Source organism: Botryllus schlosseri, chromosome 9, assembly GCF_051294905.1.
Source record: "Botryllus schlosseri isolate E-star chromosome 9, Bs_hap1, whole genome shotgun sequence".
Classification (NCBI taxonomy): domain Eukaryota; kingdom Metazoa; phylum Chordata; class Ascidiacea; order Stolidobranchia; family Styelidae; genus Botryllus; species Botryllus schlosseri.
The window spans coordinates 17,746,095-17,807,042 of NC_137244.1; the positions used below are offsets into that span (position 1 = coordinate 17,746,095).

A 60,948-nucleotide genomic window follows, 5' to 3' on the forward strand; every position below is an offset into this window, starting at 1 on the left:
GTGTCACCAACTGCGCCACTCGCTTCCCCTGCCAAGTTGGGTGATTACTCCACAACGCATATCACGACGCAAATTATCAACAGAATCCTTCGCTGCTTCCATCAAGTGACTCACATTGATGCAGTATCACGTTTTCGTACATATTTGCATATTCGCCTGTCATAAAGCAGGAGAGCTTCTGACATATACTATATTATGAGGTGACAGGCGATTTGATGATGAGCGAACTTAGGCCGACAACAGTTCGATAGGAACATGCTTTTGACGAGGAAAATGTGACAATGATGTCGATAATTCAGTGAATGGAAATACTTTAATCCATTAATTAACAGTAGCCTTTTATTCTTTCAGTTGCAAATTTATAACGATTCTGTGTATAAAAGTTAGGTTATATGCGTCACATCATTTACGGGCACATTTCGATGCTTTATTGATTTTATTGAACAGATTGGTTAATTTTTAGCGATCAGAATTACTAAACCTGAGTCGGGGCCTACGATATCTGAGCTGATTCATTATGTTGTAGGAACTCGTTTCCTACTGAGTAGTTAACTAACTACGTAACTCTCATTTCGATACTGAGAACGCCAGACAAGTACAGTTACACTCAATCTGTAATCACAACAACAATAAATTGAACATGCTCTCTGACTGGCACCTTTTGAGCGTGCAAGTCAGAGCGGTACGAATGTATCAGAATGTTAATATTCGAACGGTAACGCGTCAGGAATAAGCGTAATACATTTGTGAGTCACGATCGCTTGGATATAGTTTGTAGGTGTATTATGTGCAGCTACACCACCCTCCACCAGATCGTGACTAGCCTTTTCATGCTCGGAATCGAGGGGGCACGTTAATCATTCTTCCGAAGCGAGTCTTCATCTGCTTGTTGCGCGTATACGTCGTGTCATCCTGTTCACGTTGGGAGCTTTCGGGTGATCGTTGCTCATGATCTGGAGATGGTATGGAACGATCACGCAAGGGCGGTCTACCTCTTGTAGGTGGTTGCGCCGCCACGAATGGATGCTCTTTGTCAATGTAGGCTGGCTTGAGTCTGTCCGCCGAAACAAGTTCTTCGCGCAAGCCAATCCTCAGTCTGAAGACCTTCTCTCCTGGGGAGATTACCTCGTATGGTCCGTCATACGGTCTTGTCAGCGGGTGCCCATGTGCGCCTCTTCGCACGAAAACGAATTTACTGTTTGATAAGTCCGAAGTCACATGAGCTGATGTGTTTCCATGAGACGAGGTAGGGGTTGGGCGCAAACTTCCGGCAGTTTCTCGGAGGCGGTTAAGCAGTGGATTGTAGTTTGTAACGGTCTCAGGCGTGGCCATGAAATCTGCTGGCACTGCTATTGTCTCACCGTACACAAGCTCCGCCGAAGTCGACCCTAGGTCCGCTTTTGGCGTGGTTCGAAGTCCAAGTAAAACCCACGGTAGCTCGTCTACCCAGCCTGGATGCGTGCATCGAGCACGCAAGGCAGCCTTCATAGAACGGTGGAAGCGTTCCACCAGTCCGTTGGCTTGGGGATGGTACGAAGTGGTCCTGTGAAGTTTGGTGCCAAGAAGTTCACAAACTGCGTCCCATAGTCTGGAAGTGAACTGAGGCCCTCGGTCAGATGACATATCTGCCGGAACGCCAAATCTGGCCACCCAATTATACAGCAGTGCGCGGGCACATCCGGCGGCGGAAATGTCGGAAATCGGTATGGCTTCGGGCCACCTGGTGAACCTATCGACAATTGTAAGGAGATACGTGTATCCCCGCGAGTGAGGCAAGGGGCCTACGAGGTCGATGTTCAGATGACTGAAACGCCTTTCCGGAACACGAAACGTTTCAAGAGCAGTTTTCGTGTGTTGGGTGACCTTCGACTGTTGGCAGGCGATGCAAGACCTGCTCCACTGGTTCACGTCTTTTGCAAGACCCTTCCACACATACTTGGCGCTTACCAAATTCTTGGTGGTCCTAATGCCCGGATGGGACAAGGTGTGTACAGCGTCGAAAACCCGTCGTCGCCACGATGGTGGAACCACCGGCCTCGGTGTCCCAGTGCTGACGTCACAAAGCAAGGTGGACCGCCCACCGTCAAATGGAATCCTCTGTAACTCAAGGCTGGTATCGCGTAGATCAAGGTCCGTTTGTTCTCGTGCCATCACTTGGAAATCAAGGCCGTCGTCGATAGCGTTGACGGTGGCACGCGACAGTGTGTCCGCTACCGAGTTGCTTTTCCCAGAAACGTGCCGTATATCAGTCGTGTACTCACTGATTGCGGCCAATTGTCTGGATTGCCTGGCCGACCACGGTACAGATTTCTTCACCATAGCAAAAGTCAACGGTTTATGGTCGGTGTAGACGGTGAAGTGACGTCCTTCCAGAAAGTAGCGGAATTTTCTGATGCTCAGATGAATCGCCAGCAGTTCCCTATCAAAAGCACTGTACTTTCTTTCAGCATTATTCAGTTGACGGCTGAAGAAGGCTAACGGCTTCCAAACACTCCCCAACTTCTGTTGGAGGACGCCTCCAACAGCCACATCCGACGCGTCTACTGTTAAGGCGGTTGGCGCGTCCGTTTTAGGATGCACCAAGAGCGTGGCCTTGGCTAAAGCAGCCTTAGTAGCGTTGAAAGCCGTGGTCATGTCTGTTGACCACTGGACAGTTTGAGTCTTGGATTTACGACCTGCGGTTGCTCTGTATAGAGGCTGCATAATTTCCGCAGCACTCGGTAGAAATCTGTGGTAAAAGTTCACCATTCCATTGAATTCCATAAGTTGCTTGACCGTCCGAGGCGCAGGAAAATTGCGGATTACCTCCACCTTCTCAGGAAGAGGCTTGATGCCGCTGGCTGAAACTCGATGGCCGAGGAAATCGAGCGTGGACCGGCCAAATTGACATTTGGTGGGGTTTATCACAAGCCCGTGTTCACGAAAACGGGAGAATAATGTCCGTAAGTCTGCTAAGTGCTGTTCTTGGTCTTGGCTCGCAATTAAGACGTCGTCAAGATAAACAAACACGTTTTGAAGCCCTTGACAGACAGAATCCATCAAGCGTTGGAATGTTTGTGCCGCGTTTTTCAAACCGAACGGCATTCGTAGAAATTCAAAGAGTCCGAAAGGCGTGGTGATTGCAGTCTTCGCCACGTCCTGTGGCCTGACGGGGATTTGAAAATATCCCTTCACAAGGTCGACTTTTGAAAACACCGATTTTCCATCCAAGTTGTGTGAGAAATCTTGAATGTTAGGGACCGGGTAACGATCCGGTGTCGTGGCATCGTTCAAGCGCCTGTAATCGCCGCAGGGGCGGCTTTCTCCATTGGCTTTTGGAACTACATGCAGAGGAGACGCCCACTGGCTGCTGGACCTGCGTATAATCCCCAGTCTTTCCATGTTGTCAAACTCATCTTTCGCGGCTTTGAGACGGTCAGGGCGCAATCTGCGTGGGCGCGAAAAGACGGGTTGGCCGGTCGTTACGATGTGGTGTTCCACACCGTGTTTCGGCTGTTGTAGTTCAAAAGACGGTTTGGTAATCTCGCTGAATTCATCGAGAAGCTTCGAGTATACCGTATGTGGATGCTTTTCGACTACATGGAGTTGCATGTGACGAGACCATGACAGGTGGCCTACGACAGCTGTACGGCATGTAGAAGCTTCAAGGAGCCGTCGCCCACCTATGTCAACTAGGAGGCTATGCCGCAAAAGGAAATCTGCTCCGAGAATGGGACGAGAAACGTCCGCGAGGACAAACCGGCACTCGTACGTTTTGGTACCGATGTGCAGTATTTCCGTTCTGTATCCATAAGTCTTGATCTCTGAGCCATTTGCTGCTACCAGAAGGGGACCGGTATTGCGAGAGAGGCGATCAGAGCGTAGAGCGGGAAGGATGCTAACCTGGGCTCCTGTGTCTACCAGGAACCCGCGGCCGGATTTGGCATCGTTAATGATCAAGAGGCAGCTACGAATTCCACCAACCGCGTCAGCCTCTAACCGCGATCGGCGTCGTCGTTTCCCTGTCGGGTCTTTCTGCGACGGGCGTAGCGCACCGTGTGCGGTGCCGAAGATTCACTTTTCTGCTTAGACACCAACTGGGCAAATGTGCACCCTTGTTTGCAGTTCGTAGCCTTCATACCGAAAGTTTTGTGGTAGTGACAAATGAAAACTCCGGTTGCGCTGTCTACTTCTGCCTGTGGGGCGATATCCTGCGCGTCATGGCGTAGGGCGCTCACGTTGACTGTCTGAGTTGCGAAAAACACTCTATCCGCAACTTCGGCCAGTTTTTCAACATCTGTTTCTGCGGATGTGGCCAGCGCTGTTCGCACTGCAGCAGGTAGCTGGGCCAACCAGAACGCTCGCAGTAATGTCTCTTGACTGCCACCTAGCGCACGCATGTGTCTCAACAAACCAGACGGCTTTCTGTCTCCTAAGCCGGCTATGTTAAGAAGTTCAGAGTCCTTAACTTCTTGTGGCTTGCCATATACTTTGATTAGCGCGCTTTTGATAGCAGGGTACTTTTCTGTTGCTGGCGGTTCAGTAAGCAGAGAGGAAATTTCGCTAGCAGTGGCGTTATCCAACACCGAAACCACATGGTTAAATTTCGTATCATCTCGAGTGATGCTTGCAGCCTCGAACTGAGCTTCAGCTCTAGCGAACCACAAAGTAGGGTTGTCAGTCCAGAGTGACGGAAGTTTAACGCTTACCGCATTAGATGACGAAGGGATGACGAGTTTCTTCAGTGCGTCGGTCAATCCTTGCATAGCGGCGGTATCCATGTTGGAAAGCGTCCGTATAATCCTGGCTGTGCACAATACTTGCGGTCTTCTGGAGTCTTCCAGGTAGTTCGGGGTCACCAATGTAGGAACTCGTTTCCTACTGAGTAGTTAACTAACTACGTAACTCTCATTTCGATACTGAGAACGCCAGACAAGTACAGTTACACTCAATCTGTAATCACAACAACAATAAATTGAACATGCTCTCTGACTGGCACCTTTTGAGCGTGCAAGTCAGAGCGGTACGAATGTATCAGAATGTTAATATTCGAACGGTAACGCGTCAGGAATAAGCGTAATACATTTGTGAGTCACGATCGCTTGGATATAGTTTGTAGGTGTATTATGTGCAGCTACAATGTCTTATATATGATATTATTCAATTGAAATTAATATACTATCCCATTGTATATTGAAGTTCTGCATACCTCCAAGAAACTCTTCAAATGTGATATTATGCAATATGTAATAGGTGAAATCTTCCTCCGGATAAGTTACGACGATTATTTTAATTAATGATTATAATTGACTTTTTCTTCTTATTACAGCACAAAATTCGAAACGTTTTACTTTTTAAATTCGAAATCCAAGTGAACGGATCTTTTGCTTACAATGAGTCGAATATATTTGATGTCATACTCCCACAATATCAAGGTATTAGTGTGGTTGTTGATGATGCTCGCGATGCAATGTGACGCGACGACGAATAACAGAACGTCAAATATTACCAACGTCGTACCACAGAAGTTCAACAACCCGAAACTGTTGGAGTGTGACAGCTCCTCGGCATACTTATCTGCTAACAGGAATATATGCTGCGATATGTACTACGAAGATTTTGCTCGTGCGTGGTACGGCGGTGGGTATTACCTCACGACTTATCTCACAACATTAAAGAATTGGAAATGCGATCAATATAATTCTGAGTGTGGAAATCCAGTCTATGATTTCACACCCTTCACCAAACTGGTGTACCAGAGCTTCTGTGACCGGAACCGGCTATTCGACAGTTGCGTTGAAACTCTGAACCATTATGTACCAAGACATATTCCGTATGTGAATAGCGCACAGCCGACACGGGATGAAGAGCTGTGGAGAAACTTAGCTGCATCATTGATGCCGCGCGACATGAGTATTGAAACCTTGAACGAACCATGTGTTCAAATCGCATTATTCGATCGACCGTCCGGAGGCGTTGGTAGATTTCACGAAATGTGTGAACCGTTCACTTTGTTCAGTGATATCACGTGGGTTGGTTACGACATGGACACAGCTATGGATAGGGACATATCACCGTGGACCACTTCTTCGATCAGGTAAGAGTCTACCGTATCATCATTATTACATGCCGGTGTATTCTGAGAGTGGAAGTCGCGACTTGCAGCTCCCATCATTATTTGTGCATACGCTATTGGGCGTCCTATTTCTGTTACTGTACAGTGTTTAATTAAGACGGACAAGCCATGAAAATAATGTGGCAAGTGATGGCAGGTGCGGAGTCGATGTCAGTTAGTGGTCCGGCATAGTTTCGCGCGCTGACTCGGGTATCACACATAATAAACGCACTTAAGAAGCGAGAAGTAGGTATTCGGTGGATCATATTCGGTTATACTCTTTGTGGCCAGCGCGATGGTTATGGTTCTGTGCTTACATTGTAGAAAATTGCAATGGCAATATTTTTTTTCATTTCAGGATCAAGTCAAGTCTGGTAATATGTTTCCTTGTTACGGCGGTCCTATCCATTGCTGTGATAGCGGCGAACATTATCGTGCTCGCAGTTTACACGACGACTGCAAAGCTGCGAAACAGTCAAGCAATATACAAAATCAACGTGGCTTCTAGCGACTTGATGAGTGGATTGATTGTCATACCGGGCACAATCATATTCGGCTATTTCAAATTTTGCGTGCCGCGCAAAATGGGAGAAATAATGTCGGTATCATCGGATATAACTTATAGACTACCTGGTGGGGGTACGAGATCGATCATTCCTACTGCTTATATCAATGCTTTGGGCTTTTTCACAACGCTCACTTTCACAACTTCGTTGTATACGCTATTGATAGCGACTTGCGACAGATTATGGGCTATTTTCAGACCGCTTAGTTATAACAAATCCAACGCCAAGACGCACTCAAAGATCGCTTGCTGTGTCATATGGATAGTGGCTCTTTTTATTTCTACGATACCATTCATGATAAAGACTTTAATGTATAAACTTACGGCCGGGCTCCTGGTAACATCTGTTGGTGATACCGCTAGCATTATGTTGTCGGTGGCGTTTGGCCTTCCTTTGATCCTAATATGCGTGACAAACATCATGATATTCCGCTCAGCAAAAAAACATGCCAAAGTTCGAAAGAAACTCAGAACTCCAACGAAAAAGGGTAGAAATGTCGATGATATGGAAAGACGGTTAAGTAAGGTCTTGGGATTAATGGTGGGTGTTTTCGTAGCCTGCGTGCTACCAACGTTTGCCATCGTATTTGCCGGGGCTGCATTCGACAACATTGTTTTCCCTTTGCCGGAGCAGTTAGATTTACTGTCCATTAAACTCTACCATTCCCTCGGATATTGCTTCGTCATCATTTTGCTAAGTAACAGCTTGTGGAATTGTCTGATATACAGCGTAAGGGGGACGGAGTTTCGAAAGGCCGTTAGCTCTCTGCGGGCTATAAGAATAGCCGGATCGACGGTAGATTCGGCCATTTCCACAATGAGACGGTTGAGTGCAGTGACCGTGGTATATTATCGACGGAAAAGTAGCGCAGGCACTACTGATACAAACTCATCGTCTGGCAACGCGACTCGTGTGACCATGCATTCCGAAAACTCCATTCCCAGTCAACATATTGGCACGGACGCAACGCCGAGTAAAGAGTATTACCCGATCAGTATTCACTTGGCAACTATATCCCAATCTGCCACTGACACTCACCAGGCTGCCGATAAAGAAATATCGCTATCTACCTTTGATTCATATGCTATCGATGCTGGAGCAGACAGGCTGTACTTGTCGGTGATGGAAAATATAGAAGAAACATAGCTAAGGTTATATTTGGTTTTTGTAATTTTACTTTGTGTTTCTTGCTGATTTTTAACTGACCAACGATACACACTGCCGATGTGTTTCATATCACCGTGTCACGTATTCTTATAATGCAACGATAAATATATATTTACAACATTTTCACCGTTTGTTCATAACTAACTTTTTAACGAATGTTTGATGCATGCACTGATAAAGTTTTGAATCTGTACCGGTCTCTCTACGGCAAGGATACTCCGCAACTTTTAGAAAATGTCCAAAGACGAAATTCCGATACAAATCTTCAAATATTTTAATGTCATAGAAATGTTTTACGGTACAACTATAAACAGAATCCGGTACAGCGGTATTAGCAAAAGTAACAAGCCGACAAGCGGAATGTATTTATTGTTCCGTTATATAAATCAGCGAAAATAGGCTTGGTTTTGTTGAAAAACCAAGTAAATACTGAGACATATAAGCCTCGAAGCCAACATTGAAAAAGCCTGAATTCGGGCCGAGAGTTGAGTAGCCCTGCTCTACGGCTTGATATCCGTTTCTAAACTTGATAACATCAGCTTAATTCACAAACAGCAGAGTAATACAGCGAGACCTGTTCAACAGCGAGACCTGTTCAAAACCGAGTCACGAATTCGTACTAACCAGCGGCAGTCACTCAAGGAATCCTCGAGTATCAAAACGAAGAACCGTATCAACTCGAGCCTAAACCGAAAAAAACCCATCCCATATCACAAATGATTCACCAGCTAACACTGGACCGTACATTACATACAACATCTTAACAATCTTCTCAAGTAATACGAAAATCATCAAATTCAACATGCATACTACAAATTATATATTCAAATCATGTGTGACGACACAATGTATGTAAAGTTGAATATTTTTGATAACACAAAATAATATGGTGATGAAAGATGAGTCATATTATACATCGTTCTGCCCGCACTAGCTACACCAATATAGCGACTCCCGACGTGCCGTTGATCACAGGTATATGTGTATACTGTATAGTCATAACCGGTCTCGTCAGAATATTTCGACAATTTCTAGAAAGCTACACGGCCTCAGCCAAAAATAGAAATACTGTAGTTTGTTGAGACCATGTATGGTCTAGATCAGGGGTGGGCAAACTTTTGAGCTCGCGGGCCGCATTCAACATATGAATCCATTCGCGGGCCGCATTATATAAAATTGGGATTGTAAACCAAAACGCAATATTGGTATTTGATTATATAGTGAGGACATGGAGATAATATATATGCTCACTTAAAACAAACCGAACATTGCTTTGATGACATCGTACACGTGTCAGAAACAGTGGCGAGATTTTATAGGCTGGTCAACCTCATTAACCAATGTGTCAAAAGTATAGAGAGGAAAGTCGGCTGTCCCGATTCTTAGAACAGGATTGAAATTTGAATCTGTGAGAAGCGATCTGTTCATAGATTTACCAATTCCACTTTTAGTTCAGTTCCAGGACACACAATAATGGCAGCATCATAACCATGTTAGCTTCAAAAATTTCGCGCCTCATATTTTCGTCATATCACAAAATGCAACCAGAATGCTAGCAATCCCAACGGACAGATTGATGACATAGAGGGTTATGACTGTTATTCAGAGAATTCAGCAATATGAAGTTTGGAGTATACACTGAGCAATAACCATGAATTTGAGGTTAATCGCGCGGGGTGCGAAAAAATTTTCCATTTACCGCAGCTTCGCGCCCCCTTCATATGCTATCACGCCCTCAAGGGGGGCGCGCCGCCAGTTTGAGAACCACTGCCCTACGCATACAGAGAACGCTTCTATCTAAGACACGCGCGAATCGTTTTTATAAGCACATCACCAAATTAATTAATACTGGAGTGGCAAATCTGAAATCACATTCTCGTTTAGGATATCTGTGATGTTTAGCAGTTGAAACCTTTCAATCTGCGTGGGCCTTGAAATCGGGATGTCGCGTCAGAAATTAAACATGAAAAATAATATTGGAAGTATTTACCATAGAACAGTGGTTCTCAAAATTTTTAGGACACGTCCCCCTATGATGGTGAAATATTTCGCGCCCCCCTTATCGTCATATCACAAAACGCGACCAGGATGCTAGCAAACCTAACGGATAGTTTGATGGCATGGAAGGTTACGGCTGCGGATGGGAGATTTTTAAATATGAAATTCAGACTAAATACAGAGCAATAGTTATGAATTTGAGGTAAATTGCGCGAAGCGCAAAAAAAATTCCAGTTTATCTCAGCTTCGCCCCCCTCTTCAGATGCTTTCACGCCCCCAAGACCACCCCCCACCCCCGTTTGAGGACCACTGCCTTGGAATTATCCTGGTTAAATGTACAAAGAAAAAGTTCAATCAAGTTCCTGGGTTAATTCGATTTTTAGTACGCATTTCATCAATATTTTTAATAAGTTTCTTTAGACTCTCGCGGGCCGCACATAACGGTGTTGCGGGCCGCATGCGGCCCGCGGGCCGTAGTTTGCCCACCCCTGGTCTAGATCAAAGAATGTAGTAGGACAAGAAGTGCGAGGTCATTGTGTCGTCATTTGATTGTTACGTAGGGCGTCCGCCATTTTGGTCCTGAAGCTGCAGCGATCTATCGTTGATTTGCCTATAGAGTATAGACGCTCTCGTCGGTTCTCCTAAAATTGACTTTTTGAATGATTTCCACCAGTTTATTCGTAAAGTCCCAGTATAAATGTTCAATTTATAACCTTACTAAGTATTTGAAACGAACACTAAGCCGAGAATATACATAATTCAAAAAGTATGGATGTTTATAGGCCTACGCCCTACATGAAGAGGTGGTCGGTAGCCGCGACTATAATGATAGTTATCGCATCAACAGCAACACAGTACGGATGAAGGAACAATAAGTACGAGAAACAACCATCAGCCTACACGTGATATTTAAAAATCCATGTATACAAGTAGCATATATTGCTATACTATATCGCGTCTACTTTGTGAAGCTTGAAGTTCAGTCGGCTGTCTTAGTTGACGTAGGCTACCAAACGAGCGAATTTAATCCGAAGTCGAATTCATCACCTCTGGGACAGCTACATACAGGAACACAATGTAGTTCCTGTCATGAAAGCTAACTTGTCAGATGTCAACATCTTTGCAATCAAATCCAGGACCACATGTACCGGATTCCAGCGGCTAATTAACGTAGCCTAATACCACCAGTTCGCACAGCGCTCGATAAAACGGTATTCATATCTAAAGATCGGTTATAACTATTAAAGATCGAAGACTAAAAATCTCTATACTGTGGTTTTACAAGCTTTCCAGGTGAAAACCTGGTTTTCGTTGATGGCATAATTGTGTCGATCGTCGCTCTATTTGTACCCACAGGCCAACTGTCTGTCCTTCCCGTTTCACACCGTCGATCTGATCCTATCGTTAAAAAACTTTCTATCACCTTCTGCATTCTTTTCGTCGTATCAGAGTTTACTTTCAACTACCCTGATTGAAAACGATCATAAATTGTATGCATTCGCCTATAATCACAACATTCGGATATATCATCATCACACTTTATTAAACTTTTTATCGAATCAGGACACCACAAGATTGCGATAGAATATAATGAAAAGACGGGAGGGTGCCGAAACGACTTGGAGTAATCTTTTAATCAGACACCTACCTTGGCCTACCCTACAGCATGTAAATAAGAGTCATGCACATTGGATCTAAGAAAGGATAACATAAGAGGAATAAGCGACAAAAATGAATGCAGCATATGTCGGTAGGCGAGGTCGATGTGACAGGTTATAGGTTAGGTCAGGTAATCAAAGTCGAACACCCTGTCTTGGCGTGTATTTATCCCGCTGGCAATTTATCTTCCATATCCGCCTTCTCTTCATCCGCTGGAAATCGTTACAAAGCATTGCGAGATGCGCAATTTGGTGCAGCACAGAAGTACTTGCTGTACGGTAGTCCCGGAATATTTGAAATAAGAACGTTTAGACAACGAAAGAATATTAACTGACCTTGGTTTCGTCGTGTAATATACAAGCAATCCAGCATAATTCCATAAATATCACTGTTAACGGCGCCGAAAACTACAGCCGCACGCATATAGCTACAGGTTGTTTGTTATCGTTTTTGAGGACCAAAATGGATGCCGCTGCGCAACAATCGCATGACGCAACAATGACCTCGCACTTCTTGTCCTTCTATATTCTTTAGTCTAGATCACGGGCGGACGACGTTTCCATTCCACCGTATTTTCGCAAAATAAAATATGTTCGATAATAATGAATTCAGTTCACCGTCTTCCGGAACTTGCTTTCACGTCAAGAGACAACATGCTCTCCACATAGTTTTGAAAATCGTACGAAGGAGTGGAGCACATGGTGATGCGATGTCTTTAGGTCGGGAGGCCCAACCTCTTTGCTATTGCAACAGATGGACAGACTTGTTGGACCGGAAGTACATTGGTAGCTATTAACCAGTGGTCCGTTACACTATTCACGGTCACATACCAATGGACGGCTGTAAATAGGCCATTTCAACGAATTCGCAGGATACCCATATTCGAGCCAAAACACACATGTTATAGCTGTCTATAGGGGATTTGCATTTCGGTCTGCCTGGTTGTAAAATGTCTTATAGGCAAGACAATTGCATTAGGGTTGTCCATAATTTGGAAAATCTCAAAAATTATGCGTATCCATGTCTCATTCTATAGATTATTGATAAAAAAAAACTTCAATGAGCCTGTAATAAGCTCACGAGAATGTTGTTGAGATTTGTCTAACTGCGTTTGAAAGTAGCTATTGTAGAGGGGCGTGCCAGCGACCATAGAACTGCGAGAAGACTAGTAATCACGAAATCAGGGCCCTTGATTGGATAATCGGCTATGCATGAAGGATTACGACGGTGGCGGCTTGCTGGTCAGCTGTTCAAGGAGTCTGCTAACGGCAGTGAATCTGTATTCTGCATATTACAGGGCCACCTTTTCAGTTTTCACAGGAACGGAGTGACGCAGCTTCTTCGGGCACAAAAGACTACTGCGACAACTCTTAGCGTCGCCATTAGTGAGCATTGAGCAATCCTGAGCATCACAACCTGTCTTATGTTTGTAGAGGTTTTCTCGTGGTTTTCCAGTAGTGCTGGCGGTGCATCGTGCGATAATTTACAGTCATTGTCCTCTATTGAACATTGTGCGCATCATATTAAGTACAGAGTGAATGCTTATGTTAATTAGGGTTACCATATTTTGGAATCGGGAAAGGAGGACATTTTTTCAAAACTTTCAAACTTAGAATACTGGAGTGAAATCCGGAAAGACTGGTAAATTTTTTCCGACTTTGCGGTTGGTTGACTAAAAAAAGGTCGTCACTTTCGTCCGAACCACGAATTTCCTATTTAGCGTCGTTTATGCCCATTTTCACTCGAATCTATCCACTATCTTAACTCTAAAAGCTGTAAAGGAGGACGAATTCCCAAAAAAGGAGGACATTTTCAAAAACCTGAAAACGGAGGACAAATCCTCCTAAAGGAGGACGTATGGTAACCCTAATGTTATTGAATGCTTGAGTCTTCAGTTCAGAACAGAAAAGCGTGTCTGACATTCGGGACCTTTGTACACGAGTTAGGCGAAAGGGCCACTAGTCAAAGTTTGCGGACGAGGCCATTAAAAAGTGACCATGTATACATTAATATAATTCAAAAACGATTGCCCATATAGGAGACCAGTTCACGACAAAACATAAAAGTAAATTAAAGTTTCCACTGCCGGAAAAACGCCTTAAATCCATTGTGAACAAGGCTCACCACCATACATGCAATTTCTACTAAATGAAGACTAATCCGCCCTCATGATTACCGGACCACGACCTGACCTATCGATCCCGTCTTCCGTAACATGCCACCCCATTTTTGTCGCTTGCTTTTTCTCTACTATTTTCTTTTACTTTTCATTCAGTGTGCATGCCTCCTCTTCCCATCGCCCAGGCCAAGGTGGGTATTTGGTTCCAAAGACTACTCCAAGTCGTTTCGACATCTTCATCTCGTTTTATTGTGTTGCAATTCTTGTGATGTAAACTGATAAGAATTGCTAATAAACTGAACCGAACCATACATTTTCTTTCCGTACTACTGAAGTCGAGGGCAGCATGACCGCAAGTAATAACAGTGCATGTATAACTTTGATGATATATGCAGAACTTTGCAAATTAAGGAAAACCGAACAGAATGGAGAGCTTCTCCATCTGTGATTGTGTTGTTCTATTCTGTCTGAGAGCTAGCCGGTCAAATTGTATATCAGAATAGCATGCTCACGAACGCAGAATGTTCTTAAACTGTCGCAGGTTGTTCAGCACTACTGTAGCAACTAAAACTCGAAAACTTTGCTGGACATTCTGGAATTGGGTAAGTCATTCCACGAAAAGTAACATATATATTTGAATGTACAATGGAATTGAAAATAAGGAATCGAAAGTTGACTATACGACTGACGTGTCATTTCGTATCGCTCATACGTCCGCTCCAAGTCATTTTCGGTTCCGAATCGAGTTAATTCAAGTCATTCGAAATATCTGAATTGGTTTTGACACGTGGTCTGAGTCATGGCTCTAGTCATTCTATCACTGATCATACGAGAGACTGACATAAGCAGGCTTTAACTGGATGGGTTTGTAGTAAAACAATGAGCTCTAGAGGTTCTATCGCGAATCACAAGCATTTAATGGAACGGGTTCGTTGAATCCCTCTGATTTTACTTTATTAATCTCAAAGCGCTTCAGTCAACGTCAGAGCGATTAATAACATTATGTAATATTATGTTATAACATATTTGGGTCAACCTAAATAAATTCTATCCATTGGTCTCTGCCGACCAGAGATATCCATAAGTGATGAGCGGATATTGCTTTCTAATCCGAATCCAACCGACAGATCGAGTCCTGAGAAGCTATCCGTCCGAATCCGAGCAATCTCAACCATATATCCATGCCAATCCGAAAAATATCGTCCAGAATCCGGAAAATCCGGATGGAATACCTCTTGCGAAGAATCCAAATTGTACAGCTGAGCTAATATACATTTATGGTGTAGCCTTTACAGAGGCTACGCGTAGAGTTGTTTGGATCTTTGACAGAGCAACTTTAGAGAGCTGCCAATCTTATCACGAGGGGTACACTGCTCGTTTAAATTGTCTAGCTGACGATTTATTTCTTTTGACTTGACATCAAAAGTCACGTCTGACCTAAGCTAACCAAAAATATCCGAAACAAAGTTACAACCATCCGAAAATATCCGAAACAAAATTTGCATAATATAATCCGAATCCAATCCGACTGTCTCAAAATAAATTGTTCAAAATCCGGTCCGAATCACATTCGAATCCGTCCGATGCTCATCAGTGATATCCATCCTGATCATACAATGAACGTACACAAAACGATTAAAACCTATACTTTTCAACTGTTTGGTATCAAAAAGATTATTTCTTATATGGTTTGACCCAGCGACGCGCACTGAGGTTTTCGGGTGGTGAGGGACTGACCCCTTTAGAGCGAGATTTACAAATATATAAACCCAAAATGTAGCTGATTCAGTTGGGCACTTGTTTCTTACGAGATTAGCACTCTTCACACGCACGCTACGTAAGAAGCTATACTACATATATCCACAATTGTAGGTATAGGTGTGAATGGCAAACACAACAGATATATGTCAGTAAGTGATTGATTTGCTCTGCAATGGGCTACATGTTGGCCGTCGAAACTACACGATTCTTAGAATCTTATTCCAACGACGGTTTGCAAAGTGGATAACGCATTGTATCACTTGCGATTGTCGGATTGTTAGCTAACAGGGAGTTAGGCGAATCCATCTGTGCGCTCTCTTTGTGCGTAACAAATCTGAATCTCACATTCCTTGGCGATTTTGCGGTAGCTCCGGTGCTCCGACATAATGATTAGATGTTCGGAATAGGTACGAAAATAACATTCGATTAATACCAGTTATTATAAATTTTGAGCAGTTTTTCATGAATCGATATCTGCTTTGGTATCGAACTTCTACTGTTACTGCGAGCGTGTTGCTGGCGTGGGTTTCGTATACCGTTCTAAGCTTTTCGGTAAAGTACTAATCCTGACTCTAAATCGGTGGTTTTAACCGGTGTTCCACGAAACACTAGGTGCTCCATGAGCCGGTCTCCCGGGTTCCGTGTAGACAAAACATAAACTCAACTCTTACATATGATTTGTGATGATACGCTCGTCTTGACCAGAACCGGTGGTATGCAATTAAGCGTGATCAGTAGATGGATTGTAACTGTTGTATATTGCACGCTGTATGCCAGAGGTCTCAAACTCAAATGTGCTCGCGGGCCAGTTTTCCAGTTTTGACGACGCCGCGGGCCGCAGCATTTATAGGGGTATTCTATGTCTTTCCAAGTAGGCCTTATTTTGCGGGAATGAATTGTCCTATTGAAAGTGAGTCGATCCAGCAGACTGACAGTGAACACACATCGTCAAAATGTGATTCACCCTTGTATCAATTTAGGCCTGGCACGAATAGAATCATCACATTTATACCTATTTGAATAGAATTGTTGTTGTACTTGATATATATTAATTATAAGATATATACACCATATGGCGGACAAATGTATGATACCATCATAAAAGCTATCGGGTTATTATTTTTCAGCTACTATGAATATTTTGAATTCAATAGATTGATAATAGAGACTGATCTGATATCAAAACATTTTTAAGTCGAGCATTGTAATTCCAATCCATGATTCGGGTATACTTCTGATAAGTAGGCTATTAATCTCATGGCCATATATCTTCAACTATAGGAGCAGAAAAAATATAAATATAATAGAAATATATTAATGAATGTGTCCTAGTGATTGAAATGTCGGAACGCCGAACGGCCCATTGCTGTTACATCGTTGGAGCGTCCCACTACGGTACTCGATACCTTTAAGTGGCCTTAATAACATGGTTTAGCGACCAAAGATGTAACTAACGGATTGCCTATGGTTGCCATAACAACTTGCTTAGTTAGCGAAATACCAAGCTACGACCTTCTGATCTTACTCCCCTGATACGCGATTAGTTTGTTGCGTCCATGGTTCTAACAAATTCACGGCATTCCGAGTCACTCCAAGTCCACTCGAGCCATTTTCATATTGCCATCGAGTTAGCCCGAGTCTGAGTAATTTAGGAAAGGTCGCGTCTAAGTCCAACTCACAAATTTCAGTCACGAATCGTCTTAGGGTCACGATTTGTCATCATGAATTGGAAATGTGGCGAAATAGTGAATTTTCCACTGCATGGTAGCGTTTGCAATTGATGTGATAGTGAAGTTTGATGAATAGTTTGAGGCTTTTGGGGCAATTTAAGAGGGCATTTTCACTTTATAACTTGAAAAGATATATGTGACACTTATATATTGTCAAATTAATAAAAATCTAAAATGTCGTCGCGGGCCGCACAAAATGCTCTGGCGGGCCGCGTGTTTGAGACCTCTGCTGTATGCAGTGGCGTATACGCAGGAGAGGTAGGGGTTTGAAGTCGAATCCCCGTCCTTTTGAAATGCCAATTCTATCTTCAATATTTATAGGCTCATTGGTAATTAAGCAATTGGTATCACGCTGTTGCGTTTTGAAAGTACAATACGATGACACTGCTGTCCAAGGTGAAGCCTCGCTGATTTTCAAAAATATTCATTATGATGTTTTCGTTTTGTGTGAAAATTATATTTCAATGGTTTCGTTCTTTTGACAGTCCGTTGATGTACAGTTCATCTTATGCACAATGCACCAGTAATCTATAGTAATGCGTTAGGTGTCTAATTATGATGTGTATTGTGTTCGATTTTTGTTTTTATGACTCAGCGAAGGCTTGTAGATTAGCTTAAGTCCTTTAAGTGTCCCGCGGGTTGGCAAAGGTTATGAACCACTGCTCTAAATATACCCAGCTTCTCGCTCAAGTAACATATGGCTCACGATTTAGACCAATCAATTTATGGTTTTGTGGATTACACGCGACAACTGCGTTTTATGAGTCAGTTATCGCGCACAATTGCACAGCACACGTACGTACACATTGCACAGTCTTATGTATCGATTATAGCGCGACGGCAAATTGCACACGGCGCATGCACGCAATAATTACAAAAAGAGCCACGGAATACAGTTTACATGCCGATAAAGCACTGGCGACTCGGCAATGTCAGTACGGAAATAGAAAAGACACGCACAAATGCATTTTTCGTTAATGTAATTCCCAATGAGGCATAAACCAATGTGGATCAACTGTGTCGTCACAGCTGAAGATTCTTGAGGTCATTGTGGCACACAATTGAAGTTAACAACATGGGATTATTCGTTTCTGCTATGTTTTATGTGTTTGCTGGTCTTGACAATGGTCACTGTGCGCTGGGAAACACTAGCGCTCACAAATCGTTCGACTCGCTAATGAGTGATTGAATTGAATTACTGCTGTATCCTAAGAATCTGGTGAAAGTATCGGTGAAATCGGTGAACCCGAAGAAGTACCAAAGGAAATAGACAATGGTGAATATCTTTGTGACACTGTAGAGTCGTATAGTAAAATATTCATTATTAGATCACCGAAAATCACTCTCCATTCAACAAAGGTGATTTTGCTCGTTAACCTTACCGCAACAGGATTATGTTCACTCACGGCATGGGCGTATGCGTATAAATTTGAATGATTCAGGGCAAACACACACAATCTTTTCGTAGCGAACAAGTCCGCTATTACGCGATTCACGAACGAGCTGCAACAGGTAACGGTAACGCTATTTCTATCCACTTACATACGGACCCCAAGGGGTCGGCGGACCCAGGTTTAATACCTCCTGATCTGGGCCTACCTCATAATTAATACTTGACTATCACGACGTGAACTCTGAAGACAAGATTCAGAGACCTGCATTATGTGACTAACATTGATATAATTACACGACTTTTGAGTTATTGAGATTCTCGCACTTATAAGAGTGCATCGAACTCGACTTTTTGTCGTATAAGTCGGTGTCTTGCTTCAAATTAAGACCGAATATGTTCGGAAAGGTAACGGACGTCTCTTGAATCGGACAACAACGGTATGAAATTGAAATTGCAAGTCAAAACTGCCCATGGATATATGGAAATGTAGTTCACGCAGTTGGCTGGCATGTTTATAATTATTGCATTTACTGGGTAAACAATAATATGAATATATTATTCAATTGCATTTTGAAGTTCTGTACCTCCAAGAAGCTCTTCTAACCCTATGTTATCTATATCGTCAATGTTCTACAATAGTTTGTGTCTGAATGTAAATTTTCCGCGGAGAAATTTCGAATACAATAGTAACAAAAAGATTCTATTTACAGAGCATTTGTCTGAATTGCTTTATCCTGGATAGTTGACAATAATTATTTCATCAAATTGCGATATGACGTCAAACCAATGAGGAGCGGTTCCTTCAAGTGCTGCTGAGTATTTTAAGAAAGATTTCATCTTGGTAATATTATTACTCAATATCGATGATTTATCATTGATTGATGACCATTGACCATGTACCATTGTTGCGGGTGGAACGTTTATGTAAGATTTGTAGGGTGACCATATTTTCAGATCCGAAAAAAGTTTATCACTTTGTCTCGACTCCCGCATTACCCTCTTTTTTACGATACTTCTGTGGTGTTGATTATAACAAACAAACAAAAAGGTCATCTTTCCGACTCGACTCCCGAATTACCCGATTTTTCACGTTACTTTTGTGGTGTTGACTAAAACAAGGTCATCTTTCCCAACTTTGCTCCCGAAATACCCGTCGCGCCATATTTTTCGTTGATTGTCTTGCGTTTGCTGCGTCGGAGTCGATTTTTTTTATCGTATTTCAGAAACTTTTATTAGAAAAAGAGGATAAATTCCCCCCCCCCCAAAAAAAAGACAGGACGTTTAGGCGTCCTCCGAGGACACTTCCAATTTATTGAAAAAAGAGGACAAATCCTCTTAAAAGAGGACACATGATAACCCTAGTTTATGTGAACTTGATTCAAAGAGTTTAATTGCAAAGCTCTAGCCCTGTGGTGCCACCTGTGTGCAACACGACAACAATATGCATATTGTTAATACGTGATAGAATGCATCAATTTATTATCAGGTTAAACCTCGCTAGCAAGATGGCAATCATTAAAGAGCCTCATGCGGCTCGCGAGCCGCAGTTTGCCCACTTGTGATATGTAAATATTGCTGTATGTACTTTCATTATGGATTGATGATCATGGTAAAAAAAGATATCCTTTTATTTCAGTTGAATATATCGAATAATTTATATTATACCATAATTGAAAAGTCAAAGAAGTCGGACTTCTCGATTGTACAATGAGTCGGGTATACTTCATTCTTAACCACAATCACATCACATCGTTGCCAATATTAGCAACGATGCTTATGACATTATGCAGCGTGTCATCCAGTAGCAGATCTTCGAACGACAACACTTTGACCCTGCAGACATTCAAGGATGCATTGTTATCCCAGTGTGCAAGTTCCAACACATAGGCTATCTGTCTGTTAAGAGAGAAGAATGCTGCGCAATTTACTATAAGAGGTTTCCTCATCTGTGGTACAGAGGTGGATACTACATCACTACTTATCTCACAACTTTGAGGAATTGGAAATGCAAAGAATATATGTCGGAGTGTAAAAATCCAGTATATGATTTCACCCCTTTCACCAAACTGGTGTATCAAAGCTTTTGTAACCGCAGCCAGCTATTCATCAATTGTATGGACATTCTACGTGATTATTTGCCCGCGAACAATTCCGATGAGAATATCGCCTTCACAGAACAAGATGAAGTATTGTGGAGAAACTTGGCGGCATCATTGAATTCCCGAGTAATGAGTATGGATACGTTGAACAAACCATGTGTTCAGGTGGCATTTTTCGATCGACCGTTTGGGGGCGTTGGCAGATTTCACGAAGTGTGTGAGCCGTACACATTATTTGGCGATATCATTTGGGTGGGTTACGATATAGACACAGCTATGGAAAGGGATGTATCACCGTGGAGTACTTATTCCATAAGGTAACATCATAGTGTCCTGTACGGTGTGGACACAAGCAAATCTCACGGATCAGTGAAATTGGTCTACGTCACACTTTCCATTTGGTGAAACGCAATTTGAAGGTAATTTTAGACCGGCTTGACGCGCATTAAATTTGATAAAACGGGTATAAATCGGAAACTACCGCGATACTGATTGCAAAAATATAAATTTTATTCTGCTCGTGGTCCTGAAACCCCCAAAACCAACCTCGAATGGTGCAATGTAACGGAGTTTGGTATTGTGACGCAGCCATGCCGTCTGAGCAGCTCAGAAGCAAGTGCTCACGAGAGCGAGAGTGTGAATGCTCAATCGGTTGCGCAACAATGGCCAGGGATATCTATAAGTTCTAGCTATCCCTGAACAATGGTCAAAACACGCTTGAGGTTTGCACTGCTGCTCACCTGCCCCCAGCCGGCATGGTTGCGTCACAATACCAAACTCTTTTACAATGCAACATTCGAGGCTGATTTCATGGGATTCAGGACCACGAGCAGAATAAAATTATATTTTCGCAATCAGTACCGCGGTAGCTTTCGATTGATACCCGTTTTATCAAATTTAATGCTTGGCAAGCCGGTCAAAAATCACCGCCAAATTGCCTTTGACCAAATGGAAGGTGTGACGTAGACCAGTTTCACTGAACCGTGAGATTGGCTTGTGTCCACACCATATGGTAGCATTCTGTCGTGTTATTAAGGTTACCAGCTAATTTGGCCGAGTATGCTGAATTCACAAAGTGCCGAATTCACTGGTAACGGTAACAGGTAATAATACCCGCATCGGTGTCATATCCCGTCTTATGTCGCAGTCGTTAGCTTATTAGATTTAATCTTCACTGAAACGGTTTGTTTTTAACTCAGTTGACATTCATATCACTAATTTCAGAAACCATACGTTGAAAATAACAATCAATACCAGATTATTGTAACCGCTGGTATAGCTAGGGTTGCATTTAAAACTAATGGTTGTTTCAAACAGTTTGTTCAAAACATGCTTTAAACAGTTTTTTAAACAAACGCCTTTAAAATTTTTTTTTAAGTTGTATAATTATGCCATAATTGTTTCAATACATTCCAAAACACGTGTAGTATGAGACTACGGACGATTTACACCCAATATATAGCCGACGTATACGATGTGGAATGGTTGGAACCCGCGAAATAGTCGCTGAAACAGCCATAGTACGTAGATATAGAGTGTTGGTACGGAATGAATGTTCCGATGATGATGATGGCTTACCGTAAAAGTGCTGCATGACGATGTATAGTCATGGTTAAAGATATTTTTTGTCCGTATATGACAGGGTCGGAAGTCTATTTCGTCAGAGGAGCTATATTTACACTATATTTTCAATTGTCAATGTCAATCTACTATGACGTCATAATCGAATAATCGTGACGCCATGACTTAAAAAAACGAAAAACAGCAATAAAAACATGTCTTAAACAAGGGTCTTGTCTTAAGCATGTTTCTTTTAAATTGATTTTTGTTTTAAATGCAACCCTAGCTATAGCCAACAATACGCATTCCAATACATCAGGAAGGTAACAAATATGTAATTGAGTAATGGAGTAGCCAATACACCCCATATCCATTTCGGTTGGCGTATCTTTGTTAAAGATTAGACGGACGTGACCAATTTAAAGAGTGCTATTTAACTATAGAAATTCCTTTCTTACACTTCAAATATTAGTAATATTATAGATAGTAGTAGTAAAATCGCGATAGTGGCGCTTATCACATTACTAGGGCTGGGCAAAATCGAGTACCTGAGTGATTCGATTCTGAATCACGTATCACGCTTCGAGTCGAATCGAGTATTCGAGTATCGCTCACTATGACGTCACAGCAGAATGTACTGTGTAAAAGTTCAAATATACGTGCCTGTTATCCGCCACATTAAAGATACTTTGGTATTTCTTCGACCATAGTAATTGCATTGCACTTATTGACAATGTTGTGGGATGATTATGACATCGGAAATGTGTTATTCCGTGTGACGTTCGTAGCTTGGTACTATGACTCGTATGCTGCGACACGGCCAATCAAGGTTTCAAGGCTTCCTCAGTGGAAAATAGTATCAAAACTCTAATTCTCGTTAGTAAAGTGACTTTCCGTTGCGATGAGCGTATAATTTCAGTACTCGAAAAAATCGTCTTTTACTACTCGACTCGAATCATTAATATTAATACTCGATTCAGATTCGAGTACTCGAATCATTTTGCCCAGCCCTACACATTACAGGTTTTGTGTGTCACAATCGCACAATGCACATTCAATATATGCAACTAGCCTACATTATATACAGGACACAAAGATTTCATTAACACAGGCGTACACATTTAATTATACAAGCGCATAAATGTATGTATATGTTCGTTCTGCAGATATTACGATATCTACAACATTATCCAAGATATTTTGTTCTGTGAGAGCATCTCTCAAATCCAAATTAATCCAGTTCACTCGTGCAGCACAAAGAAGCCTATACTTGTGTTCTCCGACTAATCTCAACCGGAATCGTCTTTTAATTTCAGTGCCAAAGCAAGCCACATCATCTGCTTAATTGTCACTATATTTTCCTGTGCATTGCTGTAATTGTGGCGAACGTCATCGTGATCGCAGTTTACACCACCACTCCAAAGCTGCGAAACAGTCAAGCGATATACAAGTTGAGCGTGGCCGCGAGTGACCTGATGAGTGGACTCACTGTCATACCGAGCACAGTTGTATTTGGGTATTTAAAATTTTGCGTGCCGCGCAGAATGGGAGAAATTGCCCACACCTCCTCGAATTTGACTTATCGCTTGCAAGGTGGGAGTGTCCGATTAATGTACCCAACTGGCTATGTCGACGCAATAGGGTTTTTCACATCGCTCACTGCAACAGTTTAATTGTACACACTTTTGATTGCGAGTTGTGACCGACTATGGGCGATATTATATCCGCTGCGATATAACAAATTTAAGTCCAAGAAGTATGCACAGATCGCTTGTTGCATTGTATGGACAGCCAGTGTACTAGTAGCCGCGATACCATTTATGATATCAAAGGTTACGTATAGCCTCAGTCCCGGACTTTTAGTAACTAACGTCGGTCTTACTGGTAAGGTTTTGTTAGCGGTGGGGTTGGGCATTCCTTTGATATTAGTATGCGTCACAAACGTTTTGATATTTCGATCAGCGAGGAGGCATGCGAAAGCTCGGAAGAAACTTTTAGGAGGTTCAGCAGACAAGGACAGTAATGCCACTGATGTACAAATGCGACTAAGTAAGGTTTTGTTATTGATGGTGGGCGTCTTCATAGCTTGCGTGCTACCGGTATTTGTGGCTCCTTATGCCGCTATTGCAATCAAAGGCGTTAATTTTCCTTCGCCGGAACTGTCGGATCTCCACTATTTTAGCACTTACAATTCCGTTGCTTACTGTCTCTGCGTACTATTACTTAGTAACAGCTTGTGGAATTGCCTGATATATAGCGTAAGAGTGCAAGACTTCCGAACTGCCGTCAGATCATTGCGGGCTATAAAAATAGCCGTTTCAATTGCGAATTCTGCTATTTCCTCAATCAGACGTCTGAGTGAAGTAACCGTGTTGTATTATTATCGACGCAAAGGTAGCGCAAGCGTTCCTGATATGAACTCATCGTACAACGCAACTCGTGTGATATTGCATTCCGAAAACTCCATCCCGAGTAACAATATCAGCACAGACGCAACGCCGAATAAAGAGTATCACCCGATCAGTAATCGCTTGACAACTCAGGCGTCTGTATCACAGTCTGCCAATGACATTCACCAAGCTACTGATAACGAAACATAGCTATCTATTTCTGATTCACATGTTATCGATGCTGAAGCAAACAGGCTGTAGGCCTACTTGTCGGTGATCGAAAATATAGAAGAAACGTAGCTGTCACGCCCGTTATTCTTTTGTTTATGTGGTCTTGCTTTGTGATTGGTTGCTGATTTTAATTGACCAAGGATATACTCTGCATGTATGCCTTTATATCACCGTGCCATTGATTTTATAAAATAACGAGAAATGTACATTTTGAAAAAATTTACTGTCTGTTCGTATATAACTAGTTTTTAACAAATTTTTTATGTATGCACCGCACCATGCAAATTATAACCGTATCCGTTGCTACGACAAATATACGTCAAGTTGAAATATGTTTGCAAACGCGAAATGAAATGGCGATGAAAGATGAGTCCGATTATACTTCGCTGTTTCGACAATGATATAGCCTGCTAGTAGGGATAGTGTGAACTTGAGGTTCGCGTTCTGTTTATGAACCCCGGTAATTAAGAGGTTCACGTTCAAAAACTAACCTTGGTAGGTTCTGCACTGCACTACACCTTTTGCATATATTTCAATTTTTCTCGTCATTATAACATCTTTGCTTGAAATTATTTGCATTTCAACTCGTACCGCTCTGTATGCATGGCGATGGCAGCATAAAAAAAAATCAACACTGAACGAGCTTGCACCTTGCCAATCTCAAAAATTTTACTTGTTATGATACAAAAGTTTGATCGAAATAGTCCTACAGGGCTGGTTCGATTGTGTTCGCAATAAGGACAGTTTTGCTCAAAATAAGGAGAGTCGTTAGACTCACAATAACGTCAGTCGCAGCACCAACATATCCCAGACACGATATCCGAGTGGCAACACAGTCCGAACACACCCCAGACATGATGTCCGAACACCCCCCAGATAGCTTTCCAAGTGCCAAAGCAGTCCGAACACACCTCAGACATGATGTCCGAACACACCCCAAACACGATTTTTGATCGACAACGCAGTGCGGAGACACTCCAGACATCATGTCTGGGGTGTGTTCGGACTGTATTGCCACTCGGACAACGTGTCTGGGATATGTTGGAGCTGCGACTGACGTTATTGTGAATATAACGACTGTCTTTAGTGTGAACACGAGACTGTACTTATTGTGAACATGACTACCCGTGTGAACTGTGAACACGAGACTGTCCTTATTTTAAACAAAACTGTCCTTATTGTGAACACAATCGAACCAATCCGATCCTCAAATAGTCAGCTTCGTTTGTAAATATTTATTGACTCTCTCCTGTGAGCTTTACCCACAATCGCACAACATCAAGAACGGAATGTACTACAAGTGGGTAGTCATCGAGTGACGTTTATTCAACCAATCAATGTAGTTGATATAATGTAAAAATGTAAAAATGTAGCAGGCGTACGGGATCCATCTTGATTTGATGTGTTCATTGTATCAAAAAACCAAATCTGTGCGATTTAGGTGTTGGTGGCTTTACAACTTGTTTAAGGGGTAATATCGATAGCAAGTATAGAAACCCTTTTTACACTCCGCGTCCGCTCAATATCAATGTAGCATTAGCCAGACGCCGAATACATTGTCCGGTAGACCGTTGCAAATATAGAAATAATAGACCGTTAGGGCTAGGGTTGCCATACGTCCGGATTTTTCCAGAAATGTCCAGGATTTCACTGTTTCAACTGCGCTCGGGAGGAAATGCTGAAATATGCCTAAATGACCGGAATTTCGAAGGCTTAAATGGAGTGAAAATTTTTTCGTAAATCAACATAAACAATATCTTATTTTGGGGAATATTTATGCCACTTAGAATTTTTTATTCGCGTTGCGCGCGATTTAGTTTCGCAGATATAGATATTAATATGGGTACCCCTGTCCTCGCAAGAACTACAATAAAAAATGAAATACAATGACTATCATTTACTGTAATAAGGCTAATAGTAATCGTAATTTCAAGAGAAACGTATATTTCTAATGTGGGTGAGGCCGTTTGGATGCTTTAGTCAACGGTAGTGGTTCTCAAGCTCATGGTCGTTTGCCCTTTTCAGGGGATCGCGAAGACTTTGAACTTAATCAGCTTCGAACATACGCCGGGAGTAAGTCAGGGCAAATGTGCTGATCATTTGTTTAGTAATAAGCTTACCAAATTTTGAGGTGGGCCACTGAACATTTTCAAATTTGAAATGGAGTCGCGACCATAAAGTTTGGATGCCACCGGATGTCGAACGTCATGTTGATTTAGGATTATTTCATTTCACATTGGCCGCCCCCGGTCTGTTCTAGGTGTTTTGGTTAGGTAATCATGCTGACTCTAAAATACAATAAACTGCTGCGTCACCGTCCAGTAACATATGTCTCACATTTCCGACCAATCAATTTCTGATTCTGCAGATTACACCCCGACAAGTGACTTTTTTGAGTCGGCTACCGTGTCGTGACTAATGCATCAATTTTAGTACGACGATAAATTTCACATATTCAATAATAGCAAGAACACTCACGGCGTAGAGTTCATATACGCCAATAAAGCACCAGTGATCATTTGTAAGTGGACTCATCGCAAATATATGCAATATCCATGCATGTAATTCGTTAACTGTTTATGCGAAACATGAACACGATGACATTATCAAGACACTCGCATGTTCTGACTCAGAGGCAGTCTACATGGGTGGTCATTGGTAGTCAAAGTTGCTGCTTCTGATGTGTAAGCTCGTGTGAACCCTCTTGACGTATAAAAATAGCGACTTCCAAGACAAAACCGCTTTAACAAAAAATGAAGTCTAATAAACTTATTAGTACTCAAGCAATTCATGAATCTAGATTGGGCGTTTCCAAGACCATCATTATAGTCGGTAGTCGGTGGCAACTTACGAAATTGTCAGATTTATCTCCTTCGACTGACTAACGGTGGCGCAGGGGCCAGACCCAACTATATTCTAGGACCATATGATGGCGGCGAGTAGCGTTATAGACTGGTGGTGGTTTGCAGGTTTGAGTCCGACCATAATCGACTCCAGAATGCCTTGCAAAGTTTTGGGGCTTCCTCTAGGCTCCTTATCACCGCCCGATCCCGAAAAGTGTTATCTTACAAAAGTCTAAAACGAGAGCGGACAGTGCTATGACCCAGCATCTCAGTAGTCAAAATCAAGAATATCGCCCTGGTGCATAGAAAGATCACTGATTTCGAAACGCCATGAATAGAACTGGTCTTCACGGTTTTGCGCCAGGATTTCTTTTGGTAACACCATGTCTAATTTGGGGGCGCTGAATCCGAACTAGATGTTATTTATATTATATCACAACACGTTTTTGAGAGGATATATTATGCATTGTATTGTATTAATGAAATGCGACAGTGGTGCTTATAGCCTGAAGAGGGTTTGTGCTCATCATCATCATCATTATCATTGGTTTATCAGCAATTTTATCGGTTCAATACACCACAAAAATGCGATACAATGAAATGACAGGAAGATGTCGAAGCGACTAGGAGTAGTCTATGGAATCAGACACCCACCTTGGCCTAGCCTAGGCGATGTAAAGAGGAGGCATGCACACTGAATGAAAGTAAAGAAGATAGTATAGAAAAAGAAAGCGACAAGAAAGTGGGCGGCATGTCATGGGAAGCGAGATCGATGGGTCAGTCAAGGTCCGGTAATCTTGACCACTCCACGACAATCGCACAATTAAACCTCCGACACATAGAAACATGGTAGAGCCGAGCCCGAGACTAGAACCAACAACCATTGGTGTCGTGACGGTGTCGCTTAAGCACACTGCGCAACTCGCTTCCCCATATGATATATATATTATTACTTCTATTTTGTGGGGTACTCAAGTCCATTTTGCAGTACCTATTGAAGTGGTACTTCATTTGTATTTCTGCATTTAAAATAAATTTATGACGAAAAATGTGTTTTTGAACCATCGTGCCTCACCTTTCCCTATACGCAGTGCTATGTGGGCGGTCACAGAACAGCTCACTCTATGTTCGGTGCCTCCCCCGCTCTGATTTTTTTTTCTACGGCAGTGATTTTCAACCTTTTTGAGCTCCATTCTCACTTATTTTGTAAAATATATCTCAGTATACAACTGAATAGTATATTCATATTGAAATGAACCCGAATATTTTCGGCTGACACTCGTCAGGGGTAATCGTCAGCCGCACTAGTAGAGAATTGTAAGGAACATTGTATATCAAAAATCGTATCTTTCATTCGCACAAACTAACCTAAAATTGTTATACGCCAAGAAGATGAAGAAGATACTTAGCAACATTTTGTTCAGATGTGCAACAAATTGGCTACTATAGCTTATCATGTGTCTCATAAAAAGGAAACTTTTCCCTCGTTTTGATCTCAACTATTTCACTAAAACCCTTCTCGGCCAAACAAGTTGTTGGGTTTTGTACAAGAACGCATAATAGTGCTTGGAAGGCCAGGTCTTAAAAGCTGTTCCGCACTCCTATCCAAAATACGGCTTATTTTTCGCGAGTGGAGAATGCTTGCTGGCAGAGACCGTTTTCAAGAGCTGACACCAAGGGCCAGGAGGCTCCAGTTTGTCGAAAGGGTGAAAAAGCCACATGTTTGTGTTGAGACTTTTGCCTCATGTCTTGGCAAATAAGGTCCAAAACGATCAAGGAGAGTAGGCACAATAAAGCTCGCTACCTTATGATACGTTGCTCCAACTTGTGTTCTGTTTTTATCTTCGATTTCCCATTTTCTGTCTCGCGAGTATATAAGAAAGGCAAATAAAGTCACGATACTGTGTATTCGGCTCTTTAGCTCAATCTGACTCGAAAATTCATAACAGTTTAATAACCTTGAAGCAGCTTTTTAGACTACCACCAATATCTGAGTTATTGTGGCATCTTGCGACCCCAGTTTAACCCATGAAAAGGAATTCGTTTTTAATAATAATTATTGTTTAATATTACTACGACTTTACGGACATGCTATGACATACAGAACGCGCACACCACAATTCTACCCAACACAGCTCTGCAAAACATGTCCGACGCACGCGACTTCAAATTAGGGTGAATTAAATTCCTCTGCGTGTCGCATTTGTACTGTCTACTCAGGTTGCAAGAACGAGACTATTTCGTGACGACGGAAGCATATCCATATCGAAAGCATATCCAGCGACTGTCATTTTTGGCCAAGGTTTTGTCGCCCCTCATATTTACGGCACCGCATTTTATCAGCGGTGTTGGCCAAAACTTCACGTCTTCATGTGCCCCGACGCAGAAGGGGTTGGTCTCGAAATAAATGAGTCTCATAGGCCTGAACTCGCTCGTTGCACACCCCTACACTAGTTCATCCCAACCACCTTTGGTCACGATTTTCAGAAAAACCATTCGGACAAATCTTATCCTGAATTCAAACCAAGGTCGGCAGATTCTCATGATAAAGCCATATTTTTTGCGTGCCTCGCTTATTGGTGACGTCATATCTTGTGATACGATTGTTGATATACGATGTTCTTTTGAATTCTCCACTAGCTGCTGACGGTTACCCCTGACGAGTGTCCGCCGAAAATATTCAGGTTCAATTGAATATGAATATACTATCCAATTATTGGTTTCAGTACGCAACTCAGTGACCTTGGATATGAAAAAACTATCGCAGGATTTGCAATAAATTCAACAAATATAACATACATATTAACAGATAGCTCTCGCACCGTGTCGACTCAAAATTATACCATTTGTGGTCCAAATACCTTAATAACCCTTGAAGGGGTAAAATTTGCGTTACAGTAACTTGCAAATGTGAGTCTGTTATAATGATATTTACTACTATCCCCGTGCAGTTATTATGAAAATGTGATGATTGTTTAGAGCAGTGGTTCCCAACGTAGGCTATATCGCCCCCAGGGGGCGATTTGGCGGTCTAGGGGGGCGAAAAGGACGAAGGGGGTGATAGAGGTGAAAATGGACAAAGGGGCGAAAATAGCAAAGGGGGCGATAGGGGGGCGATGACGTGTCAAGCGGCTGACCTTTTTTTAGTCAACCTGCGAAAATTTAGTTGTAAAAGTGTCAAATTCGACATCGAGCCGAAAAGTTGACCTTTTTTTAGTCAACCCGCTGGTGATTGCAGTTTGTATGCCCATTTTTCGGTACACAAAATTTGCGGGGCGATGATCGGTGTTGAACTTGAAAAGGGAGCGATGGGTCGAAAAAGGATAGGAACAACTGGTTTAGAGAAAGAAAGCAGAAAGTCAATTTGACGTCATTTTCTCAGCCTGACGCAGACGCAGGCGGACTGATATACTGTATGTATGCCACTACGCCAGCTTTAAAATTAGGCTTTTGGTTAAGTAATAATTATAGTGCGAAAATATTAATTTACTACGACTTTTGAGAGCTACGATTAGTGGTGCGTCGTAAGTCGAACTAGTTTTTACAATTACGTCGCAACTACAAAAGGTACACTGACCTTAAATTTCCTATTAGGTATATTTGAATTATTCCACATCAGAGAAATTAATAATTATTCACGATTTTCATTTGCACTCATCCAGATTTTTTTCGCACCATTCGCACAACCTTCGTCGTTCGCATTGCAATTTTTTTCACTCGCACAAGTGCGTGCCGTCACACAAGTTGAAAAGCACTGTTCTACGGTATAGCATGTGCACTGTGAGGTTGCAAACGATTGCATAATTATTTATCTTATGTAGATCTGAATAGCTGGGATTTCAATAATGACCTTTTAATAAAATCCTTCATTTCTTTACCAGGCCTATATGATAAGTCCGCGATAAGCGGTAGCATACACTATACATATATTTGATTATCTTGCTATACATACGGTGTTCGTCACCATCGAAATCAACGGAGTTTGCACTCTTATTGCTGGACGATCCAGGAGGCAATTTAAAAAGTCCTGTGAATTGTCCCGATCAATGAATATTCCCATATTTCCTACTTGATGCACTTCAGATTTGCTGCATATGCGACAAAAGACAGCGATAGTAATGCAATTGGGTATAGTAGCCGACATATGCTGTTTTTAATGTGGAGCTGGTACCTAGAAATTCCGTTTTGATTTTTTTGTCACAGCCGGCCATTGAATTGCATTTTATTTTCAACTTGTAAGGGATATATGCAAATGAGAATTACTGGCGAACGTGATGTTGATTGAAAAGCAGGATAGTTTGTATATTACATCGTCCACCCGATGGCGTTGCTGCAGGCTGGAACAAATCGTATATATACAGCACCGTAACTGCCGCACCCCAAACCCCCCAATTGGGGGGGTCCCGAGCTCGAAGGGGGCCCAAAATTATTTCGTGAATTAGCATAAATCATAGAGTATTTTTTTGAAAATTTAGGCAATTTTTTCCAAATTTTTTCGCGCTGCGCGCGAATTCAAGTAGTCATTTGTCTTTATTATTGGGTATTGGGCCATTACCGCGCCACGACCTACCAAGACATACAATCAAGTTTTGGCCATATAACACGCTACTCCAAGAAGTGTGCCAGAACGATCGGCAGCGAGAAAAGCTTGGCCGAAAAGGTCTATGCCTTTACGCTGACCGAAGACTTCGTTATATATACAAAATACATATAGGCTTAATTGTCCATAGGCGCCTAAATGACTAGCGCCGAATGTTGCTGTCTTTGCAATCTGAACCTCACAAGACAAATACCATCCCGCTGGTAAACATTTTATGCCAGTGAAGAAATACCAATTTGAAATCGTGTGCGTCTCTTAGTTCTATATTTTTTGTTATAGCAGACTGGAAGTCACGAAATAGCATGTAACGAAGTCATATCAACGGGTCCGCCCGCCGAAGATGTTTAATTATTATTTACGGGCCCTCCCGTTTTCAAGACACTTCACTCGGCTCCAGTGGTGGCTTTTGGGGTGGGCGAGGTGGGCGGTCGCCCAGGCCCCCCCCCCTGTTTGAGGAGGCCCCCCCTCCTCGGTTTACGCGCTTTTTTCCAACTATTTCTCCGGTTTACGCGCTTTTACCAACTATTTCTCCGGTTTACGCGCTTTTTACCAACTATTTCTCCGGTTTATGCGCTTTTTTCCAACTATTACCATTTTCTAAATAACCGTGGAAATCCTTGTATCCGTGAAGATTACGGTACAGTACCGTAAAAAGGCGTGAATCATAATTCTCATTTTTTAAGTTATCATTTTTCGAATAACCATGAAAATCCATGCACCCATGTAGAATATGGTCTCGTAAACAGTTGTCGATAATCAAATTTCTGCGCGCGTTAAAAGAGCTTACTTTGATTTTATGAGGGAAGGCCCTCCTACATTTATGCAATTTTTGGTTATCATTTTGCGAATAACCGTGAAAATACATGCAGGCCTACCCCTGTAGAATATGGTAGGTCAACCGTAAACAGTGGTCAATCATTAAATTTCTGCACCGGTTAAAAGAGCTTACTTTTATTTGATGGGAGACCCCTCATTTACTCAATTTGTAGTTATCATTTTACGAATAACCGTGGCAACACATGTAGGCCTACCCATGTAGTACCGTAAACAGTTTTCGATCATCAAATTTCTGTGCGCGGTAAAAGAGCTTACTTTGATTTTATAAGGGGGGGGGGGGGGGGCTTCTACATTTACGCGATTTCTGGTTATCATTTTGAAAATAACTGAAAATACGCGCATGCCAACTCATGTGGAATACGGTACTGTAAACAGCTGTCGATCATTAAAATTCGGCACGCGTTCAGCGTGCGAGCTCACTTCAATTTATGAGGGGCCCCTACATTAACGCAATTTTTGGTTATCATTTTGTGAATAACTGAAAATACATGCAGGCCTACCCATGTAGAATATGGTACTGTAAACAGTTGTCAATAATTAAATTACTGCACGCGTTATAAGAGCTTACATATATTTTATGAGGGGGGCCCCTGCTACATTTATGAAATTTATAGTTATCGTTTTGCGAATAACCGTGAAAATATATGTACCCATGTAAAATATGGTACCGTAAACAGTTTTCGATCATCAAATTGGTGATTTGTGTGAGAGACGCGATCGCATCCGCTAACATAAAATTTTGTCGTGAATGATTATCACTTCCAGTATATTTTTGAATAATATTCAACACCTTTTTCTCAGTGCTATAAAATTACAATAACATTCACAAGAAACTACTACAGTGCATACAGGAAGTATACATTTTCAGTGACTGGTGCATCTCGTTCATTTTCAGTAATAGGCTAACTCCATGTCAGTAGCCCTAAAACAATTAAATGGTTTATTTCAATTTTTAGATTTGACAGAAATTTGGATTAGGTGATTTTGAAATATATCCGAGTAGCCTGCATCACAATTTCAAGTTTTTAAATTCAATATCCAGCTTTTCAAGCCAGCGCATGATAAAAAACAAGCTTTTCCGGCTCATTCAATGGTAAAATTGATAGAATTTTTGGTAGGTCTGTACATGAGCTATCTTGTATAAAAGTTGATCTAATATATCATTCAAGTTACAATTTAGCTTTTTTGTGTACTGCACTCAAGTTTAAAGTCATTTCTAATGAAAATCGTTGCAGTATCCCTCTCATTTCTGTCAACTTGAAAATTTTCATGACTAGTCATCATATGGAAGCTATTATAAGAATGCTTAAAAATCAGTTTTTATTGACTATATAATTTTTAAGTTGTGACAGCAATGTATGGTGTAGGCAGAAGTAGGCGATTCGGCTGCGTTTATGGATATATGGGCCCCCCCTGGAACTTTCGCCCAGGGCCTCCCAATCCTAGGGCCACCACTGCTCGGCTCTACCGGTGAATCTAATTACGTGAGTAGCGAGGACAATAAATTGATAGCATAATATATATGCAATCGCCGATCTGATTGACCGATTTTATCATAAATTATCGAAAATTTTCGCGCTTCGCGCTGCCTCACAATAAAGTACAGATGATTTCGTGACAAAAGCGAACAACGTTATGGAGGGGGGGGGGGGTCGTTTTACACCCTATGGGAGCCCAAGACCCACGTTTTTGGGGGCCTGACGAGGTACTGTTTCGTTCCTGCCAATGGGTATACGCCCGAAGATGTTTAATTGTTATTGAGTCGCCCGACCTTTCAAACACACCTCACTCAGCTCTACCGGCAAATCTGATTACGTGAGCAGAGAGAAGATAAAAATTGATTACAATATATATGCAATTCGCGATCATACTGACCGATTCAATCATGAATTCTAGAAATTTTCCGCGCTTCGCGCGCTTAGGCGACAAAAGGCCATTGACGAAACAAACTCCCAACAATATGATAAATAGCGGTAAACAGGGTATCGCGGGAGGGGGGTTTGGGGGGCGAAGCCCCCCAGAAGTTCGGCCTATAACCCTATGGGGGGCCCAAGACCAAAGTTTTGGGGGGGGGGGCCTGACGAAGTGCTGTTACGGCCCTGTATATATACCTATAAAAATGAGGAAACGTAAATATCGATACCCTGCATGTGCCAGAGGATACTTGGCTGCAAGGGTCGTTTTGCATCGTATGTAAAAATGGGGTATTGCGTCATGACGTTGCTGGATTTAAATAATACGGAGAGAATAGGACTCTCTCGTCACCGTGCAGTGACATATATGGCTCACATTTTCGTCCAATCAAATTATCGTTTTGTGAATTACGCTCAGTGAGTTTTATGACTCCGTTATCGTGCACGGACTTATATATCAATGATATTGTTATGATAAATTGCAAATATGCGCAATAATAGCAGAAACACGCACGGCGTAGAGTTCGTATGTCCATAAAGCTGCATACGTCAATGCAATACTTGCATGCATGCAAAGTTCATGTGAGATAAGCGCCAGCATGTTCTGACGAAAATGTAGGGGTGGTTAGTGTAATTAAAGTTGCTGACGCTCATTCTGAAGATGACGCGAACCATTTCAACGAGTTAAAATAGCGATTTCCAAGACAAAACATCTTTAAGTAGAAAATGAGGGCTCAATTAAGCAATTTGTGAAACTAGAAACTAGCTCACAATTTGTTGGATATACATATTACCGTATATCTAGTCATATACCACATCCGACGAGGACATGATGAATATCACGGTGAACATGTGAAGACAGCATTCAGGGTCCGGAACGTGACTCACATTGATGTAGTTACGTTCGGAGTTATTGACCTAGTCGACGCTTATAAAACCGATAGCAGCAATTATTATAAACGAGGTCGATTATTTATCGGACATGTTAGGGTGTCTAATTTAAACTTGCTACTAAATAGGTTCGTCGGCCACAAACGCTCCCTGAGTCGGGCGACAGCAGATTGAAATTGACAGCGCAAGTCATGCAAATCAACGTGGTCACTAATTACGATCATATAATTGTGTGGGTGGCAAGTTTATATTGACTTCGTTTAGTTAGACAATAGGCCCATATTTGTTATATCGTCAAATTGCGACAAACGTAATTTTTTTGTGGAGTTATTCCGAATATGCAATGTTTAACAGGAACATTCTATAGTCACTGAGTGTTTGTCTGAATCGCTTTATCGCATATAGTAGATTTGGTATGAAATACGATCGTCGTTACTACCATTTCATGATCATGACCGAAGAAAATTTCCTTTCATTTCAGTTGGGCATTTCGTATGATTATATATCCTGATTGAAACTTCTCGATCGTACAAGGAGTCGGGTATATTTAGTCGTTAACAGCAACACTATCACGATGTTGCTGGTAATGTTAGCAACGATGTTTATTGTGCTGTGCAGAGCGTCAACTAGTATCATATCTTCGAACGATACCACTTTGGCCCTACACACATTCAAGAATCCAATGTTATCCCAATGTGCAAGTTCCATCACGCACCTGTCAGTTAACAGAGACGAATGCTGTTCAATTTACTACAAGAGGTTTGCTCGTGTATGGTACGGTGGCGGATATTACCTCACTACTTATCTCACAACTTTGAGGAAGTGGAAATGCAAAGAATACAATTCGGAGTGTGGAAATCCAGTCTATGATTTCACTCCCTTCACCAAACTGATTTACCAGAGCTTTTGTAACCGGAGACGACTATTCAACAATTGCATGGGCACTGTACGTGATTCGTTACCCGCTAACCATTCCCATGAGAATATCGTCCCTGCAGAGCAAGATGACGACTTGTGGAGAAAGTTGACTGCATCACTGAATCCCCGAGAAATGACTCTGGATACGTTAAGTAACCCGTGCGTCCAGGTAGCACTTTTCGATCGACCGTCTGGAGGCGTTGGTAGATTTCACGAAATGTGTGAACCGTACACCTTGTTCGGCGACATCACTTGGTTGGGCTACGATATAGACACAGCCACGGAGAGGGATATATCACCATGGACTACTTATTCCATAAGGTAACATATTTTCCGTGTTCTTAGTAACATCGGCCCTGTCTATGATTCAAAGCAACGACGTGGCGATAGCTATTTAGATTTATTTGTCACAAAAACGGCTTGTTATTCACTCAAGTCGCATTCATACAATCAATTTTAGAAACGATGAAACAAAGAATATTAATAATAATAATCATTACCTGATTGTACTAACTGGTGGTACGGCGAGCAATACGCATTACAATATTTCACAGGGGTAATAAATAAGTAATCAAAATCATATATTTTCTGTATAAATGACCGAGGGGGAAGGTTGCACAATGCACATCCAAATACCCACATTTGTCACGACGTTAAAACAATAGAGATTTTCGAAAAGTTGTATTGAGTGACCAATGACCAGAGATGGTCAAAGTAGCCAAGAAAGCTACTCAAGTAGAAGTAGAAGTACCGACGAAAAAATCTACTCAAGTACGAGTAGAAGTACTTCTTCCATAAGCAACCTTAAGCTACTTGAAGTAGAAGTAGAATTGACTGACTTTAAAAGTACTCAAGTAAGTAAGTAGTTGTGAAAACGATCCTAATTTGTTCACATGGATTGTATAAAGGTGCAAATTGAGCTATGCGAAAGGTGACGAGCTATATTCACATTGATGCATACCAGACGGTATCCAATTTTTGATAGCATAAGCATTCGTCCACATCATGGGATGAAAATGATAGGATTGATATGGAAATGCGATACTTATCCTGTTTTCTCGAACAGCACGTTTTAAAAAATAGCATGGTATGGCGCCATTCCCCATATTATAAGGTCCATAGTTTAGTCGAAGAGCAATACGGAAAAGTTGTATAGGATACGGTGTAAACACTTTGCGCGATTAGTAAACGTTAATAAAAAATATGGTGGGCCGTAGAAATCCCATATTGTGTAGCTTTATTTCCGGAAATTACAAGCATTACTACACTTGCTTTCATACTTCAACATGCATGGTATCCATACCAAAGAACTGATGTTAATTATAACTCCAAGTATATGATACTGGGAATTGAAAATAAAACATAAATACTAGTTCTAAAAGCGGTACACGTTTTCCATGCCTTTAGTCCAGAAAGTATCAACGGTGGTATGCTGAAACAGCTCTAAAACTAACAAAAAATGTCAGAGTCCACTATTCCAGGTTAGGAAGCGCCGTGGACATGCTAGATTACGATATGACAAGTAATTAAATGCTGGATTGCGAAACATCAGTTTCAAACGTTATGATTAGCCATATATACTGCGATGAATTATTTCATATGCGCGAAGGGCGACAATGTGGTGTGGACTCAGGGATATCTAGATATATAATTCTAGATATCCCTGTGTGAACGGAATCACGCCAACCCGCCACATGAATTATATTCATCGATACTTTCGTGAAATCATACTGGTAACGCCGTATCCACTGCGCGACTGAAATTCTGGCTTTACTGGCTTTTTTATGGAAATCAAATGGTGGTACTCCGTGAAAACAGCCCCGAAACTCCTCAGACTATCTACCTGATTGGAAGATTGAACTACTTCTACTTGACAAACTAAAAATAGCGAAAAGTAAGTAAGTAGAGCACAAAATATTATGAAGTAGAAGTAGAAGTAGCGAAAATCAGATCTACTTGAGTAAGTACCAGAATTAGAGGAAAACTACTTGAGTACTTCGAAAAAGTAGAAGTACTTCGTTACTGACCACCTCTGCCAATGACTGACTGCATTGAGTAGTCAATGCATCCCGTATCCCTTTCGGTAAGCGTACTTTTCATAAAGATCAGACGAATGTGGCAAATCTTAATACACGATTTCAAATTTAAAAAGTTCTTTCTCACACTAAAAGCATAACATTAACCAAAATCGTCTTTTAATTTCAGGGTAAAGTCAAGTCTGATCATTTGTTTCATTGTCGCTGTCATCCTGTGCATTGCTGTAATTGTGGCGAACGCCATCGTGATCGCAGTTTACACTACCACTCCAAAGCTGCGAAACAGTCAAGCGATATACAAGTTGAGCGTGGCCGCGAGTGACTTGATGAGTGGACTCATTGTCATACCGAGCACAGTTGTATTCGGGTATTTGAAATTTTGCGTACCACGCGAAATGGGAGAAATAATCCACACCTCATCAAATTTGACTTATCTACTGCAAGGTGTGAGCGTCAGCTCAACATATCCAACTGGGTATGTCGATGTTATAGCTTTTTTCACATCACTCAGTCTCGTGGTTTCGTTGTACACACTTTTGATAGCGAGTTGCGACAGATTATGGGCTATATTCAGACCGCTTGGATATAACAAATTCAACTCCAAGAAGTATGCACAGATCGCTTGTTGCGTTGTATGGATTATCGGTGCATTTGTTGCTGCAATACCATTCATGATATCGCAGCTGATGTACAGACTCACTCCCGGACTTCTAGTGACTAACGTCGGCCTAGCTGGTAATGTTTTGTTAGCGGTGGGGTTCGGTCTTCCTTTAATATTAGTATGCGTCACAAACGTTTTGATATTCCGATCAGCACATAGGCATACGAAAGCTCGAAAGATACTTGCTGGAGTTTCAGCAAACAAGGACAGGAATACCGACAATATGGAGAGGCGACTAAGCAAAATATTGCAATTAATGGTGTCCGTCTTTGTAGCCTGCGTGCTACCCGTGGCTGTGACATCCTTAGTCGCGATTTCCCTCAAAGGCATTAATTTTGCTTTGCCAGAACAGTTAGACATCACCGCTGTGAAAATATACCATTCCGTTGCTTACTGTCTCTGCGTACTATTACTTAGTAACAGCTTGTGGAATTGCCTGATATATAGCGTAAGAGGGCAGGAGTTCCGAACTGCCTTTAGATCATTGCGGGTCATAAGGATCGCCGGTTCGATGACGAATTCTGCTATTTCCTCAATCAGACGTTTGAGTGAAGTTACCTTGGTGTATTATCGACGGAGAGGTAGCACAAACATTTCTGATAGAAAGTCATCGTCGGTATCCACAGCTTCGATGACATTGAATTCCAAAAACTCCGCAACTGTAGCGCTGAGTAAAGAGTTCCCGAAAAGCAAGGACTTGATGAATCGAACGTCTGTATCTAAATCTGCAACAGACACTCACCAATATGCCGGTGAAGAGATGTCTGTGCGTGAGTTTGATTCATATGCTATCGATGCTGGAGCAGACAGGTTTTATTTGTCTGTAATGGAAAATATTGAAGAAACATAAATTACCGTATTTGTCTTTTCACCTTTTCCTGTATATGTATGCAATCGGGTGTAGTGAGCGACTTGATGACTTTCGAATGCCTATATGCATGTATTGAATTGTTTTTAATTGATTGAACATGATGTGAACATGATGTATAGCAGGTTTTTTAATATGCAATTATGCAATCCATTATAATGATAGCATGTGAAGAATCAAACGTGTGCTAGTAATGGCCATTCAATATTAAGTTATTTTTGGAAACTTGTCATTCAAATTATTAGGCAAACCGAATGACATGACAAAATTGGAATGGCAAAATGAATCATCGCAATATGGTTTGCATAATTGCCGGCAGCACCGTAACTGCCGCACCCCAAAACCCCCAATTGGGGGGGGCCCGAGCTCGAAGGGGGCCCAAAATTATTTCGTGAATTAGCATAAATCAGAGAGTATTTTTTGAAAATTTATGCAACTTTTTCAAAAATTTTTCGCGCTGGGCGCGAATTCAAGTAGTCATGTATCTTCATTATTGGGCATTGGGCCATTACCGCGCCACGACCCACCAAGACATACAATCAAGTTTTAGGCCATATAACATGCGACTCCAAGAAGTGTGCCAGAACGATCGACAGCGAGAAAACCTTGGCCGAAAGGGTCTATGCCCTTATGCTGACCAATGACTTCGTTATATATACAAAATACATATAGGTTTAATAGTCCATAGGCGCCTAAATGACTGGCGCCGAATGTTCCTGTCTTTGCAATCTGAACCTCACAAGACAAAAACCATCCCGCTGGGAAAAATTTTATGCCAATGAAGAAATACCAATTTGAAATCGTGTCCGACTCTTAGTTTAGAAGCCTACGTTTGGGCGATTCTATATTTTTTGATATAGCAGACTGGAAGTCACGAAATAACATCATGTAACGAAGTCATATCAACGGGTCCGCCCGCCCGAAGATGTTTAATTATTATTTACGGGCCCTCCCGTTTTCAAGACACTTCACTCAGCTCTACCGGTAAATCTAATTACGTGAGTAGAGAGGACAATAAATTGATAGCATAATATATATGCAATCGCCGATCTGATTGACCGATTTTATCATAAATCATGGAAAATTTTCGCGCTTCGCGCTGTCTCACAATGCAGTACAGATGATTTCGTGACAAACGCGAACAACGTGATGGAGGGGTCGTTTCATCACCCTATGGAAGCCCAAGACCCACGTTTTGGGGGGCCTGACGAGGTGCTGTTTCGTTCCTACCAACGGGTATACGCCCGAATATGTTTAATTATTATTGAGTGGTCCTACCTTTTCAAACACACTTCACTCAGCTCTACCGGCAAATCTGATTACGTGAGCAGAGAGAAGATAAAAATTGATAACAATATATATGCAATTCGCGATCATACTGACCGATTAAGTCATGAATTTTAGAAATTTTCCGCCCTTCGCGCGCTTAGGCGACAAAAGCTGATTCACTAAAGAAACTCCCCCAACGCATATCATAAATAGCGGTAAACAGGGTATCGCCGAAGGGGGGTCTGGGCGGCGAAGCCCCCCAGAAGTTCGGTCTATACCCATATGGGGGGCCCACGACCAAAGTTTTGGGGGGTCTGGCGAAGTGCTGTTACGGCCCTGATTGCCGGTTACATCCTCTTGTGCATACGCGTGTACTGTATAATGTATTTGTACAGTCGACTCCGCTTAATTAGGATATTTTGATTCCGCTCACTTTTGGTCGAATTAAGCGGAGAAACGACTTTGTCATTATTATGGTTGCATTTAAAAGAAATGTTTTAAACAGTGTTCTAAACAAAGACCTTTTAAAAATAACAATTTTTTTTCAAGTTGTATAATTATGCCATAATTGCGTAAATATACTTTCCAAAAACATGTTGTATGAGCCTACGGACGATTACCACCCGACATAGCCGACTTATACGATATGGGATGGCTGGAACCCTTGAAATAGTCGGTTCAACAGATCATTAGTATGGAATGAATATTCTGATGATATTGACCGCCGACCGTAAAAATGCTGCATGAAGATGTAGTCCTGGTTAAAGATATTTTTGGTCCTTATATGACAGGGGTTGGAAACCTATTTCGTCAAAGAATCTATATTTACCCAATATATTCAGTTGTCAATGGCAATCCACTATAACATCACAATCGAATATTCGTGACGTCAGATGGCTTATAAAAGACCAAAAATCAAACAATAAAATACATGTTTTAAACAAGGGGCTTGTTTTAAACATGCATGTCTTAAATTTGATTTTTGTTTTAAATGGAACCCTAGTTATTATTAAGCCAAAAATAGCGCGTTCCATGGTCATGAATAAAGGCAGGCAATGCGGTAAAAATACTGTAGCCTCCTGTTACGTAATTATTGAATTGCAGCTGCGCTATGCTGCAGTAATTAGCACTGATCGCATAAAACGCGCAGGAGTTATACTTTCAGCTTAGTTATATTGTACCATATTTCGATAACGAGCGATTCAACAGATACTGTATATAGTGCAGTGACTTTTTAGACCGCTACCCAAATCTGAGTTTTATTTATCTCGACCCAAGCCTCAGACTCACATATCGAAATGAATGCATTTTAGTGTCAGTATGCTACGTATTTACGGTTATGTATGGAACAGAGAAGGTGTAGACGACCTGTTGTACGCAATACAGTTCTCTGAAACATATGTAAAGCACCATAAGACCAGACATGTCAGTGTAGAAGGTTTTGGCCAACCAATGACGGTCATTTTGGATCAAGGTTTTATCGTCGCCTATCTTTTTGGCACCGCACTATGCCCAGCTGCATGTTGGTCAAAACTGTCTTCATGCTCCTGCCGCGAAATACCTGTGTCTGTGTCTACTAGCAGCGCATCCGTCCGTTACGCACCCATAGACTAAAATATCCCAACGGTCTCCATATGGGCGTTAAATGATACTAGGAATAAACCGTTCTTCCACAATTGCCCATAAACTTGTGTATTACAAAGGTCGGCACATTGATAAGATCAAGTCATATTAGTAACGACTGTTTTGATGTCTCGCTTATCGACTATAGTACCGAACACCGTCTCCAAGGAAAGAATAATCGCTTCACAGGAGATCGCGAAGCGTGAAAAATACTTGTTTCGCGCAAGAAATTCAGTCTATATTACATGCATATTTAAATATCGCCATGGTGTGGTCGCGACCCAAATTTATACCCTTTGGTACCTATACTATAAGAACCCCTGCTGTAGGGGACACCGGGGAAAAATGTAACTAGGGGCAAATGTAACAATTGACCTCACCGCTAGTAGGGTGGCCTTGATATTTTGAGTGCGCATGCGGTAGTTATGTCTCCCAACATACCTGAAGTTATGTTGAGCTACGACGTGAAACCCCGGAGTAATTTGAAAAAAAAAACGACATTTTGGACACTTGAGTGAATATCTTCTAGTCTGGAATAATTTGTTTAGAAGTATAATACCTCAACTGATTACAACGTAATATATGTAGCCGGTACACTGCTATCATAGTCTACCGTGATGATTGGAAAAGTAGGACTTGCATCGTCGGGCAGGTACCATACTTAGACACTAATCATGGTCGAGCGTGTCAGGGACAATTGTAACACTCTGTTACTTTTGTCACGTTACAATATCTTTTCAACAGCTTCTTGGATGTACAGAACTTCAATATACGATTGAATAGTATATTCATTATCCATATTGAAATGAAACCGAATATTTTCGGCTGACACTCGTCAGGAGTGATCGTCAGTAACTAGTAGAGAATTCAAAAGAACATTGTACATCAACAATCGTATCACAAAATATGACGTCGAACGAGATCCCAAAAAGCGCAGCAAGATCTCATCGCAGTTTACAGAGGCGAGGCTCTGGTCCAATACATGGGCGGCTAGTACGAGGCGGCGAGAAAGTGTATAAAGAAAGTCTCCCGGCTTCAAGGAGAGGACGACCTCCGTGACTTGCTACTCATGGCGGAATGCTTCGTGCTGCTAAGCGACTAAACGCGGAACGACATGATGGACGACATGGTGGAGCTTTACATGTAGGCTATATGATCGTGATATTTTGTGATAAGATTGTTGATATACGATGGTCTTTTGAATTCTCTATACTAGTTCCTGGCAATTACCCCTGACGTGTGTCAGCCGAAAATATTCGGGTTCATTTCAATTTAATATCTTTTCAATGCTGAATATATTTTTCATATGTTGGTATAACTCTATTTATCTAATGCAGATCAATCTTACAACAGCCAGAAGTTCAATACCAGAACAGATACTACCTTGACATACCAATTCTAACATGACCAATGATCATCTGTCGTAACGGCCATACAGAAGTGGTGATGTGAATCTTAGGGTTCGGGTTTTTCTGTGATTCTACCACCCTTTCTCATGTTGATCGACTTTTGATGTGTCAACCTTCAATGGTCACTTCAGAACTTGCCCACGACTAAATCCTCATCCCCTGACTTTGAGCATGCCCCACTTACATTTTGTCATATGTCGTGAAGAAATTATTTTAATTTTCGACGGAACAGACGAATGCCATTAGCTTTGACGCAAGACAATGTTGTGTCCTCGTTTTGCTACACTATCATCGGCACATTCAACCAAGATATTTTAGCCAGGTCTGTTTCGCACCTTCGTATGTGACCGAATGTTCAACCCATTATGCACGCTGAACAGTGAACAACAGTCCCTTGGTAGAAGAGGCCGGATATATATAGGAAGATGATGGAATTAATGTGTTTTTGTACACATTTAGCTCATGACGAAGGCACGAAGGATGATACTGTATTCAGATGCCAAAAATGCGATGGGGCATAGCCTGGACACGTTCGAACTTATTTTTCTTTAGTTTAATGCAATAATACAATTTGTGCTCCCGTTTTCGTTGTTCATTTCGTTCGTTGTTAGTTAATAATGACACTGTTATAATTGCCCCGCATGGGCGGTACAATGGTCCCTGGGTACGGGGCGATTATAACATTTGAGCGGCAATTTTCGCGATCCAAAATGTCCATGGTTGATTGTTTATCAATTATCGCGTTGTTGGCTTCTTTATATAAAACTTTGGAAATGAAATTTCCATGAGAAAAACAAGTAATGTTTGAAAATACAAAAAGAGTTACAATTGTCCCCGGTCTCTCCTAGCGTAGGTCTTATATGACTGTATTGTCGATTGTTGTAGTATGGATCGCCTTTGTTTCACCATAATCACTCATATTATATTGAGAAGAACGAAGTACTGCTTATTTCGTCATAGCCTAGCCAAAGAAATTGCGATCCTGTGTCCGAATTGAGCGGAGAATTGTCCGAATTAACGGGAGTTTTTTTACGTGCAGCGTTCACTTTTGTTCAGTTCCCGACCATTTTGATCGAATAAAGCGATTGTCCAGGTCAACCGGTGTCCGAATTAAGCAGAGTCGACCACATGTAATAACGATTTGACTTGATGGTGTCACAAAGTGCTCTTGAACATCATCATTATCCTTCTTATAATCCCGTATACATATTTGGAAACTTCATGGAAGATGCGATCTTCACACCTGGCACAAAATTGTTCAATTTACGTTGGAGCGAACAAGTTTAAAGCGTCTCAACATGTTGTCGTCAGATTCAACAATCGACATAGATCGACCTACTCTGGCTCGCACCTTCATATACCTATGTTATAGCCTACTGTGTCTTCCTCGCATATTAGATAGCCTCAGTCAAAAATGGAAATTGTTTATTGACACCAAGTATGCATAGAGACCAGTACGACACTAGCGATAGCAATAAATAACGAATATATACCGACAGACAGAAAAACACACATTTTATTAATCTAGAAGTGGTAATTTCAACGTCCTTGGGGCGCGCCGCACGTTCCACTCGAATTCTCGCAAATGTAGTTCGTGTGCGAATTGCAGTCCGCGTCATTCCAGTCAAACTGTTGAGGAGTTCCCTCCACAATGGTCGGCCAACCGGACGCAATCTGTCCGCAATCTTCAAGGTTACTGAAAGAAATCAGTTGTTTAGAATTAGTCATGTCGCCCTTTGTTCAAGTGTACCGTCTTATCTCTGCTGCGGTTTTACCTATCAATTCCCATAGCCCTCGGTCACTAACGAAGTACACTTCTACTTTTTCGTAGTCCTCAAGTGGTCTTGCCTAACTACTACTCACTCAAGTGCTGATGTTTAAAACTATTCAATATTTCAATTTGGATTTTGAAAAGTAGAAAGCAGTTTTGGTGTAAATTAGTGAAAATGAGTTAAAATGTCATAAGAATCGCCTGGAATAGCTCTGCATGGCATCACGGTAGCTGGTGGGAATATTTTCTAAAATTATATCTTTTTGTAGCGTCATTAGTCATTTGGCACAAGTCGTGAACGTGCATCTTGCAATCTCAAAAGTAGCCTCCTGTAATTAACCCTAAAAGTATATGACTCCTCGACCAAATCTACTTTTGGAAACTGGCTATTACTTTTCATAAATTTTATTATCAACTTCTACTTGTAATTGATTAGGAATTTACGGCGTTACTTCTATTTATACCTGGGTAGCAACGCCAACTATATACCTTGACCGTCTCTTTGTATTCCATAGGTACTTACCGATATTGGTCGGGCTGTCTCTGCACGCCTCGGAGCTCGTACCACTGATCGTAGTCGCCAAGCGCGGTGCCGTCAGTCCATCTGAATCGCCCGTTCGTTCGCGAAAGGCCGATCCACATAGCGGGAAGGCGATATTGTTGCAGAACGTCCTTGAAACGAAGGATCAACGCGTAACCCCACGTTGCTAATCGCCAAGTTAATACTGTATAGTCTTTTGGTCTATAGCAGTCACATACGTCCCCGAAGTTTAAGCAGCGGCATAGCCAGGGATGAAAGGCGCCTTTGCTCATCCCATATTTTATACTAGTGTACTAGGGCGACATGTTTTATCACTACGTTACAATGGTCATCAAGATATTTCGTACCCCAAATAGTTGTCATGGCTACGCCTATGTTAAGTAGCAATACAGCAATACAGAGATAGCGTATAGTTGTATAATCCACAGCCGCAGCACCAATGGATTGCGGGTTCTAGTACGACCGAGGCTGACTCTAGAATTTCTACCTAGTGTTTTTGTTGTTGTTGTTTGCGGTGTTCATGGTGTTTTTCGACAACTATGGTTATTTGCACCAGACCAATTTTCTTTAATTTATTCCATAGCTGCTGACTTGTAGCACGGCCCACTTCTAGGCCCCCTCCTCATCGCCTCATCCGTTTAAGCAGGTGTCTTAAAAGCCTAGAAGTGGGCCGAGCTACAAGTCGGCAAGTCGACTACGGAATAAAAATGAAGATAATTGGCCTGGTGTAAATGACCACAGTAGTAAACAAGCACCATAAATACCACAAACAACAATACAGCAGACAGGCCGGAGCTGCCCGAAGGTGATAAAGGAAAGAATCGACTTAATCAGTTCGATGAGTGATTTGGGACAGCTCACGCCATCCCATTTTTTTCGATAGCGCCAGAAAATTTTAATGTTGACAATATAGATATTTTGCCGCATTTTATTACTCGAAAATCGTGTAATCAGTCGTACTCGATTACGATTACAGATTACAATTACAATTACTAGAAAAGTTTCATCTTTTTCAAATTAGATTAGAATTAGAATTATAGCTATACATAGTTTTTCCAAATTAGATTAGACTTAAAATTAAAGCCCCACAGTTTTTTTAATTATTTAATTATTTTTTAATAATTAGATTACCGATTTCGCGAAAACTTTTAAACTGAAACAAGATCAGTTCAAATCAGAGTACATCCTTATAAGGATGAGGATGGCAAATGCTTGCACAGTATATGATTGGCTCGTTTGGCGCTATACTGTTTTCCTGCATGCAGCATATTCAGGAACACCAGAACTTAGATTATAATTTAAATTAGAGCATAGAAACATTTCACAAATTAGATTAAAATTTCGCTCTAATTGTAGTCCAATTAGGCAGCTAAAATTATTTAGTTGTCCAAGTCCAACGGTAATCCCACCCTACCGACATCCTTCAAAGCTTACTTTCAGAACCCTTTGTTTCAGCATATTGTCAATTTTGGCCAGACTGCCTCCTATCTTGCGGCAATTTTCCTCTGCGCTCGCCCACGTTTGATTGTCGCAGTGGAAGCTGAAACACGAGTTACCGAGAGTCTTGTATTGGACCTGGCAGCATTCTGTAAAACAAAATTCAGAGTCTTCGCTACTTCTTTTTCGAGATGCGGTTATCGCGGGTACCCTCCGTGCGAGTGAGCTCTTGTGGGCACTGCTTGCCGCCGTTTTTGGGTGAAATCAAGACTATAGCTTTTCGAGATCGCGATCCTTTGTAGTTGCAAGCGCTCCACGAACTCCACACGTACAAACAATCCACTGAAAAAATGAAATTTGTGGTTATAAGTCATAATGAGTTACATTTTATGAGCAATTCTCGTTCTATTTACCCGGGCAAACAATATTTGTTCCTGTCCATTGTCCGTTATCCGAGCATACGCGCTTATTTTGAACACTGTCGAACGCCGATCGGCCGCTGCATACAGTTATGCATTCAGTCCCTACCGGATACTTCCCATCAGATAACGGGGCGCTTGTGCATTTGGTATCTCCGTACGATGGTTTGATTAGAGCATCGCACAATGATTCTGAAGTTACGAAACAGGAAGGCATGTCAAGTAATGCGTTCTGACATTCTGATTTGTAAATTGCTATTCCATGACACGCAGAAGCAATTTTCAAGTCATGTCTAAGTCACTTCAATTAGATGTAGAAAATACTAAGATCTGAACTGTGCCCAAATAAGTATTTGTAAAGGAGATTTACTGTTCAATAAGGCATTCGTGGACATTTTGACTGTGCAAATTCTGCTAACTCTCAGACGCGATACATGGTAGAGATATCATTAGCGAGAAATACTCACGCTGACATACGGCATCCGTGTACGTCCACGTGCGGTCCGCCTGACAAGTGGTACTCAATATTGTTCCGACGGCTTTGAATCCCTGCGCGCAGGCCAGCTGGCAGACGGTGCCCTCGGTCTCAACTCCGGATTGGGTTAATCCAGAACACCGGAAGTCTCCATTCTGCGGTTTCGGCGGAGGCATGCACTGGACTGAATTTTTTTGTCTCCGTTATAAGTTTAAGGTCTGCTGTCCATTACGCAACTCGTGACTTCTCGTTTCACGCACCACATTACCGATTTTTCGATGAATAGCTTTATTATAAACAATCTTGGCAAAATCCTATTGGCAAAACGTATTGTTGAAAGTCGGTACCCTCACACCACCTCATAGCACCATTAATGTTAGTTTCACCCATCCTATTCGTAAAAAAATGTCACCACACCAAGGAAAAATAGCAAAACATGCTTCCAGGTTGGGTTGCGACGTGACTATTGGAAACTTGATAACGGCTGGCACAAAGCGTCTGTTCCGGTGAGAGTGCCATTCTCTTGGCAAAACCGGACATCGTCCCCTCGGATTTTTTTAAATGTCTCGTCGCACCACGATTTACACAGAAACTCCCACGGTCTTCGGATGTAGTGACCCTCACAGTGGATTCCTCCTCCGTTTGGTGCTTGCGGGACCGGGCAGAATTCTATAAGTACTACCGATTTATATTTGCCAACGTCAAAGTATACACTCGAGATGAATTGGTTGTACGACGTGAGTTTATTGTACTGTTCGATCTTATCGAGATCTATCGACCAAACTACCCATGTGTCGATATCTTTCGGAACTCTTAGTCAAAACCGTGATGCTATCATTTCTGTTGCTTCACCAGGTACACATCTTCTTGAAATAGCATTCGTAATTACCCATACTATTCGAATACGATTTAATTGAATTTTTTCGTATTCTGAACAAAGACACGCTCTAAGTTACTTGTCGAAATGGGCTGGGCATACTATTGCAAGTGTAACCTGTTAAAGCTCATCTGATAAATTATAATCGGCATCACACCAGTCGAAAATGATGATTCCTCTCGGACGTAAGTTGCATGAAGCAATCACATCGAGAGACAGCGCATATGAACCGTGACGATTTTGATGTTGTAGTGTGCTTTCTCAATCAATAGCCTACTGGTGATTGTTATCGTCGAGGGACTTCGGAAAGTCCGTCTAGACAGCAAGGGCATGTTTCGCAACCGCTATTGAGTTAGTGGTAGGGGTCGTTCGGCAAAGCGTTGGGCTCTGGTTTGAATAACATCCTGGCTTCTGAATTTTCATGTTCAGGATGCGGATGTATGTTTAGTAAATATTTATAAAAGAGTATCATCACTTTCGGTCACGCGGTTTCTGCTATAAGGCCGGTTACTACGGTACGGTCCATTACTATCGAATTGAGCCATGGCAATTCTGTAACGTAAAGACAAGAGAGACCGCTAGAAATAACAACCACGTCAGTTAAAAAGCTTACTAATCACACAGCATTGGAACATATTATTACATAAATTTAAATTTCACCTTTGCATTCTGGATTGCTTTCATCCGACCAGTATCCTGTCAGATGACAAACGCGAATTTCAGGCTGTGACGCGATAAAATTTTCGTTGCAAGTTGTCTGGCAAATCTTTGTGTATCTCCCCACGCCGTAACCGCCTTCCCATTCGGAACAAATCAGACCCCCGTTATCTGGCTCCTTCAGTTCTCTACAAGATGCTTTCGAAGCAGATTGAGGTGCGTTACGTGTCGGTGAATGGGAAACTGATGAAAAATAGATATATACTCACGAATACACACTGATGGTAGGATTTTTGCATCCCAGCCATCCGAAAGACACGTTGCCACATAAGAACCGGTTGTTTTGTAGCCGACGTTGCATTGCGCGGTACACACCGAACCGACATTGAAATTTTTGGTACACGCTAATGTTCCTTTTGTCGGAGACACGATATCGCTGCAGCGTTGAGCTTTATAAACACGGAATTCATATGTAGATAATACGTAATTAATCGAATTGGAGTCGTTCTCTATTTTACCTTTGCATGTGACCATGTTTCCTATCCACAGACCGTTTTCATCGCATCGTATTTCACCGCCGATGGCGACATCGTACCCTTGGTCACAAATGGGTCGACATATGGACTTATATTCATAGTTCTTATTGTCACAGGAATACTTTCCGTTTGCAAACTGTGGTTGCTCGCAACGCTTCGCTAAAATCATGATATTTTCGCTAACCGATCATCAAGCGATTACATAATATTGTTAACTCAAATTCCGTCACACCTTGGCACAGAAATAGCGCTGCTCCACCGCTCCAAAATCCGTCTGGCTGGCAGACCTTGGAAGACTGACCAACTACTACATAGCCGGTGTTGCAGACGATTGTACAATTAGCTCCGACCGAATTTGCCCCATTCGTTCCAGTGCAAATGATTTTACCGTTCGCTACAGCCGATACGTCTATCGTCGGACACTTCTTGACTGAAAAACATACGCATTTTTCGAAATATACACCTTACGAGTGATATAATTTCATGGTGTACCGATGCATTGTGGATCGGTCCCACTCCACGATCCGCCAGGTAGACATTTACGGGTTGCTGTGCCAAGTAGATCATACCCGGGATTACATACAGCGATGCATTCAGCCCCACTCGTGTACAAGGACGAAAAACCAGTACAGCTCAATTTTCCGTTCGTGATCTTTGTCGGTGCCGGACATGAAATTTCTGATGGGTATGTATAAATCAGGTTGATTGCTGTACTTTTACCACGAGGGAATTTGGTTTAAAACGCTAGTAGGCTGAGATATGAAGTTTAATCAACACGACATCAGTAGTCACGATGACAATGATTATATTTATACATTGAATTCATTTTCTGTCTTGAAGAAAACGTGAATATTATGTTTTGTTTATTTATATGCTATAGTCTATGTATATTTAATTATTCGGAAAGAGAACGCGGTCGGGCATAGCGCATATCATCTTTTGGTCTTGCTGTACCTCTGCATTGATAAATCATCGCTGATGTGTCCCAGTATAAATTTTGTTGTCTAATAATACATATAATAGGCATACTTCGGAATTTTATATAACATTGTTACATGTTAAGATCTCAGTATGATTGCATGAAAAGTGGTCCGAAAACTGAGAGTGATCGCTGAATCACATGCGAAACACGCAACAGAACTTACGTTCGCATGGCGCTAGGTTTTGAGACCATGTGCCGTCGTTCTGACAGAATACAGCCGTGGTTTTGTCGACGGGTCGGTATCCAGCACTGCATTGAAGCTTACAGGAAACTCCAGCAATAATATTTTCGCTGTCGCAAGTTACCTGTCCCATCGCTATCGTTGGTTTTGGACATTTAGCTGAAATGAATAATTTTGTCGATGCGATTGGGCCATTTTGCGGAGCGATTATTATTAAAAATATCTTACGACGGCAAGATGAAATACCATCTGTCCATTTCCCGTACTTGTCGCATACGTAGGCCGACGGTCCTTCCAGCAGATATTCGCGGTCTTCCTTGCAACGAATCTGACAGACGGCTTTGTACGCGTATTGTCCAAATTCCCCAATGCATGATTGCACAGCGTTCGGAATCACAAATGGAGTGCACCGGATTGCTATTACGAAAGTCGAAAATGCTATCATCACTTATCTATACGGTGATCGGTATGGCCGCGTAACATTCATGGACAAATAGAAATGGATGTTTTTCGTTACATGCCTGACCTACAGAATATATCGTTATTGTTAGCATGGACACTTGAACAGTGAACAGGGATGACTTTGTCGGCAATTCTTGATGTAAATCCTTTTAGGCTCTTTAGTGAGAACCGGCAACAGTCGTATAATATTATGGTGTTGTGGATATGTCCACTTCAAGCCCTATCAAGAGTAGGCGTTGGTATGAGACCTTCTAAAACCATGAGTAAATCGAGTCGTGCATCGACGTCCAGGGGAAGCATGGAATTGAGGAAAAACGGACCAATAGTCACCTCATTTTTTTAAATTCAGCGTTCCGATCACTGCTGATCAGTCCATGGACACATTTCTGGATAATCATATAATGTAAGGAAAATAGCTCTCAATAATCAGAGTAATATGTAATTAATCCTCCGGAGCTAGGAAGAAATCACGTAATCCCGATGTATCTGTTCGAATTTGGTACAATAGATACTGCTCGTGGACAATGAAAGAAGCTTGCCTTCGCACGTTGTGTCCATTATTGTACTAGTCCATCGAGCCGTCGTACCGGACTTGTCAGGTTTACACGTTCCTTCAACTGCCCCTACCACTTGGAATCCATCGTTGCACGCCGCGACACAAGTGGTGTCGGCGTCGCAGGTAAGATCACCGCACTATCCATGGTAAATAGAAGCGTTGCGTTACGTTACACAAAATGTAGCATGAATTTCGTAATTCTTGTTAGCATTACTTTTTTCGAGCACTTCCATGACCCGTTCTTCAGTGACGTCTTCGGCCGTGGACACGTCGCAGTGTCTTGACCCCTTCCGATACTGTTGTCGCATCTATTAAATTTGTAACTAAAGCGTTCATCAAAATCGTTACGTTTATGTCGGTCTTCGCTGATCAATCAATTATTGCTATACATATGGTGGTAGTAGTCAGGACCGTAACTGCCGCACCCTAAACCCCGATTGTTTCTGTCCTGGTAATCTGAGCCCCACAAGACAAATGCCTACCCGCAAGGAATATTTTATTGCCAGTGAAGAAATACCAATTTCAAATCGTGTGCGTCTTTTAGTTTAGTACGTTTGGGCGATTGCAATATCTTTTGACATAGCAGACAGGAGGTCAAAAAACAACATCATGTAATGAAGTTATTATACCGCCTGAATAGTTTAATTATCATGTACGGGCCCTACAGTTTCCAAGACAGCTCATTTAGCTCTACCGAGGAATACGATTACTAGGGATGGTGTGAACCTCTGAAAGGTTCAGGTTCGTGTGAACGCGCGCGATTTACCTCCAATTCATAGTTATTGCTCTGTGTATAGGTCCGAATTTCATATTTGAGAATTCTCTCATCAACAGTCATAACCAGTAACCACCCATGCCATCAAACTATTCGTTGGGATTGCCAGCATTCTGATTGCATTTGTGATATGACGATAAGGGGGCGCGGAATTTTTCACTATCAAAAAGGGGGCGTGTCCATACCCAATTCTGGAAACTTGGTTTTTGTAGAATGTACTGGGCAGTGGACACTGCGCACTTTACAACATACAGACGTAGATATCAATACCCTACTTACATAGGAACCGCTGATGACCATTTTCCGTCGGGACCGCATGTCAATACCGTTGCTGTTGGATCAGTTACGATATAAAACGGATCGCAGACGACGTTGCAGAGCTTCCTGTCCGCAGGATTATTTGAATCACAATCCAATCGACCGTTGTCAGGAGCGGCAATTAGCGGGCAGCTTGGCTGCGAAATGCCTAGAAAGGTAAAACCTAAGTTGACTATTGGTAAAAGTAAAAAAATCCAGCGACCTTGGGAGTGGAACTGCAAGGCAATACGCAAAGATTCTACGCTATGAACATTGAACAATCGCACATTCTGAAGTACAGTACATATTGTACGTAGCCCGGGAGTTATTAACAATACGAAGAGGCGTAGGCTATAATTAATTGACTAAGCCATCCATCAAGTTGAATTGGGTACAGTGCCGCGAAGACGTGTTCGTGATGTTAACTTGTTGACTGATGTATATTGTTGTATATATTGTAAACACTCTCGGATTCGTATAGTCGCTGGTTGAGACAACCGATGTAAAATTTCGCCACAAATACTGCTACCATACCTTCGATATCCTTGTTACATCCTTGAACGGATTCATCCTTGCAACAATACCTATAAAGATCAACCATAACAATTATATTCACTCCTAGATTGTCTGGGAAGCGTGCTGCTCCATGCAAATTATAGCAAGCTGTCTGCAATCACCTGCAGACTGACATTCTCGCCCGAGCGTTGTTGTTGCATTGCGTGAATTCGCCCCCTAGCATATTGTTATGCTTCATATTCGTCAAACATGCCTGCTCTTGTTTGCACCGTTTTGTTATCCGGTACTTGGGCCCCACCTTGGGGGAGCCTCTCGCTATGCGAACCTCAGTCTGGCAAGTGTACTGGATAAAGGCAGTCAAGTCATTAGTGTGATTGTAATGTTAAAGTTGAAACAACGGACCTCGTTGGAAGCGCATAGAACTGGAGGATTCTTGTTACATTCCTCGTTGCTTTCTGCATCATTACAAACGTAGCAATACAAGCTCTTCGTCTGCCCGTCTAAACATCGAGAAAAAGATAAGTTACGACGTCTTCAAACAATACGTCCGATCGGGGAGCCAAATCGTCATCTAGTAATCGCTGCATTTCCGCATGCCATCTTATTTCCCAATAATCGGAATTGATGCAGTTGGATGTCGCTTCGTACGGAGAAGTTCTCGTAATAGGTGCATTCAATCCACAGAATGGAAAGGTATGAACAAAATTCCACATGCTACGCAATTATAATGCTTGAAAGTTATCAATAAAATTTTCACGCAGACATCCGTATACGTAGCGAAATCGTAGGAACCTTTCAACCTGACACAAGGTAACTATGCGACATAGGTGGATGGATATTGACTAGAGTGAAAGCGTAATTTTATAGGTTATAGCCTATATAGCCTACATCAGTGATAATTCCACTTTATGCAGCAGTTTATCCGATGGATTGTAGAAAGTATGCAAATTGTCGGATTATACTCTGAAGCGTTGGTTTAAATGTAGCTCGGTAGAATTGAAGGTCAAAAAGCCAAATTTCAATAGCTTGGCCGATCGCGTGGGTGGCCTCGTTGCACGATTTGTCAGGCTAATAGAGTTACGCAATAGTGTTTTTTGAATATACGGTATACTTACTCGCTGCACCAAGTATTACTGTTAGTACCAAAATATGACTGATCACTTCCATATTCGTAAAGAAGTCCAATTTATGTTTTGTACGAAATGACATCAACAGGTTCAATGGAACGGCTTTATTCCAGCCTTCACCAATCGCCAATCAAGACCGACGCCTCCCGGAGTATTATTTCACTAGATGGCTGAAACGAATAACACAACTTGGTGAACTTTCACAACAGCATGACGGACATTCCAGGCCATATTAACAACTAGGCATGTTACAACAAGGCATTACTCTATACTGGTACACATATGAAGAATTGAAGATGGTAGCTCGGAATTACCTTTTATAGCCACGAGGCTCCCTTTTTCCATATCGCGAAAAGCCGCTAATCTATATGTTGGTTCAACCCCGTAATCTTCGCGATAGGATCGAAAGGATTTCTCGTTCGTCAATTTCAGCAATTATCTTGCATCACCAAATTAAACACGGCACTTGCTTGTGCGTGTTCGATGCCACTTGCAATTTGCAAGTCTAATGCAACATGAGATGTGTATCCACGTAAGTGCCGATTGATATAGAAATGGCTTGACGTTTCTAAGCTTGGTGTCGTGCCGCAATCGAACTATGTAGTTTTATAAAGCTTATAAAGCTTATTACATTGACAGAATCGTAACATTGAACTTAAATATGGGATTCCTATGTATTGTGTGATGTAAAGCCACTACGATGTCGCAATGTACTTTTTTGCTAAGTTTCAAGACCGCACTATATATTATATATATGCTATATTAGGCAATCGTCCGATCAATAGATAAGAGTGAGAGAGTCCTTGCGCTCGAATTCGTCTCAGTATTCATTTATTACTCCCATAGGTCGTCAAAGTGGTAACACTGAGTATTGCCACTTAAGTAGAAGTGACGCTATAAATTTATACCCAATTTCAAGTGGAAGTAGAAAATAAAAGGTACGAAAAGCACTCAAGTACGTAAGTATCAAAAGGTAGATTTGGTCGAGGAGTCGCAAACTTTTAAAAGTTAATCAGAGGTGGTTACTTTCGAATTTTCAAGATGTTGTTCGCTAAGAATCTTGGAAAATAGACTCAGTCGACGTGATACAGGGACTTTTTCATGCGTCTCTCATGAGAATTTCTGTCATAAAAGCGATGCAAAGTTATCCGACAACCAGAGGTGGTCAAAGTAGTAAAGAAAGCTACTCAAGTAGAAGTAGAAGTAGCGATGACAAAATATACTCAAGTACAAGTAGAAGTACTTTTTTTTCGAAACAGCCTAAAACTACTAGAAGTAGAAGTAGAATTGACTGACTTTAAATCTACTCAAGTAAGTAAGTAGTTGTGAAACCGATTGCAATTCGGACTGTCAGAAGGTGCGAATTGAGCTATGCGGAAGGCGTAGAGAGTTTGATTCATATTGATACTTCCCAGGAGGTATAAATGTTCGACAGCATAAGCATTTCGTTCGCATCATGGGATGAAAATGATAGCATTGATATGGGAATGCGACACTAATCCTCTGTTTACTCGAACACCCCGATTTAGAAAATATCATGGTATGGCGCCCTCCCCCATACTATAAGGCCCGTAGTTTTATCGAAGAGCAATACGGAGAAGTGGTGTCGGATACAGTGTTAACACTTTGCGCGATTAGTAAACGTTAATGAAAAGATATGACTGATCGTAAAAATGCGATATAGTGTAGCTTTATTTTGGGAAAATAGAGGCATTAATAGACTTGCTTTTATATTTCAACACGTATGTTCTCCAGACAAAAGAACTAAAACTAATTCGAACTCACATTTTATGAAAATTAAATGTTGATACTCCGTGAAAACAGCCCCGAAATTTCTCAGGCTGTCTTTCTGATTGGAGGATTAAACTACTTCTACTTGACAAACTGAATGTAGCGAGAAGTAAGTATGTAGATCACAAAATATCACGAAGTAGAAGTTGTGGGAAATTAGATATACTTGATTAAGTACCCAACCAGCGGAAAACTACTTGGGTACTTTAAAAGAGTAGAAGTACTTCGTTACTGACCGACCACCTCTGCCCACAACTACTTTCGAAGATTTTAAATCCTAATTGTAAGAAGTAAGTACACTCTTAGCGGAAATTCTGTGTATTCACAGTCAAAAGAGTGGTGCACGAAGACAGAATTGTGTCGCGGGTATAGATCCTACTGGCTACTTGCATACCTTGCATACGTTGTAGATATAGAAGTGGAATAAGTCTCAAAACAAGTCTATTTGGTAGTGTAAGTGGGATTAACCTACTTGAGTACTCCGAAAAAATAGCAGTAGCCAACTTTGTTACTGAATAGTGAACACATATGCATTTAACGAAACATTGACAATAGCCTACACCAGTGGTTCCCAAATTTTTTCGGTGTGAGGGCCAAATTTATAATTTCAGAGTACGGTCGGGGCCGCACGAATACTACGGCTATGAAACGGACCCAAACAGTAATCATGGCTATTTCGGAGTAGTTTTATTGCCCTGGCGAGATTTCAAAACTGTACACTGTTTACCGCTACTTATCTGCTGCATTGGGTGTCCGTTGAGTGAAACAGCTTTTCTCGCCTAAACGCGCGAAGCGCGAGAAATTTCTTTAGTTTCATGACTGAATCGGTCATTATGATCGGGAATTGCATGTATTGCTGTCAATTTTCATCCTGTTCACGTAATCTGATTTACCGGTAGAGCTGAGTGAGGTGTGTTGGAAAAGGTATAGGCCCCCTCAATAGTAATTAAACATCTCCGGGGGTATACCCGTTGGCAGGAACGTAACAGCACTTCGTCAGGACCCCGGGCTCCCATAGGGTGATAAACTGACCCCGCATCACGTTGTTTGCTTTTGCCACGAAATTAAAGTTGCACTGTTTAGTTAGACAACGCGACGCACGAATATTTCGATAATTCATGATACAATCGGTGAATAAGATCGGGAATTGCATGGTTGTCCTCTTTGCCCACGTAATCAGATTTACCGGTATTGCTGAGTGAGAGGTGTCTTCGAAACTGCAGACATCTTCGGGCGGGCGGACCCCTAGGTATGACTTCTTTACATGATGTTATTTCGTGACCTCCTGTCTGCTATATCAAAAAATGTAGAATTGCCCAAACCTACTAAACTGAAAGAACACACGATTTCAGATTGGTATTTCTTCACTGGCATATAATTTTCTTTCCTGTGGGATGGTATTTGTCTTGTGAGGTTCAGATTGCCAAGACAAGAACATTCGGCACCAGTCATTTAGGCGCCTATATGGACAATTAAACCTATATATATTTTGTATATATAACGAAGTTTTTGGTATTTCGAAGTTTTTGGTCAGCATAAAAGCAGTCCTTTACGGCCAAGGCTTTCTCGCTGCCGATCGTTCGGACGCACTTCTTGGGGTCACATGTTACATGGCCTAAAACTTTATATGTCTTGGTGCGTTGTGGTGTGGTCATGGCCAACGCTGATATGCCCATTTCTATTAATCTTGCGTATTTTTTCTTGGGGAAGAGTACCCAATAATCAAGATATGTGGCAAATTGAAATCGCGCCAAACGCGAAAAATTTTCGAAAAAGTGGCATAAATTTTCAAAAAAATACTCTATAATTTATGCTAATTCACGAAATAATTTTTGGCCCCTTCGAGCTCGGCCCCCTCAATTGGGGGGTTTGGGGTGCGGCAGTTACGGCCCTGACTATTGGACTACCAATTATGCTGCTTTTAGCCGGCTAAGCAGTATGCATCTCGGCATATTCAACCGTGAGTCACGTGTTGCACATCTAGTTATCATAGGGTTACGTCCTCTGTCAAGATGATTTGTCCTCTTTTTTGATATCTTTTAAAGTGTCCTCGGATTTGGTTACATATAGGGCCAAATGCGACTGATATACATTAAGTCAGCACTGTAGGTAGAGCTACGGCGGCTATTTCGGGAGCTGGACCGGAAAGTTGACCTTTTTTTTCAGTCAACCACCTGTTATAATGTGAAAGAAAAACTGTATTTTCCGGGAGTTGAGCCTCTTTTTCTTTATTAGTCAAGCGACCACGAAGTGGGAAAAATTTATCATTTTTTCAGGATTTTACTCCGGTTTTGGAAAGTTATCAATACCTATTTATATATATAGCTACTGCTCGTTCAACTGGAAAGTTAGGGCACATTGCATTGAAACAGCAGTGACGTAACGTTAGCAGTCTGTACTCACAACTTTCCTGCAATTCTATAATTAAAAACTACAGAAACCAAGCCAAGCAAGAGTATTTTATAAATATAAATTTTATTTTTTGTCATAAATCGATTTCTTAATATATTTTGGGGGCTGCAAAAAGGTTATCTGGTGGCCGTATGCGGCCCTCGGGGCCGCGCTTGGGAATCACTGGCCTACACAATATATAGAAGTTCTTGACCAGTGAGCTTTCATTCTGAGCAGCCCTGCAACACTGAGTGTAAATGCTTGGCCTCTGTGTGCGCAAAGAAGCCTGGAATCACATAGATGTTTACTAGCAGTTGCAAAATCGTGGGAGAAGGCATTTCGTTAAGTCACATCGTTATTAGTGAAAACTCACGAACTGCATCAAGCGTGTGCGCTGATTTTGGAGATATAATCTATGGGGCATATTTTCGCTGTATGAACTAGATGAAAAATCGGCTCAGCGGTACTATAGAGTTCAGAAATTCAATCTACTTGTAATTTTGACACACTGAAGACTGTTTT

The 60,948-nt window shown here is 41.7% G+C and overlaps 5 protein-coding genes and 1 long non-coding RNA gene across 6 annotated transcripts; 3 read left to right on the plus strand and 3 right to left on the minus strand.

Moving 5' to 3' along the window:
- Window positions 1-3,974: 3,974 nt before the first annotated feature.
- LOC145446709 (uncharacterized) lies at window positions 3,975-4,760 on the minus strand. Its single transcript, XM_080325057.1, has one exon. The coding sequence runs from the start codon at window positions 4,758-4,760 to the stop codon at window positions 3,975-3,977; it is 786 nt and encodes a 261-aa protein (XP_080181183.1).
- A 483-nt stretch (window positions 4,761-5,243) lies between these two features.
- On the plus strand, window positions 5,244-8,007 carry LOC145446094 (uncharacterized). The gene is made up of 2 exons (XM_080324280.1): window positions 5,244-6,076; window positions 6,453-8,007. The coding sequence occupies exons 1-2, from the start codon at window positions 5,373-5,375 to the stop codon at window positions 7,804-7,806; spliced, it is 2,058 nt and encodes a 685-aa protein (XP_080180406.1). The 5' UTR covers window positions 5,244-5,372; the 3' UTR covers window positions 7,807-8,007.
- A 3,342-nt stretch (window positions 8,008-11,349) lies between these two features.
- Window positions 11,350-13,895, minus strand: LOC145447411 (uncharacterized). Its single transcript, XR_013917556.1, has 2 exons — window positions 11,820-13,895; window positions 11,350-11,755 (listed from the first exon to the last, which is right to left on the minus strand). It is a non-coding gene; the product is annotated as an uncharacterized LOC145447411 (long non-coding RNA).
- An 8,867-nt stretch (window positions 13,896-22,762) lies between these two features.
- LOC145446710 (G-protein coupled receptor 183-like) lies at window positions 22,763-25,097 on the plus strand. Its single transcript, XM_080325058.1, is given in 2 exon segments — window positions 22,763-22,780; window positions 23,463-25,097. Coding segments are annotated over 2 exon segments (1,302 nt in total). The 3' UTR covers window positions 24,747-25,097.
- A 10,074-nt stretch (window positions 25,098-35,171) lies between these two features.
- LOC145446874 (uncharacterized) lies at window positions 35,172-40,453 on the plus strand. Its single transcript, XM_080325246.1, has 2 exons — window positions 35,172-37,090; window positions 38,975-40,453. Exons 1-2 carry the CDS (start codon window positions 36,426-36,428, stop codon window positions 40,314-40,316), a joined length of 2,007 nt encoding a protein of 668 aa, XP_080181372.1. The 5' UTR covers window positions 35,172-36,425; the 3' UTR covers window positions 40,317-40,453.
- A 5,590-nt stretch (window positions 40,454-46,043) lies between these two features.
- Window positions 46,044-56,435, minus strand: LOC145447303 (P-selectin-like). Its single transcript, XM_080325736.1, has 20 exons — window positions 56,233-56,435; window positions 55,520-55,617; window positions 55,279-55,460; window positions 55,136-55,185; window positions 54,584-54,770; window positions 53,744-53,837; window positions 53,513-53,666; window positions 52,740-52,928; window positions 52,494-52,670; window positions 51,841-52,026; window positions 51,581-51,778; window positions 51,331-51,507; window positions 51,082-51,261; window positions 50,816-51,010; window positions 49,271-49,462; window positions 48,798-48,995; window positions 48,595-48,726; window positions 48,382-48,533; window positions 46,930-47,078; window positions 46,044-46,331 (listed from the first exon to the last, which is right to left on the minus strand). The coding sequence occupies exons 1-20, from the start codon at window positions 56,324-56,326 to the stop codon at window positions 46,175-46,177; spliced, it is 3,141 nt and encodes a 1,046-aa protein (XP_080181862.1). The 5' UTR covers window positions 56,327-56,435; the 3' UTR covers window positions 46,044-46,174.
- Window positions 56,436-60,948: the final 4,513 nt, after the last annotated feature.

Coding starts and splice junctions, on each gene's coding strand:
- LOC145446709 (XM_080325057.1), bottom strand. CDS start 4,760: ATGGATACCGCCGCTATGCAAGGATTGACCGACGCACTGAAGAAACTC.
- LOC145446094 (XM_080324280.1), top strand. CDS start 5,373: ATGAGTCGAATATATTTGATGTCATACTCCCACAATATCAAGGTATTA. Junction 6,077..6,452: donor TGGACCACTTCTTCGATCAG/GTAAGAGTCTAC, acceptor TTTTCATTTCAG/GATCAAGTCAAGTCTGGTAA.
- LOC145446874 (XM_080325246.1), top strand. CDS start 36,426: ATGTTGCTGGTAATGTTAGCAACGATGTTTATTGTGCTGTGCAGAGCG. Junction 37,091..38,974: donor TGGACTACTTATTCCATAAG/GTAACATATTTT, acceptor TTTTAATTTCAG/GGTAAAGTCAAGTCTGATCA.
- LOC145447303 (XM_080325736.1), bottom strand. CDS start 56,326: ATGTCATTTCGTACAAAACATAAATTGGACTTCTTTACGAATATGGAA. Junction 53,667..53,743: donor CATGGAAGTGCTCGAAAAAA/GTAATGCTAACA, acceptor TACCATGGATAG/TGCGGTGATCTTACCTGCGA. Junction 51,508..51,580: donor AGCGCTATTTCTGTGCCAAG/GTGTGACGGAAT, acceptor TCATGATTTTAG/CGAAGCGTTGCGAGCAACCA.